Below are 70,871 nucleotides of genomic sequence, written 5' to 3' on the forward strand. Positions count from 1 at the left end.
TTGACTGAGTCACCAGGGCTGAGGGGATCCTCCTCTTCTGCAAGCAGTAAGAGATTCATCCTCTCAAAACTCAAAGGCCAAGAGAGTTTCGTTATTAGTGGTACATGTTACTCATTATCGTCATTATCGTTATTGTTAGTCGGCCGTCATTGCTTAGCATATCCGGAACCAAAAACTATATTAGGCACTTGACATTTGCTACCTTTGACCCTCCCCCGGTGCCTGAGGTGGGGACCCCGCACCCATCCTGCAGATGGAGAAATGGAGGGCCGGGAAGATGAACCGATGGCCCTGCCTGTCACAAAAGGGAGACTTCTGCCCCGTGCTGGACAGAGAGCAACTCCAACGGGAATAGGTAGCGGCCTGAGGTCCCCTTACCTTGGTCTCCAGAAGGCATGCTGGGGGGGGGGCGTTCTCACTGGGTCCGGGGACCGATTCCCAGCAGCCTGCTGCCCCCGGGGAACTCCCTGCCCGCTGCCCGGCTGCAGGGGTAACTGAGGGCGCAAAGAATGGGTGGCTAGCCCAGGGGAGCCAGCTCACTTCGGGACAAGGACCCATGTTTTCTTTCATAAAAATACGAGCCGTGAGACAAAGTCTCTGGTTAACAAGGGGTGCGATCTGGGTCTGTACAGGCCTGTGGAATCGGAGCCAGCCTGGACACCACATAAGGTAAAATTAGCAACGTTCTCTGGTGCGCCCCCTCTCCCCGCAGACCAGCAGACTCCTGCTTGCGTGCCTTGGACCAAAATTGCAGGGAGGAAAGAAGCCACAAGGACACAGAGTAAGTAAGTAGACAGAAGAAGGAGAAGGAGAAGGGAAGGAAGAGGAGGAGATGGAGGAGGGGGAGGAGGAGGGGGAGGAGAAGGAGGAGCTGAGTCCCAGCCAAAGGAAGAGCCTGTTCCCCCATTCCCTCGAAGCTAGGCTGGCCTCGAGATAACAGAATCTGGCTGGAGTGAGCTGCGTGCGTGAGTTTAGGAGCCCGGGCCTTGAGAGGCCTTTCAGCTTCTGCCTCTGCCCTCCTGGGACTCTGTCCGGAGCCCACCACGTACAGAAGCCCGGGCTGGCCTCCTGGAGGATTAGAGACCACGCAGAGGGCGCGGCACCCAGCCCACGGCCAGCACCACCGCCGGCCGCATGAGTGAGCACCCAGGCCCTTCCAACCCCGCCGATCTCGCAGCCAACGACAGCCACGTGTGTGAGCCCAGAAGACACAGCAGAGAAACCCCCCCAGACGATCATGGGATATCCCAGATCATTGTTTTAAATCACCAAATCGCGGGGCGCCTGGGTGGCGCAGTCGGTTAAGCGTCCGACTTCAGCCAGGTCACGGTCTCGCGGTCCGGGAGTTCGAGCCCCGCGTCGGGCTCTGGGGGCTGACGGCTCGGAGCCTGGAGCCCGTTTCCGATTCTGTGTCTCCCTCTCTCTCTGCCCCTCCCCCGTTCGTGCTCTGTCTCTCGCTGTCCCCAAAATAAATAAACGTTGAAAAAAATTTTTTTTAAATAAATCAATAAATCGCTAAATCGGGGCAAGGTTTTTTTTACGTGGATAAACTGAGAGTTACAGACATCAGCACTGGTGTCTGGGCGGTTTTCCGTAATCCGGAGCTAATGCGTGGGCGCTGGCGGCTGGAAGGACAGTGACGGGATGGTCACCGGGAATTGGCCCAACTTGGAGGCTGGAGGAAGGGGACCTGTTGTATTGTGGCACAATTCCAAGACTATCACCTACAGATACTTGGAAGATAGGAAATGTACCACATGACCCTAGCTGGCTGACCCGGGAGCTTGCCAGGCAGAAAGTGGAGACGACCAGTGGACTTCCTTTGCCGTGTGCAATAGGGTTAGAAAAAAGAAACGAGCTTAAAAGAGCTCCGTTCGGTTGGCAAGCAGAATTTGGAGGCAATAGGAAACCAGCAAGAACACGCTGAGTTGAAAAAGAAAACCATTTCTTATCCCGAGTCTCTCCTAGCAAAGGATTCTCAGAGTACCAAATGGGCTCAGGGTAAACATAAAAGCAATGTATGTGGCCGTAAGACCCTTTATTAAGACCTCAAAACGATTTAAGGCAGTGCCTTGTAGCCTTCTCAGCTGTAGAGAAGAGTTTGTAAGAATCTTACGAGTGCTGAACAATGGCACACCCAAGGTAGAGAGAGATCTGTCTCAAAAAAAAACCCAAAAAGTTGTGCCTTTCAGGGCCTTGAGCATCCCCAGATATGATTCATAAGAAGCCCATAACATTTGAGAGAATTGTATTAACCAGAGCACCACGAGTTTGGACTAAAAGGGACTGAAACAGTTCAAAATGAAAAGAGCCCTCTGAATTTTACAAATGGGAAGCCGGGCAAGAAAGCTACTCGGTGCAAGTATTTCTTCTGGAAAAGGAGAATCTCCCAGACAGCAGAGCCCAGAGCCCAAAGGGCACAGCCAAGAGTGTAAGGGACCCATGGGCTCAGGGCCACCTCCAGGGGCAGAGTCAGGCCCGAATCAAGGAGTGTCTTCCATCCCCAGAGCAGAGAAAGTTGACCACAAGCACCTGCAGGGGCCTGGGTGGCTCAGTCGGTTGAGCATCAGACTTCGGCTCAGGTCATGATCTCACGGCTTGTGGGTTTGAGCCCCACGTCAGGCTCTGTGTTGACAGTTCAGAGCCTGGAGTCTGCTTCTGCTTCTGTCTCTCTCTCTCACTCTGCCTCTCCCCAACTCATGCCCCATCTCTCAAAAATAAATAAACGTTTGGGGCGCCTGGGTGGCGCAGTCGGTTAAGCGTCCGACTTCAGCCAGGTCACGTTCTCGCGGTCCGTGAGTTCGAGCCCCGCGTCAGGCTCTGGGCTGATGGCTCGGAGCCTGGAGCCTGTTTCCGATTCTGTGTCTCCCTCTCTCTCTGCCCCTCCCCCGTTCATGCTCTGTCTCTCTCTGTCCCAAAAATAAATAAAAACGTTGAGAAAAAAAAAAAAATTAAAAAAAAATAAACAAACGTTTAAAAAAACTAAAAACAAAACAAAACACAGATTTCAGAATTGTGATGGACCAGCGATCGTCACGCATCTACTGGGCCTCTCTTTTAAAAATGAAATCGTCGGGGGCGCCTGGGTGGCGCAGTCGGTTGGGCGTCCGACTTCGGCCAGGTCACGATCTCGCACTCCGTGAGTTCGAGCCCCGCGTCGGGCTCTGGGCTGACGGCTCGGAGCCTGGAGCCTGTTTCCGATTCTGTGTCTCCCTCTCTCTCTGCCCCTCCCCCGTTCATGCTCTGTCTCTCTCTGTCCCAAAAATAAATTTAAAAAATGTTGAAAAAAAATTTAAAAAAAAAAAAAAAAAAAAAAAAAAATGAAATCGTCGGGGTGCCTGGCTGGCTCAGTCGGTTGGGCGTCCGACTTTGGCTCAGGTCATGATCTCTTGGTCCGTGAGTTTGAGCCTTGCATCGGGCTCTGTGCTGATGGCTCAGAGCCTGGAGCCTGCTTCGGATTCTGTGTCTCCCACTCTTTCTGCCCCGCCCCCACTCATGCTCTGTCTCTCTCTCTCTCTCACTCTCAAAAATGAATAAATGTTAAAAAAAAATTTCTTTTAATGAAATCATCCATATTGTCTTGCTATTTCATACCGGGTGTCTGAGGTTAGGTAAGCTGCCTGGAGTGAAGAAGAGCACCATCCACATCTGGGCCTGAGGAACGTGAACAATCTGTGACCAGAAGGCAGACGTGGGCGTTCTTTAAAGGCTGCAAATTCCTCTCATGCCAGTGTGCCCACCCCTCTCCACGACCGCGCTGTCTCGCAGCCGGGGGTAGAGACAGTTTCTCCATCCACCTGCATCTAAGCCGACCTTGTGACTTGCTTCGGCCAACAGAATCTAGCAGAAAGGCAGTTAGATGAGTCTCAGAGCCCGGGTCTCGAGAGGCCTTCGAGCCTCCGTCTGTGGCCTCTTGGGGCTGTGCCCTTGAGCCTGCCGTGCCGTGAAGAAGTCTGGGCTGAAAGACTGCGTGGAGAGAGGAGGACCCAGCCCAGCGACACAGCCGTCCCAGCTGGGCCCAGGCCCCAGCTGACCTTCTACAGAACACAGACCCAGCCAGCAGTGGTACTCCCCCGTCAATTACAGAATCGGGGAAAAATAAATCGTCGTTCTAAGCTACCAAGACTTGGTGTGGTTTGTTACGCAGCAGAGTCTGACTAAAACAATCGCCTCAGTGCTCTGGCAGCCCGCGGTGGCTGGGCTGCAGGCTCCCACTGTGGCCCAGCCAGGAGGGGGATCTCAGGAACCGGGCTCGCCGAAGGTCGGGAGCCTGGGGCTCGCTCATCGCTCCTGGTCTAACGTAAAAAAAGAGAGAGAGAAACACCAATTCTGGGTTTTCCAGTGGGAACCAGACATTTTTTTTTTTTTTTCCAATGAAGCGATTTTGTAGCGTTTTGCTTATACCCAGCCCTCTGAGACGGTGGAGACCAGTTCCAAAAGTAACCATGCACCTTGCCAAACGGCAACAGCTGAATTTCCTGTCGGTCTGGCTTTCTGTGATGAAAATTAATTCATTTAATAGAGAAGACTGGCAGGGAAGGGGGAAACTGGGCATTCTAGGCAGAGAAAAAGCTTTCAGCCAAAGCTCGGAGATGCGGGGTCGGTGAGATTTGCTCGTAGATGGAAGTAAACAGGTTCCCGATTAACAAGGCGCTTAGGCCAGGGCTTCCTAACCTTCGAGGTGCATCCGAATCACTCAGATAGTTTGTTGAAAACCCAGACTGCTCAGAGTTTTTGACTGAGCAGGTCTCGGTGGTGGGAGAAGAGCAAGAATTTGCTCTTCTGACAAGTTCCTACGTGATCCTGCTGATGCTGGTCAAGCGGGTACCACATTTTGAGAACCATTGGCCCCCTAAACCAAAGGGGGAGGAGGTGGGTGGGTATGGTGACTGAAGGATGGCCTCAGTGATGCCATCAGGAACCCAGAATCCCAATCTGGCTTCTTGGACATCCTTAACTTATTGGTTTGCATTGCTGGGTGTGAGGTCTCCTGGGCACAAGATGGCTGCTGCAGCTCCAGAACTCAAGTCTGCATTTCAAGAAGGAAGAGAGTAGAGGCTGATCTGTGAACTAGTGCAGTCTGAACCCTTTACCAGGAATTCAAAGCCTTCCTTGAAAGGCCAGTCCTCTTCCCACTACTCCTTGCCCCAACTCCCCCCACACGGTTGTCAGATGCATCCCTAGTTATAAGAGAGGTAGGCGATGCAGCGTGTAGCTTACTCACTTCTACAGCAAAGGCACGCGTGGGAAAGGGGCTGGGAAATGAAGCCACGGTGTTCGTCGTAGATGTGAAGGTGACCCAAAAGGCTGGAGGCCAGTCCTTGCCAGAATCAAGTGGGGGACGTACCGGGCCCCCACTAAATGCTGATGTCTGAATGCATGCTGGGAGGGGGTGCGGGAAGAACAGCAGAATCGGACCTCTTCTGCCTCCTGAAGGTTGGATGATCTTGAACAAGTCGCTCTACCTCTCTGAATCTCAGTTTCTCTTTCTGTGACAAAATCCAATTGGGGCCTTTGACCCTGAGCAGTGGGATGGAATCAGGGGTGTGCGACTCTAGGGGCGCCTGGGTGGCTCAGTCGGTAAAGCGTCGGGCTCTTGATTTCCGCTCGGGTCATGATCTCACAGTTCGTGGGTTCGAGCCCCAGGGCTGACAGCTATGGAGCCAGCTTGGGGTTCTCTGTCTCCCTCTCTCTCTGCCCCTCCCCTGCTCATGCTCTCTCTCTCTCTCTCTCGCTCTCTCTCAAAATAAATAAAAAACTTGAAAAAATAAAAGGAGTGTGCAACTCTAACAATAGCCCCCAATGGCGGAGGACTTGCTGTGACCTGGGCTCTGTGCTAAACCCTGTGTGTTCCTTTCTCCTTTCCTCCCCACAGTAAAATTCCCATTCTTCAGATGTGACAACCGGGGACAGGATGAGGCTTTTCACACCACGAGCTGCTAGGCAGAGAGCAAGGTCTGTGGGGCTCCAAGCGTGCACCCTTAAGCCCTTCTCTAGGTCGCTTTTGCAGAAAAACGAACCAATCCAGAGCCTCCAACAGCACAATCTCAGTGGACGCCCTTGCCCGTCCTGCCCTCACTGGGTTAGTGACTCAGGACAAGCCAGGCTCACCCGGGCTGTCCCCACCCCTCGGCTGGAGGTGGCCTGCAGGAGCCAGGCAGGGCCAGCCTCCCCCCTCCCCACCACCACCCCGCCCCCGGACTGCTGCCCCCAGCAGGAGTGGAGTCCTGCCTGGCCGCCTGGCTTCCAATTAGTCCCGGTCTCCCGCCCCGGCGGGAGTCAGAAAGCAGGCGCAGGCGGGGCCCGGCGGGGAGCAGGCAGTTAGAGGGTAATTAGATGTGGATGTGGAACCGCTCCCTTAATGAGGAGGTCGCTCTGGGCAAGGGACACTTAGCAGGAGTGTCACTCCAGGCACCTGCTTCCCACCGGCATCTTGCCCTGGGCACGATGAGGAAGGAGGAAGCAACCGACACTCTTTGTGGCCCCGGCCCCGCGTGGCCTCAGGTCCACTTTATACTCGGAACACCGCGTAGATGAGGATATTGGGACTCGGAGCCAGAATAACCTCCCCGGGGGTACACAGCTAGGGAAGTGGCAGAGAAAGAGGTCAAAAGGCCGGAGTCCCGGTCTGTGCTCTTTCCCCTCTAGGGCACCAGCGGCCTCCTGCCCTTCGTCCGCTCACGTCTTCTGATGCTGCAGATCTGACGGGTACGGCTGGTCGACACCGAGGAGGGACATCGGACTTACTTGCCAGCTGCTGTGCCGGGGCTGTGAAATGAAAGGCTTTCCATTTGAGTAACCGACATTAGCAGCTGATGCATCACGGCAGAACCCTAGCCACCACTGGCTCTGCCTTTAGGGCGGTGGCGTTCCCTTCCGAGGCCGCAGGGGGTGTAGCCAGAGAGGCTGCTCGGGCCCTCCCCCTGCACACACACCCTTCACTGCACCCCAGAGCTGGCACCCAGAGCCCCGAGATGGGTGACTCACACCTTCTCCCAAGAGCAGGCAACAGACTTCCCAGAAAGGAGAAGCCGGCTCAGGGAAGCCCCCATCTGGCTGAGGCAATCTGTCCGTCTGGAAGAGGGTAGGGTACGCGAAGCACTACAGCAGCTGTGCCCAGAGCCAGTTCTGCAAATCGGAAAGACTGTCCTCGGGAAAGAGGGTGCCCTGAAGGAACGTGTTTGGGAATCGCCGTGTTCCACTTTGCTCTGGGAGAGTCACAGCCCACGTTGCTGTAGTAAAAGAAGAGTCTCTGCTGGGGTACCCTGACGTCTCCTAGGCATCTTTAGCCACAGGGCTATTCTTTGCTTAACCCCCAGGCTCTGAGGCCATGAGTTTTCCTTGGGATACGGCTTTGGGAATACAGTTACGTACAAATCCCTCCCCTGATCCCAGCAGCCTGGACGTCCCCACTCGGCCACAGCTGACGCTGGGGATGATGGGTGAAGTGAATCAGGGGAAAGGGAGTGAGGTCTGGGGGGATGGGAGCTGGTCTGCCTTCCAGAGGGCCTTTATTCGCCCGAGGACGCTTTTTTCCATCAAATCATCCATCCACAGGCAGGGCGGGGGCCCAGCACTCCTCTCAAGGCGGGAGAAAGTTTAAAGCTGCAGCTCGGCCCCTGCCTTCCAGGAAACGAGTTCCTCAGTGCCAAAGACTCTGGACTAGAACAGACAGGGTTTGAACACCAGCTCCACCTCTGGCCGGCTGTGTGGCCTGGGGCAAGTCAACCCCTCCGAACCTCAGTTTCCATCTGAACGCTTGGATTGGCAATGCTTAGACCACAGGGTTACGGCGATAAAGACTTGATAATTGCCACAGTACAGTTACATTTATTTTTGAGAGAGGGACAGAGAGAGACACACACAGAACCCGAAGCATCCCGACGTGGGGCTCGAACCCACGCACCGGGAGATCGTGACCTGAGGTGAACGCTTAACCGACCGAGCCACCCTTGTGCTAACTGTGTGCCCTGCGTAGCTCTCAGCACCTTACCTATGTTAACATCACTTCCCTGATAATCCTATGAGGGAGGTATTGTCCCCGTGTTATAAGAGAGGACACTGGGGCACAGATTAGTTGTGGCTTGCCCAAAGTTCTGGCAGGGCCAGAACTCAAACCCAGGGAGTCTGGCTCCTAAGTCCACGTGGCACTCCCCAGCTTGATATCTGCTAATGATTTCCCACCACACACGCCTAAGTCCCTCCCATGGCCGGCAGGGCCCCAGAGGATATGACCCCAAGCTCCTGACAGGTCTCATCTCCTGTCACTCTTCTCCAGGTTAACCCCTCTAGCTGCCCCCGCTCCCCTTCTCCTTCGGCTTCCAACCACACTCCTAGCCGAGGGCCTTCACGTTCTCTGTTCCCTCTGCCGGGAACAGTCATCTCCCAGCTTTCCATAGGGAGCGCTCCTCGGCACTGCTGGACCTTTGCTCAGATATTTCCTTCCCCGACCCCTGTGGCTCAAGAAGCACCACTCGCTACGCTGCACCTGTCATCACGCCCCCCGAAGGCATGTGACGCGTCAGTCTCCTTGCGCCCTTGAAATGTGGCCATCGGAACAGAGGAACTGAATTTTCCATTTTATTTCATTTTCTTTATATTTAATTTTTTTAATATTTATTTTATTTTTGAGAGAAAGAGAGAGAGTGCATGTGCACAAATGGGGGAGGGGCAGAGAGAGAGAGAGAGAGAGAGAGAATCCAGAGCCGCTTCTGGTCTCCTCAAGCTGTCAGCGCAGAGCCCGATGCGGGGCTCGAACTCACGAAGCGTGAGATCGCGCCCTGAGCCGAAGTCAGAGGCTTAACCAATTGAGCCACCCAGGCGCCCCTTTACTTTACATTTAAATAGCCACATGTGCCAGTGGTTTTCGCCGTGGGCAGTGTGGGTCCATAGGCTCAGTCTCTGCTAAAAGAATGTAAGTGCATATAACGGAAGAGCCTTGTCCCTTTTGTTCGTGGATAGATCCCAGAGCTTAGAACGTTTTCTAGCACCCGTAGCAAGTGCTCAAAAAAACCCTCATGAGTGAATGCCTCCCTTATCACAGAGTTACATTCTCTCCCTCCCATTCACACGAACGAGGACGCTGAGGCCCAGAGAGGGTAAGCATTCAGCAAATGACACACAGCGAGTCCACGCCCTCGGAATCCGACTTCCCCCCACGCTACTCCCTGGTGGTTTCTTGGCGGCAGGGAACGAATTAAAACCAATCAGCCTGATTAACCCCAGAGAGTCTGAGATGCTAAACTCCAGGCGGCACTGGCACAGCCAGTCAATGAGCCAAGGCAGAGGCCCTGTCACGGGCTGGGGAGGGAAGACCGGGATCCGTGTGGGGTGCGCTAGTCAGAGGCCAGTTGCCCTAGATGACAGAAGCCCCCAAGCCCAAGAGACGGCAGACTTACTATTGTCTTTTATTTTTTAATTTTTTTTTTAACGTTTATTTATTTTTGAGACAGAGAGAGACAGAGCATGAACGGGGGAGGGGCAGAGAGAGAGGGAGACACAGAATCGGAAGCAGGCTCCAGGCTTTGAGCTGTCAGCCCAGAGCCCGACGCGGGGCTCGAACTCGCGGACCGCGAGATCGTGACCTGAGCCGGAGTCGGACGCTCAACCGACTGCGCCACCCAGGTGCCCCATTACTATTGTCTTTTAAATCAAGAATGCCTTATGGGTTCTGCTTCGACCAGCCTCAGGAACCAGAAGTCGAAGAAAAACCAAGTTGGAAATTTTAAAAGGAAACAGGAAACCTTGCTTCCTGCTGGCTTGAGCAGGAAGTAGGTTTATAATTGGAACACGAAAGGTGGGGAGGGGGAGCTTGGGGTCCGCGTGGCCTGAAAACGCTATCGGCAGGAACAGCCCGTGCCCCGGAGGTTAGCGCTGCCCTGGTGCTCTGGGAGCGAGCCGGGCTGGCAGTCGTGAGGCCTCACAGCAACCGCCCCAGTCTGCATCCTTGCTGAGCCTCGGCTCTCTGATGAGGAGAGAGGAGCCCACCCCACGGGTGATGTGACGATGACACAGGAACTGTCCAGCACAATCAGTGCCTAGCAAATGGCAGCTGATCTTGTCATCGTAGTCTCCCAGTGCTGTGACACATGGGGACAAGCTGGGCCCTTGACAAGCAGGTGCGGTGAGGACAGAGGGCCAGGCAGAGAGGGGACAGCCGGGGCAAAGGCCCCCCGAGAGGCCACCGTAGGGACGTTATTTGGGCCCCACAACTGGCAGGCCCCAATTCTCTTCCTGCTCCTGACTGTGACTTTAGGAGGCCATTTGTCTGTCCTGCCTCGTCCCCAGGGTTCCCTCAGTGGGAGGCCCTGGGGAGCAGGATGGAGCAGGGCAGGGGAAGGAGAGCGGAACAAAAGGCAAGGGTGGCCGCAGGCAGGCTGTTGTCTGGTTAATCGGCCTGAGAGGTGACAATGGCGGCCCGGGAAAGGGGCAGGCATGTCCTCCACCTCCCCACTCACGGTTGCTGGATTTAACAAAGACACGGAAAACAAAACCGGATACCTAGTTAAATTTAAATCTCAGATAAACAGCAAATCATTTCCTAGTGTCAGCACGGAGAATCGAGGGCACACTTCTGAAAAATGATCCATTGTTTAGCTGAAACTCGAGTGTAACCGGCTTCCCGCGTGCAGGGCTTGAGAGGCCTTGAACTGGCCCCCCGTCGCTCCCCATGAAGTTCAAGGGCCGGGGGGCCAGACCCACCCACCTCCCAGCTCCACCCAGTATCACGCAGCCTCTTATTATCTGACCCTCTTGCTCCAGCCTCCAGACCTTTGCCCTCGTGGTGGCCCGAGCCGAGCCGGGAGTGTGCTTTTCCTCAGCGGCCCTCCTGCTAAGGCTCGCTTCTGTCCTCCTGTCCCCGCTCCCACCAGGAGCCAGTTGGCTCCGTTACCATCTTTCCCAGCCCCTGAACCTTTCCTTCAAAACGACATCTACTTGCGAGATGCCTCAGCTTCTGCCTGCCCTGCAGCTTTGGCTCGCCGTACCCCAGCGTCTGGCCCCCATCCCCAAGTTAGCGGGCGCTGCCACCATCTGTGCCTCGTGGATGAATAGAAACTATTCCGGGAAGTGGGGAGAAGGCAGAGAAGGAAGGTCTGAGGCACCCACGTGCTCACACCTCCCCTGGGGGAAAAGACCATTTGCAAACCTGGCCTTCAGCCTCCAGACGGGACAGGAGCCCACGGCCAGGGTCAAAGGGCCAGGAGTCTCTCAAGAGCTCTGCACGCCCAGCCGCCCGCGTTGAACAAACCTCTCCTCCTCCCTGAGGTCCTATGGCCCCTCCGCCCCCCACAAATGGCGCCCGACACCCCTCCCGACTCAGCTTCACGGCGAGGCTTGTCGCCGAAGCGTCAGGGGCTCCCGAGAGGGGCGCTGGCCTCTCCTCCCCCAGCTAGGCTGGGGTCTTGGCTCCCAGGGCCAGTCTGCGACGTCCTGTCCCTGTCCCCGTACCTCACAGTGCCTGTACACACAGTACCAGCTCCACAATGGCCCGTAGGGTGAATGAATGAGTAAATGGCCCTTTTCCTCCATGCCTCGTTGAGTTTTGCGGGGACTTGGTGGGGGGAGGGGGAGAGCAACAGATGGCCAGTGGGACCGGGAATGAAGGCTAAAAAAGGGAACATGATGCAGAGGAAGGGGGCTGGAGCCACAGGCACGCTTCTCCACGTTGATGTCATCTTGGACCCAGCCCAGCGGGGCCGGGCCGGGTTATCACAAATTATGTCTCCCCAGGCTAGCGTTAGCATCTGATTTCGAGCAAATTGCAGAATTAAGGGTGGGGTGGGCCAGGCCTGTTCTATATTTGGTGCTGGCATATCAGCAGCGCCAGCGAGAGCCTGCTGGGACTGTGCTCAAAAACCTGATTTAAGGTTGGTTTCGGGCCGGAACGTCGCCTGCTCCCCCAGACGGCCAACGATCTCACAGGCAGGAGGTGGAGCCTGGAGAAACGGGTCAGCCCCCAGTCACTCGTTCCCATTGACTCAGATAACATAGCCACGGCTAGGGTAGGGGTGGCAGCTGGCAGATGCTGTGTGCCAGAAGGTGTTACTGGCACCTCTGATGGGGACGAGATTACCCGCCCAGCATCCAGGGAGGTTGGGAACGTGTGCAGAGAGGAACCAACGAGGCGAGAATGAGTACATATTGTTGGAGCAGGAGGGGGAGGCTGGGGAGGGACAGGAAAAGTTGGGGAGTGGCAGTATGAATTAGAGGAGGGCTGATCTCTGCAGCCTTAGCTCTTGCTACCTGTAGAGGACGCCTGGTGTTTTTTGCCTGCTTAACATTCATTTCCCTCTTTCTGGACACATCATCCTGGCTTTCCTTTGACGAACTGCCCATCCCCCACTCCCAGCCATCTTGTCCAGGCAGGGCTGACGCCTTCCCACTCCTGAGATCTAGGGGTGGGTCCAAGCCCAAGGCCAGACAGTAGCCCTGAGCTTCCCATGGCTCAGGAATGGCTTGATGTGGAAGCTGGGTCAATCAGGGTCAGCCCTGGGACTTTGGTTGGATTTGCCGGGAACAAAGTGTTCTTCCCCAACTAAAGTTGAAGCAGGAGGGCAGGAAGCCCTGAGCTATCCATTTAGGTCAGAAGGAAGCTAGTGCGAGGGAAGCAGGACGGGAGATAGAATAAGAAAGACTGAATGCTGGATCCAGCTGTACCTGAAGCCCATCTCCCACGCTATTCTGATGATAACAGGAGAAAAAAAATCCCTTTGAGCCGAGTTTCTGTGATTTGCAAATCAAAGAGCTGATTAATTATCTTCAGTCCTCCCTTCCAGCCACACGAGCCTGGAGCCTCCTTGCTAGTTCTCAGAACAGATCAGACACCCCCGCCCCCAGATTCTTACTCAAACTATAACCTCTAGCAGGAATGACAGTGGCACCTCAAGACCTCCTGTTGAAACCCTTCTCTACCTTCACACAAATCGCACCTACTTCACGGAGCATCCTGAGAGGTTTCAGTCACATTACTTCTTTGTCACTCCCACAGAGGACAGCGGGAACTCTTGTTACAGGGCCCATGTGGTGGCACCGAATCTGCACCATTTTTGTGTATATTTAACTCTGCCCTGGAGCCCAGCACCAAGCTGGCAGCATGAGCTCATTTCATCTCCACACTTGCCCCTTGAGGTGATATGTTTACAATCTCTGTCCCGCAGGGTGGCATTGACTCGGAGAGGCTGAGACCTGCTTCCTGTCCAAGGTAAGAAGCCGGGTCAGCCCCCCACCCCTTCCTCCTCCCGAGTTCCATTTCTGGCCAGCTATGCTGGACCAGCCACTGGCTGGTTTGCCAGCCAGGGTCCCTCTCCCGCCCTCACCGCAGTGGCTCAGGGGAAAAGTGCAGGGTCCAGAATGTCAACACAGCCGCCGCTCTGTGTGGGCTCACATCTAAGCTTCCCTTCCTAGCGGTTGTTGTGTCTCTGGGCAGATCACCCCGCCGGGGTTTCGCCTCATCTGTTTGTTACTATTACTGTGGCGAGACACGCCTACCGCGAAACATACCAGCTCAGCCACTGCTGGGTGTACATTTCCGTGGCATTAAGTACAGTCGCGGCATCGGGCCGCCGGCGCTCTTTCATCGTGTGCGATTTCAACGCAGCTCTCATTAGACACTAAGCCCCGTTCCCTCCTCCTCCAGCTCCTGGCAACCGCTCCTGCTTTCTGCCTGTGTGACTCTGACTGCTAGGCTACTTCACGTAAGTGGAGTCATGAGGCGTTTATCCCTTTGTGACCGGCTTACTTCGCTGAGCTTAACGTCCTCAAGGTCCATCCCCGTTGTCACACGTGTGGGAGTTTCCTCCCTTTTTTAAAAGCTAATATTCCGTTCTATGTATCCTACCTTCTTCTTCTTCTTCTTTTTTTATTATTTTTTTAATGTTTATTTACTTTTGAGAGAAAGAGAGAGACAGAGACAGAGCATGAGCAGGGGAGGGGCAGAAAGAGAGGGAGACACAGAATTTGAAGCAGGCTCCAGGCTCTGAGCTGTCAGCACAGAGCCTGACGCGGGCCTTGAACCCACGAACTGTGAGATCATGACCTGAGTCGAAGTCGGATGCCCAACCGACTGAGCCACTCAGGCGCCCCTAATGTTTATTTATTTTTGAGAGAGAGACAGAGAGAGAATGAGCGGAGGGAGGGGCAGAGAAAGGAGCACAGAGGATCCCAAGCAGGCTCTGTGCACTGACAGCAGACAGCCGGATGTAGGGCTCGAACTCAGGAACCCTGCGATCATGACCTAGGCTGAGGCGTAAAGGACTAAGCCACCTGGGTGCCCTCCCCCCCTCCCGCCCCCACTTTAAATGGAGGCTAGACTCTAAGTCCACATTAACACTGGTGCCGTGGCCAGCCCACGCCCTCCACAGCCAGCCGGACAGGGAATATACGGGGTGTCTCAGGGGCTGAGGGGGGCATGCTCCCACCTGAGCCTGGACGATGGCAGGTCGGTGCTGAGGCTCCCCCATCAGCACTATCCCCCTCTGAACTCATTGTCTACCATGGAGAAAAAGATGGGAAAGGACTGGAAATGTGTCCACAACTTCTCCGGCCTGTGCTGGGAGCCGAAGTGTCCCTTCCGTGAGACCGTATTCTTGACCCCAATTCCTCTCCAGTCCGGGGACCAGACAGGAGACCAGTCAGGAGCCCCCACTGCTTCTCGCCAGCTCTCATCCCAGCTGCCAAGGAGATGCCCATCAGTGGGATGGCAGAGCAGGAGATGGGGGAGAAAAGTACGAGTCTAGAAACCCTTGGCTGTGCCCCCAACGGAAAGGTGATGTTTCAACTTTCCCCAAGGATCTGCAAGGCATCAATACTGTGGAGAAAGGAAATTAAACACTTAGTGCCAGTTCAGGGGAGCTGCCTGGGAAAACTCTGGGGAGGGAGCAATGCTGCCAGCTGATACTTTGGCCCCAAAGACCAGCTTCGAGGAAGGACTCCTTTGGGACGGCGCTGCCCATCTGGATCCCGGACTCCCTTGGGCGGTTGCCTGGGCTGAGCCAGGCTCAGGGCTGGGCGCATGGGAAGGCGGGGTGGGCAGAGGAGAGTGATAAGCTATGAATCACCCCTGGCCTGTTGGCCATGCTTGAGATCCTGCAGCCTCAAGGACCATCCAGAATGCTCCCTCCCTCCTTGGAAAATTCTAAGAATTAGGATCAAAATGATCACTCAGTTCCCAAGTCCAGCCCGGTGAAGGGCTGGCGAGGTCAGGGGCCGGGGACAGTCACACCAGCTTAAACGATGGGGCTGGGAAGCTGCTGGCAACGTGACCCCCCTCCCCGACCCCCATGTAATGAACATACCACGCCCTGCTGTGGAAGATTGGAGGAATCTCTCGGCTCTCCACTCCCTGCCCAGTACAGAATTCTGCATCCACATCTCCCTTATCCAATGGGGATTAAAAAGTATGCTTATCAGGGGTGACTGGGTGGCTCAGTCCATTAAGCATCCGACTTCAGCTCAGGTCATGATCTCGCGGTTCGTGAGTTCGAGCCCCGTGTCGGGCCCTGTGCTGACAGCTCAGAGCCTGGAGCCTGCTTCCGATTCTGTGTCTCCCTCTCTCTCTGCCACTACCCTACTCACGCTCTGTCTCTGTCTCTCTCTCAAAAATAAGTAAACATTTTAAAAAGGGTACACGTACCGTGATGAGTACCGAGCGATGTATAGAATTGTTGAACTGCTGTATCGAACCCCTGAAACTAACATAACACTGTCTTTTTTTTTCAAGAAATCCTCTTGGATTGTTTTTAAAAGTTTATTTATTTTGCGAGAGAGAGAGAGTGAGCGTGAACGGGGGGGGGGGGGGGGAGGAGAGAGAGAGAGAGAGAGAGAGAGAGAGAGAATCCCAAGCAGTGCAGAGCCCTCTACGTACGGGGTTTGATCTCACACACCATGAGATCATAACCTGAGCTGAAATCAAGAGTCAGAGGCTCAACCGATTGAGCCACCCAGGTGCCCCATAACACTGTTTGTTAACTATACCGGAATTAAAATTAAAAATTTAATGAAAAAAAAAAAAAAAGAATTCTGTATCCACACCCTTTGCCATGTGACTTGGCCACAGCCTCCCGATGGGGAAATATACTTCTCTGCCCCAGGAGGTTGGGCCTGGCCCCATGACTTGCTCGGGCCAATGGAATGGGACAGGACACAGTGGGGGGGGTTGATAGTGCTTACATCGTTTGGCTCGGTCTCCCGCACTTCTGCCATCTGCCACACGAAGAACATGCCGGAAGCAGTACCAGTCCAAGTAAAAAGAGAAAACCAGCAGATCTGGCCTGAACCCAGTGCCCGGCCCGGAGCCACACCTGACCAAGCGTAGCGGAGCTCTGACTGCAGACCCAGAAGTGAGGAGATGACTCCCTAGCTCCTGCAGGCCTCGGATTGTTGCCATTTGTTCCTGAGCATGATCACAGCACCGGCTGACTTATAAACCACACACACACACACACACACACACACACACGTATCCAGACAAGACACATGCAAGCTCATTCGTGAACATATGCGGGATGTGTCCTATACACGTCGTAAACACTTGAACACAAACTGAAATCCACATACAAGCCCCCCGCCCCGCCCCTTCGTGGCTGGAGACTGGGAGAGACAGTGCCTGAGTCACTGGTCGTGTTTGCAGCCCTCACTGGGCCTTACTTGCAACCTGAGGCTGGGGACCAGTGCCCCCTTTCTTCAAGCGGAAGCCTGGGGGCGGGGGGCGTGACAGCAGCGTGTCCACACCTCTATGTCCCGTGGGGACCAGCCCGGGGTGTGGCACACCTACTCAAATGCTCAGTTTGAGTTCGCTGAATAGACACAATCCAATAGAGTGCTGGGCATCTCCTCTGGGGGCTCTGGGGACTCTTGGGGGCCCTGGAATTCTGGGATTCTCCTGAGCCACACAGATGGGCCGGCAGGCCACCTTGCCAGTGGAGGGAGCCTACTGGGAAGAGAGGAGGCCGCTGGGGTGTGGGAGACTGGGGCCCCGGACCCAGCTGTGGCAGTCACTGCAGCCCTGCCTCTGAGCCCAACCTGTCCTGGGCATGGGGAGCCCTGTGGGCCTCCACTCACCTTAGCCCCAGGGTCCAACTGGGAACTGGGAACCAACGACATCTGGTGGTGACAGAACCGGGCTCTGGTGTCCAACGGTGCGGGTTCGGTCCCTGCTCTGCCGCTGCTCACTGTGCATCCTTGGGCACGTCCCTTCACGTCTCCAGGCCTCAGTTTCTTTCTCTGTAGCCTGTTGAAGGCCAACCCCCGATCTGAGCCTCAGACAAGGCCCCTCTCACCCACTAAACACGCTGCTTCACCAATTCTTCCCCCGCTCCCTCTGCGACATCCATTTCTTCCTCTGTCGTCCTCAGCAGCATATCAAGGTGCTTGAATTTCTCCCACCTTAAAACAGACAACCACGAAAACCCTCTCCGTGTCCTCTCCCCGCTGCACATCTGTTTTCTCAGTCACCCTTTAGAACAAAGCTTCTTGAAAGAGCTGCCAGACCACATCCGTGAAGGCAGGCGGACCCTGTTCCACTCTCCCTGTGCTCTCCCGAGCCAACTTCAGTCAGATTTTGTCCCCCATTATTCTACCATAACCGCTCTCCTCAGGGTCAGGACGGTCTCCGTGTTGCTAAATCCATAGTCGTCTCTCGGGCTCCTCTTCCTGGGCTCACATCACAAGCCGATCGCTCCCCCTGTGGGTTCTCCACGCTCCTGGCTCTCTCCCTGCCTCCTGGCGGTGGCCCTCCTCCTCTGCTACCGCTCCCCTCACCTGCCAGCCTCTAAGCCCTGAGGGCCCTGTCCCCGTCTCTTCTGTCCACACCCGCCTCCTTGGCGATCATAGACAACAAATACCATGTGTACCGTGGCAATCACCACCCAGACTTGTGCCTTGACCCCCAGTCTCGTACCCAACTGCTTACTGGCTATCTCCACCTCGCAGCTGGTAAGCATCTAATCTCCATATGCCCTCATCTCAGCAAATGGGAACGCCCCCTTCCCATCGCTCACCCCAATACCTGGAGCGACCCTTGACCTTCCTCTGGTGTTCCCTCCAGTCCTTCAGCACTTCCTGTCTGTTCCTGCACCTCCAGGATGCGTCCCTAATCTGATCGCTCCTTGCTTCCTCCCTTCCAGAGTGATCCCTGCATGTCAAATACTGCCCCTTAGGAGGTTCCATCTCACTCAAGGTAAAAGCCCAGGTCCCTGCCCTGAACCACAGGTCCCAGGCTCTGTGGACCCCCAGGTGTCTACCACATACAACTTGAGAAGGCCCGCCAGAGGGCCCTGAGCATAACTGATCTGTCACTGCCGCCCTCGCTCACCCTACTATAGTTGCACTGATCCCACACTGCTCCTCAGACACTCAGTAGGTGCACCCCCCACCCCAAGGCCTTCACAGTAGCCGTTCCCTCTGCCAGGAGCACTTGGCCCAGGTACGCACACGGCTGTTCAAGTCTGTGCTCAGATCTGGCCTTCTCCTGACGCCGTTCCTGAGTACCTACCTGATTCTCCATCGTGAGTCCTCTCACCAGCCCCTTCCCTTTGATCTTCCTTTGTCGTGCTTGTATGTGATTTTTATTATTTTCACTGTAGATTGTGAGCTCCATGAGAGCAAAGATTGATGTGCTTTTCATGGTACCTAGAAGATGATAGGAGATCAGTAAATACCTGTTAATGAATCAGGAGCAAATGAGGGCAATTCTCCACACGCCTCCCTGGGGTTTGGGTTCAGTGAGAGAGCACAGGTTGGTTGCTCAAGCGGGGCATGTGGGCCGACACAAAAAAGTTGGCCATATTGTTATTGTCATGGCTACCATCACCACCACTGCCCCTACTACCATCATCACCATCATCACCACCATCACCATCATCGTCTTCACCATCATCATCATCACTATCATCATCATCACCACCATCACCATCATCATCATCACCATCGTCATCATCATCTTGACCATCATCATCATCATCTGCACCACCATCATCATCATCTTCACCATCATCATCATCTTCTTCACCATCACCATCATCATCACCATCATCACCATCACCATCACCACCATCATCATCACCATCATCATCTTCACCATCATCATCATCACCATCATCTTGACCATCATCACCATCATCTTGACCATCATCATCATCACCTGCACCACCATCATCATCTTTGCCATCATCATCATCTTCAACATCATTATCATCACCATCACCATCACCACCATCATCATCACCATCATCATCTTCATCATCATCATCATCATCACCACCACCATCACCATCGTCATCACCATCATCTTCATCATCACCATCACCACCATCATCATCACCATCATCATCATCTTCAACATCATTATCATCACCATCACCATCACCACCATCATCATCACCATCATCATCTTCATCATCACCATCATCATCACCACCATCACCGTCATCATCTTCACCATCATCATCTTCATCCTCATCATCATCATCACCACCATCATCATCTTCACCATCATCATCTTCTTCACCATCATCATCATCTTCTTCACCATCATCATCACCATCATCATCATCACCATTACCATCATCACCACGACCATCACCACCACCATCATCACCATCATCATCTTCTTCATCATCATCACCATCACCATCACCATCATCACCATCACCATCATCATCATCACCACCATCATCATCATCATCATCTTCACCATCATCATCATCTTCACCATCATCATCTTCATCATCATCATCTCCTTTTTTTCTCCAATGCAGAGAGTAGAGGTCCAGATCACAGAGCATGGCCATAGCCGACCAGGCCACCTAGATGAATCCTCTCAATGACAGGAAGGCCACCCCTCTGCAATGAGACCCCCAAACCTCAAGGTGGGATTTCAAAATTCTAGAGCTGGGACAGACACTAAATATACTCTATGTAGTTTCAAATTCTTTTTTCACTTTTTCCTTTTGCCCGAGAGCCTTTGCCCAACCAAAAGGGAAACAGGAAAGAGGGAAGAAGCTGTTCTGGCTGAACTGGAGGTGTCTGCCCGGAGTTCTGCCCAGTCCCAGGCCTCCATGGACCCAGGGCTTTGCCGAGTGCCATTTGAGAGCCAACCAGAGGTTCCCTTTTCCTCTCTCCGGTCTGCAGAGGAGGAAACGGGGCAAAGCTAGGTCAAGACCCTTCCCCAAGGAGGCTGGGGAGGGTGGATCCCCGGAAGCCGGGCCGAGCCCCTCCTCCTGGCCCTGCACCCTCAGGCCTCCATTTTCATAAGTTCCACGTTCCTCCAAGTGCCACACTCCATCCAGCCCATGTAATTGAAGCCAATTATTTAGTACAAAAGAACAGAGAACGCATCAGTTCATGCCTTTGTCTCCACAATGGGGCCTCGAACAAGGAGCTCCAGCTGATGCTCATTAGGGACCAGCTGAGCTCAGCCTCCCAGGGCAGGACCGGGCCTGCCAGGGGCAAGCTGTGGTGGCCAGAGCAATTCCCTGAGGACTTCTGGGGCAGGGGCCCAGCTGGGGGTGCGGAGTTCCTGACACGGGACAGAGAGCTTCCGGGGACCTTGCAGCCATGGGGTGCAAGAGTCGGGGTGTCTGGGGACCTTGGGAATGTCATTCTCCCCGCAAGTGTTGGGGTCCTGACTGGTGGGGGGTGGCAAACCATGGGAGCTGTAAGTTATCCCTGTAGAGAATTTAGCACAGTACCTGGAGTGTGGTGCATGCTGATGTGAGCTGTTTTTACCCAGTTGGTGATGGTGACGATGTTACTGTCACTAAAACAGTATTGTTGGCTTTGGAATCAGCAGACCGAGGTTTGAACCTGGCCCTGCCGCGTACCCGCTGTGTGACCTTGAACATCTCACACAACCTCGCTACATAACCGTAGAATGTTGTATCATGTTGTGCAGTTTACAGGCCTCAGAGCCCTGTCGGGAGGACGCCAGACTGGAATGCAGCCCAGGCAGTCTACGTACGAGACAGCCAGCTCTGTGCCAGGCGCTTCAAAGTAACAGTTTTAAGCCTGTCATCGGCCAGGGCAGCCCAGGAAAGGGAAGCGTTCACCTCTGATTTCTGCAGATGGCAGGCAGCTCCACTTCCTGGTTGGGTGACGTTGGCCGGCCGCTCACCCTCTCTGGGCCTCAGTTCCTCCTCTGGAGAGTGGGGACAATGATGGCACCCACAGAAAAACAAAGCTTCAAGAGCAGTGCCCGGTCCCTAGTCACTGCATACTAAGGGTTACTTCTGATGATTTCATCCATCCCACCGTGTGCTAATTTGTGCGAATGCATTTTATTTTATTTTATTTTTGTTTTTGTTTTATTCCACATTTGAGAGAGACAGAGTGTGAACAGGGCGGGGCAGAGAGACGGAGACAGAAGCTGAAGCAGGTTCCAGGCTCTGAGCTGTCAGCACAGAGCCCGACGCGGGGCTCGAACTCACGGACCGCGGGATCGTGACCCGAGCTGAAGTCTGACGCTTAACCGGCTGAGCCACCCAGGCGCCCCTGTGCAAATGCATTTTAATGCATTGATTCTTCCCAGCAACACTCGACTGAGCCCCATTTCGGGTCTATAGAAACTGAGTTCAGCAAGTTGAAAGCAATGTGTCTAATACCGACTAAGAAACAAACAGCAAAAAAATAGGATGTCAGCCCAGCTGCACTGAACCCAAGTCTGTGCATTGAACCCCGACGCCTTACTCCTCTCTGCCCCCCTCCAGCCCGAAAGCAATTCCCTACTTCTACCCAGTGAAGGAAAAGAACTCACGGATGTTGGCACAGTTAGAGAAAAATCAGGGCGGGCCTCCCTGAGGCAGTGGCATTTAAGTCTTGAGGGATGGGTCCTATTACATCAGGTAGAAATTGGGGAAGAAAAGTCCCAGGAACAGCATGAAAAAGGCACTGAGGACCAGAGTGTAGGACAGGCTAGTCCATGATTCCTCTGGTATGGCAGGGTAGGGTAGGAATGGGGTAAGGGCGTCACCAAAACTAGGAGGCCCAACAAGCCTGGGCCCCTGAAGCCTTGTCTAGAACAAGCTTAGAAGTTACCCCTCCAGCGCCCTCCCTGCTTTGTGTCAGCTGTCACGGACAGCACCTCTGTTTGTGCCAGGCCCCTCTCCTTATCAGGACCTTGACTGCTGCCCAAGGCCCCTGACCTACTGAGACAAAGCCCTCCCTTACTCCAGGGAGGGCTCCCTCAACCTTGGCGCTATTGATGTTCGGGGCAAGAAAATTCTTTGCTGTGGAAGGCTCTCTGTCTTGTGCACAGCACCGTGTCCCCAGTGTGACAGCCAAAAAGGTCTCCAGACTTTGCCAAACGTCCCTAACGGGAGTAAAATCACCCCCAGTGAAGAACTGTTGCTCCGGGACCCCCCTCCTTGGGCCTAGGTGTGGGCCTCCTCGGATTCTTTATAAGCATGGACCAGCGGCCTCACGTGCTTACAGAGGGCAGCCCTCCTCCCTCCTTCTGGCTGCTTCTGGGGATGGACGGGCAGAGCTGCCTCCTGGGCTAACATGATCACCCAGGAAGAGCCGGTCCCCACCAGGAAATGGATCCTTTGCCTCGCTGCAGCACGTGAGAAGATGGATGTACCGGCCTCCACGCCTGGCACCCACTGCCACCCCCATCCATTACCGTGCAGGACAAACACGCACCTCCTCAGGACCCGAGGCATCAGTTTTTTAATAATGACAAATCTCCGTGATTTTCCAGAAGGTCAGCCGGCCTGGGGCAGAGAGGTAACTTGGCCGTTATGCTCTGATAAATCATCCTTGGGATAAATCATCAGCCCGTGGGGGGGAACAAAGCGTTTCTGGGTTTTTTTTGTTTTTTTTTTTTTTTTTTTTTTTTTTTTTTTTTTTTTTTTTGGTCTCAGTTTTTATTATAAAGGCAGCAACAGCACAGAAAGTTTAGGAAGTAGAGAACAGAACATTGGTTGTCTTGCCACCGAGACTGTATTTCTGCACCGTATCTGGTCGGGCACAGGCTGAGGCCTCTGTAATTACAGCAGAGGGTATACGCCTTGGGGATATTCTGGCTTCTTCTGTGTTTTTATTTCAAATTGTGTCTAATGCCAAGAACATCTCGGTTTGATGCTCCACGAGGTCCTTCATTCCAGGCCGGTGATGTTTACCCAAAGTGCGGCTTTGGATAGCAAGGGGCCTATCTTCCTGGAAGGTCTGTGGCCTCATAAACAGGAGGATGTGGTGTTTATTCAAATGTGGGCCTGAGGAGGGCGGTCGGATCCTTGGGCGGACCGTGAAATCCTGCGGCTTCATAATTATAAAACTATGGCACCCACCTAAAAGAGGGTTTTGGAGCCCGAGAGGACGATCCGTTCCTTGGGTGGAGCCCTTGAGATGCTAAGATTTCAAAATCACAAGGATGTGCGATTTGAGGTCACAGAGCCCAGTGGTTTCTAAATTTGAGAATGTGTGTTCTCCCACAGGGAGAGGTCAGCCTCTTGGGCAAGGCCACGGGACCCCGTGGCTACAAAGGTCTTGGGTATCAGCGCTTGGATGTCAAGTCTTCCTGATCAGAAACATGCCTCCCGGGGCCTGAAGAAGGGGTCGAGTGTCTGCAGCACAAGGGTCAGTGCAGAACCCGCTCTGGGGGGAGACGCTCTGCGGGGATGGGGTCTGTGGGCCACGCGGGCGGCCACGTGAGCAAAGACAAACTCTGGCCCTTGAGCTGGGCCCAGGGACACAAGGAATCCTCTCTCATGGTGTAAGCTGAGAGGCAGGGAGGAAACTGCCAGAAGGGCCCTGCAGGAGAAATCATTGAGGGGCGGGATCCTCTTTAGGGCGGGGTGGTCGGAAGGAGGACAAGACAAAGTGAGGCGCCCTGAGGTGGAGACGAGGGGACCAGTGTGGCTGGAGACAGGCGAGTGGCCGAGAGGGCACGGGTTACGCGGAGGCGTCCACAGAGGCAGGCCAACAAGGGCCTCCCAGGCCGCAGTGAGGGGTTTGCACTAAGTCCCGCGGGAACCGCAGAGCGGAGGGTTTGATCTTCCAGAAGGACGACTCCGACTGCCAAGCGGGAAGCGTGTGATGGAGGTGGGGGTGTCAGTTGTGCAAACGGGGAGACAGGTCAGGAGGAGGCTCCACCTTCCTCCAGGAATGAGATGCGGTGGCCCCGGGGCGGGGCGGGGGGGGGGGGGGAAGAGACAGAGCGGAGATATTTAGTGGTTCCTCATCATTCCCGAGTTCGTATTTGTGAACTCGCCTCCTTGCTAAAATTTATTTGTAAGTCCCAGACCAATGCTTGTGGTGCTTTTACGGTCATTTCATGGACATGTGCGGAGCAGAGATGTTCGAGTTGCCCGCGTGCGTGCTCCCAGCTGAGGCCAAATGAGGTGATGATCTGGCCCCTCCGGTCAGCTTGTACTATAAGCAAGTGTCCTTTCTGCAGTCTATTTAGTGCTGCTTTTTTTCCCCTTTGTGCTTTTGGTTGGTGATCTTGTTCTTTAAAATCGTCTCCGGGCACCTGGCTGGCTTAGTCGGTCAAGTGCCAGACTGGCCCAGGTCAAGATCTCATGGTTTGTGGGTTCGAGCCCCGCGTCGGGCTCTGTGCTGACAGCTCAGAGCCTGGAGCCTGCTTCCGATTCTGTGTCTCCCTCTGTCTCTGCCCCTCCCCACTCCCACTCTGTCTCTCTCTCTCTCTCTCTCCCTCTCTCAAAAATAAATAAACATTAAAAAAAGATTTTTTTAAACTTAAATCATCTCCAATTGGGGGCACCTGGGTGGTTCAGCTGGTTAAGCATCTGACTTTGGCTCAGATCATGATCTCACGGTTCATGGGTTTGAGCCCCACGTTGGCTCTATGCTGATTAGCTGGGAACCTAGAGCCTGCCTCTGATTCTGTCTCTCCCTCTCTCTCTCTGCCCCTCCCCCACTCGTGTTTTTTCTCTCTTTCTCTGTCTCAAAAATAAAAATAAACATTTAAAAAAAAGAATAAACTAAAATCAACTTAAAAAAAATTTTTTTTAAATCGTCTCCAATTGTAATGCTAAAGTGCTATCTAGTGTTCCTAAGCACAAGGAAGGTGTGACATGTCCTACGAAGAAAATATTTGTGTTAGATAAGCTTTTTAAAAAAGAAAAAGTGTTTATATATTTTTGAGAGAGAGACGGAACAGAGTGGGGGAGGGACAGGGAGAGAGGGAGACGGAGAATCCCCAGCAGGGTCCGCATCATCAGCGCAGAGCCCAATGTGGGGCTCGAACTCACGAACTGTGAGCTCATGACCTGAGCCGAAACCAAGAGTCGGATGCTTAACCGGCTGAGCCACCCAGGTGCCCCTAGATAAGCTTTATTCAGGTATAGTGCTGTTGGCTATGAGTTCAATCTTAATGAACATATATATATATATATATATATATTAAGTAAGATATCTTTAAAGAGAAACACACATAAAACAAAGTTGTGTGCAGAATGTTGATGAAAATGTCGTGACCAGAGACTCACCGGAACCTAACCCTGCGTTTCTCCCAGGAGCAAGGATGACAGTATTCCCTTAAATCAGTGTTTGTGCAACTTTATAGAACATAGTTGCTGTGAATAATGAGCATCGGTGGTATTTGAAGGTGGAATTAGATGTGGGGGAGGAGGAACCAGAGAGGTCCCTGTATTCCTGCCCTGGCTTCCAGGCAGTGGTGGTGCCCAGGGACACTGGAAGCCTGGGGCCAGAGTACCACTGGAAGCTCCTAGCGATCAAAGCCCCCTCCCCCCCTTTCTCTTATCACCTCGGGCTCTGTCTCGCATTGCAAGGAGCCCACACACATGCACATCCAAGCAAAGTCCACACATCCCACCAACAGACAGTCCACCCCTTGGCCGCCCTGGGCCAGGACAGCCGGAGGGCGGGGTTGGGGAAGAAGCCCCGGAAGCCAGCTTGAGCCGATGTCCAGAGGATTCCGGTCCTATGCGCCTAGGGTCTGGTCTAGAAACGGGGGTTGTGAACTCCAAGCGGCTGCGTCCTTTGGTTCTGGGGACTCCCCACCCCATGAGAAGGGGCAACAGGAGGAGGGCCAGGGAGGACCCTCGAATCCCACACTGTCCACTTCAGCAGCCACTTGCCACGTTGACCATTTCAGACGTGCCTGGTGCAAACTGAGATGAGCTGGAGGGTCAGACGCACACTGGGTTCTGAAGCCTTGGGACGTAAAAAACACCCCTCAGTCATAATTTTTATCTTGATTTCTGGTTGAAGTGATTAGTACCGTAAACCTATTAAGTTGCCTAAATCATAGTTTTGAAATTAATTTCACCTGCCTCTTTTTATTTTCCTAGTTTTAAAAAAATTTTTTTATGTTTATTTATTTTTGAGAGAGAGAGAGAGAGACAGAGCATGAGGGGGGAGGGGCAGAGAGAGAGGGAGACACAGAATCCGAAGCAGACTCCAGGCTCTGAGCCATCAGCACTGAGCCCAACGCGGGGCTCGAACTCACGGACCGTGAGATCGTGACCTGAGCCGAAGTCAGACGCTCGACCAACTGAGCTACCCAGGTGCCCCTATTTTTTTAGTTTTTTTAATGTGGCTCTAGAAAATGCAAAACTACCCACGTGGCTCACGTGGGCTTGCTACCCCACGGCGCTGCTCGCAAGCACGGGGCCAGGGCTCTGCGGGGCTGTGAAAGCTGGGCCAGCGGGGCGAAGATGTGGGTGCAGAGCGTCCTGCTGTAAATGCTGGACTCTGTGTTCACCAGCCTGCTGACCGCTGTCCTCTCACAATTGACATTTATCAAGATTGTGCCACATTTGCCTCCTCTGGGGTTCATTTTAGCGATGGTTGAGATTTCCCCAGGTATCTCTTAGACGGGCAGAGATGGCCACAAATTCTTTCCCTGCCACGGAGGTGGAGAGCATTTCTGCGCCCCTCGATACGGCTGGCCACGCCACTTGCCTTGGCCAATAGGACTTGAGTAAACATGACACAAGCAGAGGCTTGAGAAGTACTTGGACATCCGAGCTGGCCCATTCTTGCTGCTTAGTTCTCCCCACTGAGGTCATCGGAGAGCAGTCATACTCCTAGCTGAGCTACGGATGACAGGTTCACAGGCAAGCCCAGCAAAGATCAGCCAAATCGCGTCCAGAGCAGTGGAACTTCCCGGCCAATCTGCAGACTCGGGAGCTAAATACATACTTGTTGCATTAAGGTATTAAATTCGGGGTTGTTTGTTTTGCGGCAGGAGCTGCCTGATACAGTGATGCAGACACAGATGAGATTTCAACTCCAGTCTGTCAGGCCCAATTCCAAAGCGAAAGGTATTAATGTCACACCCTGTCAATTACATCCAAATTCTGCTGACACCCGGAGCTTTGAGGAGTGGAAGATCACTAATGATGTGGGAGCTGTTCCCTTCCCTACAAGCAACGAGAACGGCTGCCCCATGCTGTGCCACCTTCAAAAAACACACCATCTGAACTTTTGGTCACCGGATGAAAGATTAATAAGGAGGTTCTGCTGTCCTTGGGGGTGACAATTACCCTTTAGACACCGACTCTGGTTATCTTCCTCATTAGAGATTATTAACCTCCTCTTCCCACGCCTATTGTTAGGACCCAGGAAGGGGGTGCTTTGTAGATCCTGTTCTGCGTCAATAATTACCCATCGTGGGAGAGGAGCACCTGTAATGGAAATCTTCTTAATTTCCAGCATTTGCCAAGCGCTTTCTATTTGCAAACTCCCCAAAACCTCTATTCACCGAGTTCATTAGATTTGCTTTTCTGGGTGAATCCAAAAGCCACTTTGATGATATAATCATTAGACTTTGCATTAGTGCTTTTCTCCAGGATATCAGAACAATTTCTAGCTATTTATCCAACCCACCTCGCTTGTGAGACCAGAGGCCGGGCGTCATGGCAGAAAGAAAGAAGCCTGGATTTTTATTGTCTCTGCCTCACCAAAACTGGAACTTCTAGAGAGGTTACGGTTTCTACCGCTGTATAACGACCAGAGCTTTCCCACCCTGCACACATTTGTCATCTGTAGGTCGGAAGTCTGGACACGGCTTAGCTGGGTCCTCTGCTTTGGGTGTCCCCAGGCTGCAATCCAGCCGGGGTCAGGGCTGCGGGCTCATCAGAGGCTCAGCCGGGGAAAGGTCTGCATCAGGCTCCTTCCGGTTGTTGGCGGAGGTCATCTCTTTGTATCTCAAGGACTGAGATGACCATTTCCTTGCTGGCTGTCAGCCAGGGGCCACTTTCAGCTCCCAAAGGCCACCGATGCTTCTTTGCTTACAAGCCTTCTCACAACATACTAGCTTACTCCTCCAAAGCAGAAAACCTTTCTCTCTTTGTTTTTTTCTGCAGCCTGCGGAGACAGAATTTTATATAGTGAAATAGAACCATGGGCGCGACATCCCATCACCTTTGCCACGTTCTATTGTTCAGAAGCAAGGCACCGGTCCTGCTCACCCTTGAGGGGAGGGGATGGCACGAAGGTGTGGACACCTGGAGGCGGGCTATCCCTGGGGATCGCCTTAGGGTCTGTCCGTCCCATTAAGCAGAGAACCCAAGGTCACAGTAATTGGTAATTCAGAGCTCTGGCCAGTGTGTCCAGAACCTTCAACGTCTGTGCTCATGTCCCAGGGTGGTGCCTTTCTGCCTCAGTGCCCACGTGTGTGCACACGCTCGTCTCTCCTCGTGCACCCACGCCACCTGGCACACGGCACCACCCCCGGCATTGCCCATGACCCACGGCCTCCCGTCTTCCATCAGAAGAGGTGTATCAGTACAGGCGAGGCTGGAGGTGGGGGTCCGGCTCGGGGGGGGCGGGTGGGGTGCAAGCGTGACACTTCACACTAAGCAACAGACATTGAGTCAATGAGTCGCACACTTGGAAGAGAACTTGGCACCCTGCAAGAGCTGAATCCAGGCTTTCTATTTCTGCCATCCCTGAAAAGGAACTTGTAAGTCAAAGTTAGACCAACCTGGCTTCAAACACACAAGAGGCATGTACACCAAAAGACTGTGAATGTGGGGGTGACTTTTCTTAAATAGAAATAGATTCATAAAGCAAAGCCTCACTCCTTTATTTATTTATTTATGTTTCTTTGTTTCTTTTGTATTTTCGTATCAGGGCACTGGGCCGAATGCTTTCCTAGATTATGACATCTCATCCTCACGGTGACTTTTCTAGAGACTGAGTTGTATTTGCCACATTTTCCAAAGCAGGACTTCAGGTGACCCAAGAGGTTAAGGGACTTGCTAAGGCCATACAGGTTGCAGGTGGCCATCCGTGACCCCCAAATCCATATTTTGAAACATTCAAGCACCCTGCCTCTTCCTTTCTTCACCCACAATTTTTCAGATTTTGCCTGTACCCGTCACACTGGAGCTTACGTTTGATCGTCCAGCTTCTTCCATAGCCTTGTTGCATGACTGGGGGACACCAGCCATACCCTCAGAGAGTATTAGGATCCAGACTCTGTCTCGGATTCTGTCACACACACACGTGCACACACACACACACACACACACACACACACACACATGCTCATACTTTCAGACACAGCCTCTCTTAGAGGAAACAGACCAGGAGCGCCTGGGTGGCTCAGTCAGTTAAGCTTCTGACTTTGGCTCAGGTCATGATCTCACGGTTCATGGGTTCGAGCCCCACGTCGGGCTCTGTGCTGACAGCTCGGAGCCTGGAGCCTGCTTCCGATTCTGTGTCTCCCTCTGTCTGCCTCCCCCCTGCTCACATTCTGCCTCTCAAAAATAAATAGAAAGCGTTAAAAAAAAAAAAAAGGAAGGAAGAAAACAGACCAAAAAATAAAGTAAAATAAACAAACAGTGTTTGTTCTACTGAGCACTCTGAACGAAGTCTATTCAATCAGCAACCCGTTTCATTTCTCTCCCATCACTGCCCCAGCCTGCTTTGCCTGCTCTGTGTTCAATGCTTCAATGGCATCCAGGCAGGTCTCAGAGCCTTCCAGAAACTTTACGAAGATATAAGGCGGGGTCCAGAGTGACACGAGTTTGATCTTAATGTCTGTCCCAGGAGATATGAAGGGAGAGAGAGAAAAGTCACCTCTTCTCCCTCTCCTCTTTCCTGGGTTGCGGGGAGGGGAAGCAGGAGACTCCTCCCTGGGGATACCTCACCTCTTGCCCCAGGGACCCCCTCATTGGAGGATTCAACTGGATGGCTCAGGCCGAGGGCCCATTCCAAGCCCCTGCATCCTTGCTGCCCGGAGTGAAGGGCACACATGCGGCCGTCCCCCCAGTCCCCGGACACCTCTCTTGCTGGGCAGTCTCTCTGCTTCTCACCTCTGCCTGGATTAGAGTAAGCACCACAGTCACCCAGAGAAAGCCTCTTAGGCACCCCTGTTCCCTATTGTCCTCTTGGACCCGCCTCACCGTCTTGGTGGAAGGACCACCGGTGGGAGGGACTGGAACGGCCCCATCCGTGCCTATCCTGGCAGGCAACATCTTTCCCAGAACTCCCCCTGAATCCCAAGGCCTCAGTTTATACGGGCTTGGTGGTGTCCACATACACGCATGTGTTGGGGCCGGTGGTGTTTTGCCTCCTCTCGGTGAATCCGCAGCTCTCTCCTCCGAATGTGGGACCATCGTTTTGAGCTTCGTCCCCGGAGCCGCAACCCCGAGGCCACAGAAAAGCCCCAGGGGGCAGCGGCCACCCGCCACTGCGCCCTGGCTCTCCGCGGCTCGGAGGGCCCCAAGGAGCATACGGAGCTTCTCTCTTCTCACCAGGCAGACGCTAAAAGCCGCGATGATTACATCTTGCCTTGGAAGAGGCCTGATCTCGCTGTGAGCAGTTTACCGGAGGCAAGATTGCGGCGCCCTGCTGCTGGCCCGGAACCGGCCGTCTCCAGGCTGAATCCGTCAGCGGCCCCGGGTGAGGGCACAGCTGGGAAGTCAAGTGAGACGGCGGGCACGGGGCAGCTGCTGCGATCTACGAGGCTGGTGGGCACTGGGGGTCTGGTCCTGCCTCGGGGTGGCCCCCAGCCCTGCCGTGAACCTCTGGACTCTGCGTGGGGTTTTAAGCCACCGTTTACTCCTCCTGCCGAAGGCGCTGGGCTGTGCCAGCCGCTCTGGCAGGTACCGTGCCTTTGAGTCTCGCTGACAGCTCTGGGGAGGGAGGATTCACTTCTCCTCTTTTACAGAAAAAGAGACAGAAGTTCAGAGTAGCTCTCCCAAAGTCAGGCAGAGCAGGCAGGGTGGGGATGATGAAGCTAGGATGCGAAGCAAGGCCAGTTGCAAACTCCGTGCAACGAACACTCTGCCTGTGATCTCCCGCGATGAGGGCACCGCGGTAGAGACCTCGGCTCTGGAGCTGACGATTTGAAGCCCGACTCGGCCACTAGCTCGCCGTTCTAACAGCAAGATTGTTACACATTCTCTCTGAGGTCCCTCTCATTTCCTCATCTATAAAATAGGCATCCCGGTGGCACCACCCTCATAGGGCTGTGGTGAGAAACAACTGAGACAAAGCAGGCAAAGTGCCCATAGTACCACCGTGCGTGGGCGTTCACGCCGGGCACTGCACAGCTCTACGCAGCTGAGCGGTGCACAACTTCCACAGCTGTGCTTGGCAGCCCTGCTTAGCACGGTGCTTGAGTTACTGCTCAGTAAAAGGGAGCTCTCAATTCCTGGGAACCACTCACCACAAGCGGAGAAGCGGGTAACAGAAAATGTCCCCTGGCTCTTCTCTCCTCCCAGGCCCCTGGCAGCCTGGAGTCTGGAGCTCACTCCGCAGCTCCCTGAGACAGCACTGCCCTGGGAATCTCCAGGAGACAGCTGTGACGAGGAAGCAGGGGGGGACAGTGCTCAGAGTGGGCACGGGCGGCCTAGGTCTGCTGCAGAGGCAGGGGGTTCAAAGGACTTCGGGCTCCGTGCCATGGTTCTAAGCCCCCTCAGAGGAGCTGGTGAGAGGGGCCCGGAGGGGAGGGACTCACAGACACCATGAGACCTCAGACGAGAGAGCATCAGGCAGGTGTTTCCTCCGGAGTCAGGAGTTCCCCTTGGCACAGCTCCAGAAGCAGATCTGAAGCGTTTGCTCGCCCGCTTGGGGGCCCTGGGCGAGAACTCCGAGACAGACCAGGCACCAAGCACTTTGCATCTCTGAAGGTGCGGGAGGCTCAGAAAGCGGAGTTAGTGAGAGGCAAAGTTCCAGCGTGCTCAAGAAATAATTTCTTTTTTTTTTTTTAAAGTTTATATATTTATCTTGAGAGAGGGAGAGAGGGAATCCCGAGCCGGCTCCCCGCTATCAATGCAGAGCCCAAGGTGGGGCTCAAACTCACGAGCCATGAGATCGTGACCCGAGCCAAAGTCAGACGCTTCACCAACTGAGCCACCCAGGCACCCCAAGAAATACTTTCTAAGAGACAGAGTGTTTTCCCAGGTGATACGCTAGCCTGAAAGGTGGTGAGTTCCCCATCCTTGGAGGTATGCTAGCAGAGATATTGCAGAAGGGGTTGAAGTATCAGGTGAGCAGTTTGGCCCGGGCGGCTTTCCAAACCCGAGTTTTGACTCTCATCCCGACCTCTCCAACCTCCAACCTACCACGTCAGCATATCGGCTATAGCCTGGGCAATGGCTGGGCCGCAGCGGAGGCACCTTGCTTTCGGGCGCCGCCGGTGGGAGACCACAGAAGACCGCTCGGCAGGTGGACAGACGGGCAGGGAGGCTGACGTGGCTCTTGGCTGCTTCCTGGGCGCCTGGAGCCTTCCGGGACTTGGGAGCTCACGTGCCCCGACTCTAGCTAAGGAAACACCAGCTCTGGCCAGAGGAGCCAGGTTTAGATCTGTTCCTTGTCCCGCACCCGGTTCCCACCCCCTGACACCAGTGCCCAGGCCCGTGCGACCAGCCACACTAGGTCAGACGTGCAGGCCCACAGACCCACCGTGGCTCCCAGCACCTGAAATAAAACCTGATCCTTAGGTTAGCTTCCCAGCTCCACCACGACTTCCCCACCCGCACCCCCGACCATCTCATCTCTCTCTCCCGACTTTTCCTTACAGCATCTGCTTTCCCAAGACATCCACAGGCTGGCCTCCCCCAGTGTATTCAGGTCTCTCTGGAGGGTCAACAACCCCGACAGGCCTTCCCTGACCGTCCTGTCCCAAGGGCCCCTCCCTGGCCCTTCTGCCCCTTCCCTGGCTCTACGTTTCCTCCTGGCATCTTTTGACACAAGACGGTATATGTTGTTTATTGTCTGGCCTCTACTAGGATGTACCCTCCAAGATGCCAGGAACCCAGTTTCTTCACTGCCGTGTCCCTAGCACCTAAAATAGGGCCTCCGCGCTTTACCAGTGGATACTCAAAAGCACTTGTTGGAGAGATGAAGGGAGAAAGGAATACGTGAGAAATACTCACTGAATGCCTTCCCTGAGCCAGGCAGCACGGCCCTGTGGTTAGGAACAGGGCCTCTGGAACTAGACGGCCGGGGGTTCAAATGCCCAATCTGCTTCATTCCCACATCTGTAGAATGGTGATTGCAGTATTTTCCTCATAGAGTTGATTCTTGGATCAAATGCGCTAATTTGCATACAGTAAGCGCCTAATAAATGCTAGCTCTGGGGCGTCAGCGGTGTTTAAAACTGATGCAGATCCTGCGAGCTTGCCGTCTAGTGAGGGGAGGTCAACGCGTACCAAATAGCAGCCCAGGTACGTAAACGGCATCGTGGTAGGTGCTAGCAACAGTAGGAGCTGGGGTGCTCTACATGGGATGCTCGGAGGAGGGGTAGTTGGCAGACCCGATCCGCTCCATGGAGTCGGCAGTCTTCCCTAAGAAGACATTTGATCTGATGGATGGGAGTAGGCTACACAGGGGTGAGGAAAGAGTGTTCCCGATACAAAGTATGGCATGAGCAAAGGCCCTGAGGTGGTGGGAGCAGAGCACATTTCAGAGGGTCTGAATAAGACCCGTGAGCCTAGAGCACTGGGCAGGGAAAGTGGACGGAGGGGACTGAAGACATAGGCCGGACCACACTGAGATTCGGTCCACACTCGGGAGCAGGGGGAAGCCCCTGAGGTGTGGATGGTCCAAGCGTCATGAACTGCACGTGCTGCAGCTTGAATCCCTCTGTCAGGCTCTGCACGGAGAGCTGGACGAGCAGGGGAGGAACGGGAAAGCTGTCCTCCCCATCCCAGAACACAGTAAAGATCAAAAACTGCTTACTAAAAGGAAGGAAGGAAGGAAAGGAGGAAATCGCGCCCTCTTTCTGTAGCAGGTCTGCTCCCGCCACAAAATGTCGGTCAAATGCCACCTCCTTCAAGAAGTCTTCTTTGACTGCAGGGGTAGGCTTGCTCCCAAAGCACAATGCAAGAAACCCTATTACGTCACTGCCCGCTGATACTGATGAGAACAGCTCTTGTTTATTGAGCAGATGCTAGGTGCCCGCACTGGCCTCCCGGCTTCGAGTCTGCCGGCTGCCAGGCATTCACCTCGCCCGGTCTCCTCTGCGGCCTTCCCTGCTGCGCAGTCTTTCTCATCCCGACCCGAATGCGGGACGCGGAAAGTTCCAGCGCTCTGTCTCCAGCCCTCTACACTCACTGCCACGAGGCCCTCAACGCGTCCGTGTCTCTACACGCCCCCTGCCCGCTGAAAACTCTCACCTGTGCCCCCTGTCCCGACTGGTCCCTGCTGCTCCTGGTGCCGTGCTTCAGCTCCCTGTTGGGCGTCTCCACTTTTGGGGGTCTCGCGGGCTCTCTGAAAACCCTCCACCGGCCCCAAGCCTTCCCCACTTCAGCAGAAGACGGCACCGTCCACTCGTTTGCTTTGTGAGAACACAAACCCTCTCTCCGCCACGCCCGCGTCCAACCCCACGGCCAGTTCTGTCGACCCAACTTCTGGGACAAATCGCAAAACCTACCTTCTGCTCCCGGCCCCGTTGCACGCCATGCCGAGGCCGCTGCCCTCGGGGGCCTGTACTGTTATGGCCACAGCCCCCCAGCCGGCCTCCTGCCTCCCCCCGGGCCCCCCGGTAATTCATCCCGGGCACGCCACCAAAGCACGATCCCTAAAGCTAAAAACTGGCCTCATCACTCCCGCTCCAAGCCCGCCAGCGGCACCCCCCGTGTTGTGACTCGCATGAAATGCACGCGCCCCGCAGTGGCCAACGGGGCCCGTGTGATGGTCCCCTGTACCCTCTGTCGGGATGCTGGCAGTCCAGTGGCCCTCCTGACCCGTTCGCCTCTGAGAGCTGTGTCCTCGCTGCTCCCCCACGGCGTGGCTGGACCCTGCTCAGCCTTCAGGCCCATCAAAGGCAGCCTCCTCTGAGCATGCCTCCCTGCCTCCCCAACTCCCCGCTAGGGCAGTGCGTCCCGTGAGCACTCCTGCCGGGCCCCACGGTAGTGCTCCATCCACGAAACCGCTGTATGGACGTGCGAGTCTGTTCTGTCCCCCCAGGATGAAAGCATCTTGAACCCCAGGTCTCTGTCCTGCTCCCCTATGACTGCAGGTGCGTGCCGGCCACGTAGGAGGAGCCCGGTGACAACGTGGGGACTAGCTGCCCTGGGGCGGATGAGCTGTCGGAACCTACGCAATCCTGGCTGCAGCATCGTGGGGTGGGTCCCCGCTGCACAGGTGAGAAAAACCCAGAAGGGCTTCATAACTTGCCCGAGGCCAAACAGCTAAGGAGCAGAGCAAGTGTGGGACCCCTGGCTGGCCCACCTTCAGTCTGCACTCACACCACCGGGCCACCCTGCCCTGGGCCGATTTTACTTTGTGTGAGCCTGTGTCTCCCGCCAGCAGGGGAGGAAGGATGCTAGCTCCCGCCGTTCGGAACCGGAGCAGTGGGGTTGAACCCATTTTCTGGTGTCGGGCCAGGGTCTGCGTGGGCTTAGCCAAGGGGAGGCAAGAGCTTTCTGTGCAGGTCTCTGAGCAAGAAGCTCTTATCTGCGTGCTCCTGCAGGCCCGTCTGGAAGGGCTGGGGTGGGAGCAGAGGGGACAGTGTGGAATCAGCATTCTGAGGCACGAAGAGACTAATCGCAGATAATCACGGTCCCCAAACTCGTCTGGGGCCAGAGGGCGATTACAGCCCAATTATGGGCCAGAACAACTAATGACAGCTCCCGGCTCAGAGGGTGACATCCGAGACTGCGGTTCTTACCCCTACCCCCCACCTCCACCGACCCCGGGGCCCCTTGGATTGGGCTGCTCCCCAGTCCGAGTCTCCGAGGCCTCTTTGCGCTCCGGGGCGGGGGCTCTCCAGCTATAGAAACACAGCCCACTGCAGGGCTGGGAGACATCACCCTTAGCCACGCCTGCCAGACAGCCGTGCACCAGGCCAGCCGGCCAGGCTCAGATTCACCATGCAGCCCAGGGTCCTTTCTCCCCTCCACACGGAGGAATCTAGGTGAAATCTCCACCTTTCAAATGAGGAAACAGAGGCTCAGAGAGGTTAAGTGCCTTGCCCAAAGTTACCCAGCTAGTGAGTCCAAGGGACCAGTTTGAAACCCAGGTCTTTCTGCCCCCAAACCCGTGTTCTTTTCAGAATCTTGGATTCTGCAACGTCCTTAAGGGTTGAGGAATGCTCCCAGAACCTGGAGAGAGCAAAGATGAAGAAGGGCAGAGCCAGAGCCCCATCCGAATGGGTTCAAATGCCCCAGTTCCCGCTGAGACCTTGGAAATATAGTTGTTGTGGACAAAGTGACCCCTGAGGTTAGGAAGGAAGTGGCAGGATGGGCGGTCACTGGATAAACTGCTTGTGTGAGAGGCAGGGAGGAGGGGCCCTCTGTCCACCGTCACCTCCCAGAGCCAGGATCTAAGATCCGGGAGCACCTGGGTGCTGGGAAAGGCGCCAGACAGGAGGCAAAGGTGGGGTGAGCGGGGAGCCTACTTCTTGTGCCGGAGGGGCGTTGGGCACAAATAAAAAGCCTTTTAATCACCTTCCCTACTGTTCGCAGATCGTTTGGTTGACAGCTGTCTTCTTGCAAAGACCCTAACAAGCAGCGTATTTACATATTACCTTTGACCAGTGTTCCGAAAATAGCACCCACTTCGGCCTACCTTTTTCCTCCACCCAGCTGCCTTCCTCATACAATGAGAGCTGTTTTCCTCCAAGTAACCAATTGCTAGCGTCACGACGTTGATTGTCTGGCTGGCTCAGAGGACAAGGAGACCAGCAGATGGGTGCGGATGTGAAGACAATGCAGGCCTCCCTGCCGGCTGGGGACCGGGGCTCAGCTGGGGGAAGGAAGCCATTAGAACGTCTGAGGGCGTCAGAGTGGAAGGAATCCTCTGAGGGTCAGGTGCCGGGGCTGCCTGCTCAAGGACAGGCTGCTCCTGCTGCAGTCTGGAATGTTCTGGAAGCTTCTGGGGATTTTTAGTGGGGGCGCTGGCAGGGGCGTTACTGTGGCTGGGGTGGGGGGGGGAGGGAGGGGAAACTGCCTGGAGGGAGTTTGAGGGTTTAGACCAAAAGGAGATGATTTCTTCAGGCCCCAGTTCGAGCCGCTCTGTTGGAGGGAGGAAGCAGGAAGTAAAGAAAAGGGCAGCGTCCATGAAGGCTGAGCGTGGGTCCCAGAGAATTAAATTATGAGATGTATGCATGACCGGCTTATACCCAATTTGGGCCTAGAGAGCTCCGCACTCAGGGTGAAGGAAAGGGAGAGAGGGAGGGAGAAGGAAGGAAGGAAGGAAGGAAGGGGAGAAGGGAGGGGGAAGGGAGGGAGGAAGGAAGGGAGTGGGGTGAGGTAGAGAGGCACAGTGGCAAAGAGCTATTTTCAAAAGGACCTCCAAGGAGCACTTTGGAGAGAAGTCACTGACCCTTCAAGCCAACCTGCATGCTGTCGCTGAGATGCGCACACATAGGGAGCTAGGCTGTGCAAAGCTTGCCTTCAAGTAGAGGACAGGACAGAACGTCTCACGGGAGCCCCAGACCCTACCATAAGGAAGAGAAATTCCCACCCCAACCCAGACTTTCGGGTCCTGGGTGGGACTGGCCAGGGCTGAGGCCAAGAGCCCCCGGGTAGGTTTTCACAGAGTCTGAAACCATCGCGTCCCGCTGCCGGGCTTTTCTGCTGAACCAACGGAGTCATCCACAGATATTGGACGCACTTCCGTAAATATCCACAGCTTCTTAACAGCTTCTTACAAGTAGAGGGACAGCGGCCCTCCCCACCTCCTGCCCCACAACCTGGCCACCCGGGGGGAGTTACAATGAAAGGGAGTCTCGCACCAAATTTGGCCACACGGGTACACGACTATTAGCAAGTACGCATCGTGTGTTAGCAAGCGGGCCCCCAGACGGTCAGCCATGTAACTCCACAAAGTCCCAGGTCTCTGGTTAGGTGTGCCTTCCTTGAAAGATCTATCCAAGGCAGGTGCAACAGTATTCTAGTGCTGAGCTCAGCTGAGATTCTAGAAGGAGGCAGGCAACCAAATTCTCCACTGACAGGCATGAACAAGTGCATGGAAATTTGGAACCTACTGCCCTTTCTGAAGGCTGTAGGACGCACGGGTTTCCGAGACCCTGTTCCTGCAGGAGGGACTGTGCTTAGATAGTATTTCCGATCCACGCGTTGCTTACACCCCTGCGCCCACTGAGGAAAAGTCATTCTTCACCCATCATACAAAGGAACCAGCCTTCTGGTGCTGACTGGGGACAAGGCAACTGAAATCCTGTACAGTGGCCCTTTGGGCAACATGAGTTTGAACTGCGTGGGTCTACTTATACGTAGGTTGTTTTTTTTTTTTTAATTTTTTTTAACGTTTATTTTTATTTTTGAGACAGGGAGAGACAGAGCATGAACGTGGGAGGGTCAGAGAGAGAGGGAGACACAGAATCTGAAACAGGCTCCAGGCTCCGAGCTGGCAGCACAGAGCCCGACGCGGAGCTCGAACTCACGGACCGAGAGATCGTGACCTGAGCCGAAGTCGGACGCTTAACCGACTGAGCCACCCAGGTGCCCCAGGGGTTTTTTGGAAAATACAGAAAAGGACTGTAAATGTGTTTTCCTTACAGTTTTAATAACATTCTCTTTAGCTTGCTTTAAGAATATAGTATATGAAACAGCATACAAAATGTGTTAATTGACGGTTTATGTTGTTGGTAAGGCTTCCCCGGCCCAGGCTATTAGTGAAGTGCTGATGGAGTGAAAAGTTATGGGTGGAGGTTTGCCTGTGCAGGGGGTCGGAGGCGTGCCCCTAACGCCCTTGTGGTTCGAGAATCAGCTGTACTACCCCTGTGACTTGTGGGCTTCCGATTTGTCTTTCGAATGCTGACCACCCATCCCCAGTCTGTACTTCCGTTTGCTTTAACTAACTGCCCTACAGTACAGTTTAAAAGTAACATAAAAGATACGCCCCGTCATCTGTCTGAAGCACTTTGGAGCAAATCATGGACAATTTAATGTCATTTCAAGAAGACAGCGAGATCTTTGGAAGCCAGCCTTGGGTACTGGGGATGTGCCCTCCACCTAAGGAAAGTCACCGGGCATGATGCATACTTTGAGGGAAAATTCCTTCAGGACTTGGGACTATTGACTTTGAACCAGACATTAGCAAGTTCATGGAAGCTTTGTCATGGTGTTTCAAGGGGTTGGCCGTGCCCAAAAAAGACAATGTACTCCTAGGTTTACTTGGAGTTAAATAACTAGAGTTCACTTTTTTAAACTGAAATTCCTTAACCCTGCTTCTCTCTGAAGACTTTAAGTCTGCTTAGGAATCTTTCTGTTTGTATCGAGCGGGTTTTAGCAACCGCTTCTCGGAGAAGCCTTTGAATGGCTCAGTCCTGTTTACAAATTTAAGTAATTACACAATCCATGTCGTGTTTATAAACTTAATGTTTTGAGTGAATGGCTTCCCCTGGAGGGGGTGAGACCGGAAGGGGTGGAGTGGGGCAGGGATGCCCCTCCCCCACACCCAGGGTCTAGCACCAGGAGGTTTCTCCATTGGTTTCTGGCTCCCTGGGATGTGGGCACTTTTTTGAGTGTATGGGATAGCTTGAAAAGAGTCTTGGACTCATCAGTTAGATTTCCTTTTTATAATTTTAGATTTTTTTAAGGTTTATTTATTTGAGAGAGAGAGAGAGAGCGCGCGCGTGCACGAGCACGGGGGTGGGGCACAGAGAGAGGGGGACAGAGGATCTGAAGTGGGCTCTGTGCTGACAGCAGAGAGCCCAATGTGGGGCTCAAACCCACAAACCATGAGATCATGACCTGAGCCGAAGTTGGACAGTTAACCGACTGAGCCACCCTGGTGCCCCTATATTTCCTTTTAAAAAAATTTTTTTTTTAACGTTTTATTTTATTTTTGGGACAGAGAGAGACAGAGCATGAACGGGGGAGGGGCAGAGAGAGAGGGAGACACAGAATCGGAAACAGGCTCCAGGCTCTGAGCCATCAGCCCAGAGCCCGACGCGGGGCTCGAACTCCCGGACCGCGAGATCGTGACCTGGCTGAAGTCGGACGCTTAACGGACTGCGCCACCCAGGCGCCCCGATATATTTCCTTTTTAATTCATATGCCTGTTTTTCAGGAAATCTCCATTGGTACTCAATTCTTTTCCGTCTAGTGAATTCAATGAGTATAGGTGGTGAACCTAAGATTCTCTTAAATATTCTACCACCAAGCACGAGCTTACACAGATTTCTGCTGAAACTCATGCACTGAAGTTAATTACTCAATTACATTTTAAACGAGAGTGATTAGACTTGTTTTAATGGGCCAAACTATCCTAGCATTGCATGTAAGCATGTAACAGAAAATAGAGTACTATGGTTTTGATTCCCATAAGTTCGTCTACATGTAACCCCAATTCCTCCTGGAGTTCAAAGATATGCATCCACTAAAGAAAACCATTATCCTAGTTAACTGGGGCTTGCCTACCCCCCCCCCCCAGGGGGCAGTTACCAGCTTTTGGTTGAGGTTGCTTAGAGTAGGAAATTTCTCCTGGGATGTTATTGGATTCTTAGTGCTTCCGAGGGTCTCCCTGAACCCTGTTCCCTGGCTCTGTGTCATGGGCTTAAAACAAACAATAAAAAAACCAGAGGCCCCTGGGTGGCTCAGTCAGTTAAGTATCTGATTCTTGGTTTTGGCTCAGGTCATGATCTCACAGTTTGTGGGATCGAGCCCCGTGCTGGGCTCTGCACAGACAGCTGCGGAGCCAGCGTGGGGTTCTCTGTCTCCCTCTCTCTCTGCCCCTCCCCCACTTGCTTTTATCTCTCTCTCTCTCTCAAAATAAATAAATAAATATGAAACACACAAAAACACACACACACACAAACACCAGAGCTTGTGTCCCCGGCTTCTTAGCCCAAACTATGGACTCTGGTAATACATGTGCCCCTAATTCATCCAGCTGTGCTCACACAAGGTCGATGGCATGGTGACATTTGCATGTTTCAATTGTGAGCAGATGTACATATATTCACCCTTTTTAAAAAAATTGTTTATGCATTTTTTTTCACGTTTGTTTATTTTCGAGAGAGACAGCGCACGAGTGGGGGCGGGCAGAGAGAGAGGGAGACACCGAACCCGAAGCAGAGGCTCCAGGCTCCGAGCCGTCAGCCCAGAGCCCGACGCCCGACGTGGGGCTCGAACCCACAAACCGCGAGATCGCGACCTGAGCCGAAGTCAGACGCTTAACCGACTGAGCCACCCAGGCGGCGCCCCGTATGTACCTTTTAAGTCAGGCTTTTTGAAGTAGACGGAATCTTCCTTCTCCTGCGCTCTTAGATACCTACGCGAAACGCTGTTGGGCTGAATTTTCTCTTCTAATCGGTCATGGTAAGTAAGAACACTTTCCTGAGGAGGGCGAGGAGAGGGAAGGGAGAAGAGGGAGGGAGCGGGGAGGACGAGGAGGACAGGGGAAGAAGTTGAAGCCTCCAGGGCTCAGGCCGGTTTGCTGGCTTGGTCTTCTCTCTCTGCTGAGTCCGGCTCTACCTGCTGTGCCCTGCTCCTTTGGAGGACCCCCGTCCCTGCCAAGCCCAGTCCCCCACCAACGGGCTCACTGGATGTGGCCCTGTGCCCGGGGCCTGGAGTGTGCAAGGCATCAGCAAAAGGCTTATTCCGTGACAACCTGTAGGCCCACCATGCTGGAGACATCCAGGCAGGCTCTCCCTGGACGCCTCATCTCTCGCCTTTCCGTGGCAGCTTCTGTTGTGACCACGCACTCACATGGAGCCTTCTCTGTTACTCACTCCTACGGTTTCCGGCACGACTGGTCCCGGCGGGGAGACAGCTCCTGTTGAAGTTACGAAAACAGATCCAATAGCCCCTTGGCTTTAACCTGAAGAACAGCAACATGTTGATTGGGTGCTTAGGAGGTGCTAAGTGTTTTATACACATTGGCTCATTTCATCTTTCCAAGAGCCCCGGTGGTGATGTCGGTTCCTTAGTCTTCCTTTACGGGGGAGGAAGCTGAAGCACAGAGAGCTTAAGTGATTTGTCCCAGATCACACAGCCAGTGAATAGCGACCAGATTTGGAGCACAGGTGTTTATTTTTAAACACGGCACATGTTTAAAAATAAAGTCCTAAAAATATAGGCAGCCCAATCAGGGGAGGGATCGGGCTCAGCCCAAGACCAAGTTGCTGGCGGGAGAGGCTCGGCTAGACGCTGGGCCACATGGAGCGATCCGGTTGTCTGCAGGGTGCCGTCATGGTAGAACAGGAAGGTGAGAAGGGAGTCAGCCCGAAGATGATCCAGGGAGGACTCAGAGGGATGCGCCGTCTCCTCGCGGCCACCAGAGCTGACCTCCTGCCCGGCATTACGCTGAGCCCCTTCATCCTGGAATTGCCCAGGCCTCAGACCTCATGCAGTCTTCCAGAGAAGCAAACCTCTCTCTGTTTTTCCGCTCTTTGAAATCCCCTAAAAGGAGATATTGCAATTAACAATGAATAAAAGGGGGAAATCAGTGCTTTGTTGATGAAATTCGCATCCCCTCAACCCGTCCTCGACCTCGAGTGGCCATCCAGACACCCCTGCCCCAGCCTGTCATCTGATCCTCCCCTCCCCCACCCCAATGATGCTGGAGATCTGCCCACTCCAGAGAGAGGACGCTGATATGTACAGGACGGAGCTCGCATCCCATGGAAGTCTGTGACCCCAAATCACAGGGTTTCTGACCATGACCTACACTGCCTGTTGGGTCCATATCAGACCTTCAGCTGAGGGTCTGCTCAGATGATCACAAAGCCACATCCCTTACTTTGTGCCGGGCAAACTTGGTTTAAGTCTGCCATTTTCCAGGGCGTATATATAGGGGAAAGGACAGGAGCGGGGAAAATGACCCAGAGAGGCTAAGGGACTTACCCGAGGCCACACGGTGAGAGCAGGGCGGCCTCAGGACCAGAGCTCAAGTCCAGTTCGCCTCTGCCCCTTTCCCACCCCTCCAGCCTCATCGTGCACACCCTACACCTTTGAGACACCCAGCCCGGGGCCTGCCGCACAAGCGCGTGCAGCCTGGATTTAGATGACTGTGTTTCGCTTTGCCTGGCAGGCTGCTCGGTGATTGTTCTAAAGCCGCGTGTGGGCTTCTCCACTCCCCCAGTCTTCTATTTCTTTCTACGCCCCCAAACAGTCCCCCCATCCCCCCACCCTCCCCCCTCCAGCGCCCAGCACGGCAAGCCACACTCAGCAGGTGCTAAGAACGCTTGCCGAGTGAGTAAGGCATCGGACCATCTGCAGGGGCCAGAGTGGGTGTCAGACTCCTCCGCCCCCACCCCAGCGCCAGCTCCGGGGCCTGGGATGGGTGTCCCTCTGCAGGTGAGCCTGACAGTATCCGAGCCACCACTTGGGGATGGAGGGAAAAGCCGGGGAATTCCAGGAGAAGGGGGCTAGGAGGCCCTCGCTGTGTGGGGAAGTCAGAGGCATCCTCTAGGCCAGGAAACCCCACAGCCCCAGCCCGCGCAGGGCCCTCGGGGGGCCTTCCTCGTCCCCTGCCTGCAAGCCCCAGAAGCGTGGGAGCCCAGACTCCTCCCCGCTGGGCAGCCTCCTCCGGGGGCGCGGCGCCCAGGGGAAGGGAGTTGACACACAGCTTCAACGGCCCCATTTTGAATTTAGAAACTGCGGGGACGTGTGAGCAAGTAGGCAGCTGGGGAGAAGAGAAGGCTCGGGCTCGGGCTCGGGCTTGCTCATCCAAACAAACCGACTCCGGGGCGCCGAATGAGGCGCAGACAATAACTGGGACTCCCGATCCTGAGGGCTCCCCGTCCTGTGTCGCCCCTGGAGCACGGGCTTCTCCAACTTGAGTGTGCTGAACCCACCTGGGGGGGCTTGCCACCACGCGGGGTCCCGGGCCCCCAGCTCCCCCCCCCAGACTCGAAAGCAATAGGGCTCGTGCAACCCCACCCCCAAGTGATTCTGCTGCCGGTGGTCTCTGAACCATAGTTTGGGACCACTTCCTTGGGTCTCCTCCCACCAGCGTGGATCTGGAAGTTCTAATTTCCCTGTCTTTCCCAAGGCCCCTCAGACCCAGGTCATCTGGCTCCAGAGGGTCTCTGAAGGCTGGTGCAGGCTGCTGGGATGTTCCCACCCAGAGCCCGGAGTGGGTCCCCCTGAGGGGGTCACAAGATCTTCCCTGAGAAGCCCCAGACCCCAGGCTGGGCCTCGAGCTCCTGGGAAGGGCTGGAAGTAAGGGCCCAGGACAGCCTGGGGAGGAGCTCTGCTGCAGATTCCAGACGCATGTGTCCCAGGAGAAGGGAGACCGCGCTGGAGACGAGGGGGTATTGGCTGTTCCCCATCCCCAGGGCTGACTCCCCTGGGGCTGGGGTGACGGTCACAGCCAGCAGAGCCGGGAGGGCCTGGAGATCAGCCAGCACTTTCACAGACGGGACCTAGGAGCTTCCATCTTGTTGCAAAGCAGCGAGCTCTGGGCTCCCACTCAGGGACCCGTGAACCCCAGCTCTGCTAAGTCACCGAGACCTTGAGAAGCACTTCCTGTCTCCTGCACTCACTTTCCCCATCTACAGCGAAGAGGGTGGGTGAACCCAGGTAAAGCAACAACCAGTGGACAGTGGCTGCCTCGAGCACCATATGGAAAGACACTGGGGTGGGGGTGCAGGCTAGTGGGGGGCCGTGCCTGGTCCTAGCTCACTTAACCCCACAACAACACCAGGATAGGTATTCGTATTATCTCCACTGCGGAGAAAGGTGAGCGGCCTCGTGCCAGGATTCACAGCGTCTGCTCGGGGCCCAGCACGGCAGAGACAGAAGAGCCTCACACATCTCAGTCTTTGCTGCCACGTCTCCGGTCTACGGTTCTGTCACCTGTAAAACAAACTCACACGGAGGGGAAGGGAACAGAACAAGGGCACAGAACACGTCGGGGAAGTTTGGAGCCCAGGCCTGGCACCAGGTGCGCCCGTCCTGGTTCCCCGCACCACTTCCTGCCTCCCCGGACTGGCCTGTGTTTGGGTCCAAAGCTGCTTACCCTTCTTTGAAAAATCCTTCGCCTATTCCCACCTCCGGGCCTTGGCACATGCTGATCTCTTCCTCGGCAACGTCGTTCCTTCTGCAGAGTGCATCTCGGGCATCACCTTCTCCGTGAAGCTTTTTCAGTTTCTCCTCCAAGCAGCCCGAGCCCGCCCTTCCTCTGCAGCCCCAAGCCGGGGCCTGAATCCCATCCTGACTGGTATCCCACCGCAGGCCCCAGCTTCCTGCCCCGGCCGGTGCTGCCCAGATCCTGGTACACAACAGGTGCTCGATAAGAGACAGAGGCACAAAGTGAAATTCAAAGCCTTTGGAATTCTGGCTCATTTGGCATCTCCTTTATTCTATCAAGTTTTTTTTTTTTTCCCCCTGAAATCAAAAAAGCGAATTCCATGGGGCGCCTGGGTGGCACAGTCGGTTGGGCGTCCGACTTCGGCTCAGGTCACGATCTCGCGGTCCGGGAGTTCGAGCCCCGCGTCGGGCTCTGGGCTGATGGCTCAGAGCCTGGAGCCTGTTTCCGATTCTGTGTCTCCCTCTCTCTCTGCCCCTCCCCCGTTCATGCTCTGTCTCTCTCTGTCCCAAAAATAAATAAACGTTGAAAAAAAAAATTTAATAAAAAAGCGAATTCTAGGCCTGTCTCTGAATACGGATTTAAAGTCATATTAGTCGCAGGAGCCTGATCTTTTCTCTCCCAGAGCCTGGCCTGCTGACCGGCTGCCTTTGTCAACCACGTCGGGTTTTTGGTCCACACTGGCTGAAGAATTTAAATTTCTTTTTTTAAATGTTTATTTATTACTGAGAGACAGAGAGAGACAGAGCATGAGCAGGGGAGGGGCATAGAGAGAGAGGGAGACACAGAATCAGAAATAGGCTCTGAGCTCTCAGCACAGAGCCCGACACAGGGCTCGAACTCACAAACTGCGAGATCGCGACCTGAGCTGAAGTCGGACGCTCAACCGACTGAGCCACCCAGGCGCCCCCACACTGGCTGAAGAATTTGCAAGTCAGTGCAGCCTGACTGACCTTCCTGAACCTTCTGCGACCCCACACCTGCTGGGGAGTAGAGGCAGGTGGCGATCACGACAAACGCTCCTTTGCCTTCCAGGAACTGCCAGGCTAACGACGAGGCTGGCCATGCACAAACAAGTCGACACCCGTGTGCCCACCGCTCCAGAGGCAGAGGGGACCCCGGGCTTAAGGGAGAAAGCTTCAGGAGCCTTCTCCATTTCCTTCTCCCTGGTGCCTTCTCACTTCTCCTTGGTTAGAACAGTCCTCTTCTCTGCAGGGCCCTGCTGGGGAGAGTGGACAGAGGGAATGAGGCGGGGGACAGCAAAGGTGGGGGTTTCAGCACAGGGAGGAGAGGCAGGGAGCCCTGCGTGGAGGCTCACGGCAGCCTCAGCCCGTCTGGCTGTGCAGGAAAGCCATCCCAGGCCAGATGATTGTCCTGGGGCTCGGCTGGGATGGCCCCGCCTCTGGGAAACTGCTCTGACCCCCAACCGCATGAGGGGTCCCTCCTTTGTGCTCCCGCACCCCCTGTCATAGAGCTGATTGCGCACTTCTGTGACTGTGGATCGCGTGTCTCCCCCCAGGAGAATGGGTGCTCCAGGAGGGAGGAGACTTGTCAGATGCTGAGCAACCTGCACGGGCCCCGCCGAGTTAGCATGGGCACATCAGTGAGCGAGGAATGAATGAATGGAGTTGACCCTGGGGATGGGCTCTGGAGAGCGCGTGGGGCTCTGTTGGGAATACCTGGGCATCCTTGCTCTTTGCACGTGGCATTTGACAACCACAACTGCTGTGTTTTCTCCTCCCTCTTACTTCATCTTCTAAGCCCTGATGCAACACCACACCTACACACGCTCACACATCTAGGCACACACCTCCGCACAAACCACAGACACACAGACGCACGCAGACTTACCCGCAGACTCTAGACAAACAACCCGCACAATAATACAATGATCCCCGTACGCTATGCACCGTGATGTACCCATGCGCTCCCAAGCAAGCGGACCTGCACACACAGTCCCGCAAGTGACCCGCAGGTACACACATGCGGACAGTAAGTTCACAGACAAGCAGACAGACCCACCCACCGCCTTAAGGACAAACTCTGAGTGATCTGTTCATCTTCTTTTCCATCTAGGGATTCGCTTCCTTGCCTTTCCTTTCCCTTAGATCTTGCTTTACAAACAGCAATGCACTCTCCTTTGTTCACCTACCTACCAACCCCTGTTGAAGACCTCCTCTCTGCTAAGTCATCCGTACGAAGACGAACGGAACTCTGACCTGCCCTCGGGAGGCCCCCAGTCTAGTGGAGGAAACAGACGCAGAAAATGGCGACCGTAAGGCCGGTGTGACCGTTGGATTCCAGAACTATTTCTTGAGTACTTCCTGGGGGTTGGACTGTGCCGGGCTTTGAGATTAGAGAGATAAGTAAGGTCTAGACTTCCCGGCCTCAAGAAGGCTCCAGACTGGAGGAGCGGGGGTGGGGGTGGGGGGCAATTTAATTTAATATAATTCAATATAATTTAATATAATTTAATTTAATATAATTTAAACAATTATAACTGTTATAATATAATGGAACTCCAGAAAAGGGAGTGAGTGATTAATTCTGTCGGGAGTTAATCATGGAGGGCTTCGGGGCGCCTGGGTGGCGCATTCGGTTGAGCGTCCGACTTCAGCCAGGTCACGATCTCGCGGTCCGGGAGTTCGAGCCCCGCGTCGGGCTCTGGGCTGATGGCTCAGAGCCTGGAGCCTGTTTCCGATTCTGTGTCTCCCTCTCTCTCTGCCCCTCCCCCGTTCATGCTCTGTCTCTCTCTGTCCCAAAAATAAATAAACGTTGAAAAAAAAATTTTTTTTTAAAAATCATGGAGGGCTTCACAGAGAAGGTAGTATGGAGTTTTGTAGGACAAAGAGCCGCTCTCTCTGAAGACTTGCGCCTGGAACAGGTTGGCATTTAATGCAGAACGTAGGCAGAGACCTGAGAGAGGTCGGCCACCAGTGCTGAGGGTCTGGATGAGTATCTGCGGTGGGGGTGGGGTGAGGGCAGGGGAGAGGTCCCGGATAGAAGGTGAGTCTTGAGCAGACACACAGCGGGCAGAGAGCGACCTCTCCGTTTTATCGCTCAGGGAGGCGAACGTGGCTGGCTCCGACCTCTGTTGGGCTCTCCTGTTAGGGCCAGCCGCAAACCCCGTGGCCCATTCTCTCCAAATGAAACAAGGCTGCTTGCTCGGAGCTGAACACATGAAAAGCTCAGAGCGGGTGGGAGGCGTTATTATTGGTCATGCTGATTATTCTCCAAAGTCCAGCTTGTCAGATGATCAGCGTCTCGGTAGGCCCCAGTCTGGGGCGATCTGGGCCTTTGAGGCTGAGCGGCTCCCAGGCCCCCTGCCCAGCAGCTGGTTGGGAGCTATGGGTCAGCTGAATCCCTGAGCCTGAGCACGTCCCCCCCCCTCCCCGCCGGGCCGCCTCATTGTCCCCCTGCTGGTTCTTAACAGGTCGGGTCTATCCCACAATAGCCCACAATAGCCCACCGACCGCCCACCACCAATTAGTTTTCATCAGGCAATTAGCGCTTCCCTGCTCCTCCTGGGTTTCTCCTTCCCTCAGTCCGGGTGCTGGAAGGGGCTGAGTCATTTTCTTGAAGGGAATGCCGCCTGAGGAAGCGGCCTGCTCTCCTCCCCCCCACCGCTGTGTGATCTCAGGCCAGCTGCCTCACCTCTCTGAGACTCGGTTTCCTCGCCTATGAAAGAAACGAGGGTGTTAACCCAAATGGATTATAACCCCAAGGGGCTCACGTGTGGACAAGTCCTTGGGCCCCAGTTTCCCCCTTGTGAAATGTGGGGGACAGGTGAAGTCAGAGGTCAGAACCTAGAGGGGACGGAAGGACCAATTCGGCCAGCCATTGCTTTAGACCAACATCTTACTTTCAACAGAATTGCAATTCGGCAGACAGTCTCTCCTTTGCTGTCCTGCCCTGTGGCTCCCTCACAGGGTATTCAGTAAACAAGAAAGAAAGAGAGAAAGAGAGAAAGAAAGAAAGAAAGAGAGAAAGAGAGAAAGAGAGAAAGAAAGAAAGAAAGAGGGAGGGAGGGAGGGAGGGAGGGAGGGAGGAAGGAAGGAAGGAAGGAAGAAATTGCAACTCGAGGGTGCACCCCAGTTTGTCCGGGTCCAACCATTTCCTACTGTCTCACCCCAGCTACCTCCCATGGCTCCTGAGGGCCCCTGAGTTTGAGACCCCTGGATGAGCAAGTCTCGGAGTTTCCGCAGAGTTCTTCTCTAAGTTTCTGTGCTCATGGGTTACGGGACGGGCCAGCAACAGGCAGCTGGTCTGGCACAAGAGGCCACACGGCCCAGGATGCCAGCCCAGCACAGGACGGCTCACCCATAGGCCTCCCTTCCCTGATCCAGAACCCCCTTCTCTCCCTTGGACCTTTGTCACCGCCTCCTCCTGCCCTCCAGCCCCGGCCGCCCCAGAAAGGAGGCTGGGCACGGTTAGCAAGTGGTCAGCAAAGGTTTGCTTCGGAAACCAACAACGAAGATGTGCGCGATGCATTGCCGGCTCCCACCGCGACTCATTTAAAGTGGAAGAGGGGAGACGTGGACGCCATGAAGTCCCCTGCCTCGGAATAATGATCCCTCCCTCCCCCTGCTTGGTAAGACTTTACCATTGACAAAGCACTCGGACATCCTTGTCACCAATCTCCTGCAGAGAGGAGAATCTGTGATGTGTCATCTCCGCCCTGCACTTCGGCCCAGAAAAGCACGATGCTCGCTAGCGACCTCGATGCCCGGAGCCCCCACCGCCCTTGGAGACACTGCCCCTGTCGCCTGCCCCGCCCGCTGCCCCCCTCTGCTGGGGTGGCTGCCTGTCTCTTTCCCTTGTCGCTCAAATAGGAATATAAATCCATCTGTTTGCCTTTCTGCGTCTTTGTCTTTTTGTGATTCCCTCACTCTTACCTCATTTATTTATTTCTGTCTTTCTTTCTGCAGGCCCCCACTCTTTTGTGTCGCTGATCCCTGCCTCTCTAGGTCTCTGGCCCTCTCTGCCTCTCTCTCTGTTTCCTTCCCCTTTTCCTTCTCCTGAGCTGTCTCTGTCCGCCTTTCTCTCCATAATTAGCCTCACTTCTAGCTTTTACTCTTAGGTCCCACGGGTGGTGGGGGTGGGCAGCAGGACAAGGAGGGAAACATCTTTCCAGCATGCAGAAAATGGGCCAATTAAAGCCACAAGGCTGCTCAGGCAGCCGAACAAGGAGGAAGCAGAAATAGCCCCAGGCGGGTTTAGCTGGAAAGATAAATAGAGAAACAGGGAGAAAGGGCAAAATGAACGCACAGTCCAAAGTCACGGTCCTTCTTGGCCAATGACGTGAGGAGGTGGCTCCTTCCCGCCCAGGCCTGAGGGTTGGATTCTGGCTGCTGCTTGGAGGGGTGTCCTAGCCTCACCCTCTACCCCTGCTGGACCGGAGGCAGCCGCAAAGCCTGCCAGACCTCCCAGGGCCTCCGCCCAAGTGCACCTGTCCCTCCTCACACCTTCCGGCTGGACCGTGATGCTAGCTGTCCCTCCTCACCACACGGCCTCCCCCAGACTGTGGGGACACAGGGAGCTGGGAGTCGGAGGGGGAGGCACCCGCCCACCCCCATCTAAGGCCGTCTATCTCCTGCCCCTAGAGCCCCAGGAATCTGGGGACTGCTCCACATTGGGCACCCCGAGGCTAGGGATGGGATGGCCACAGAACAGCGAGCCCCGAAAACGGTCTCTCTTCCTGGGAGCTCATGGTCCAGTGGGGGAGTCAGCTAAATAACATGTGTAGTCATGTGGGAGGGGCCCTTAACACAGCCTGGGACGTGGGGAAAGGGTCCCTAAGGAATCGATATCTGTCCCTAACCTGCTGGGTCTGCAGAGGACCCGCACAGATTCGGACAGTGGGGGCTGAAGGCTGTTGCAAGCTGAGGAAAATGTAGGAGCCATTCAAGGAAATGAAAGCAGCCTCATGAAGCCTAGGAAGAGTGGAGGGAGTAAAGATGTGTGTGTGTGTGTGTGTGTGTGTGTGTGTGTGTGTGCGCGCACGCGCGGGGAGCTTGGAGTCCAAGACAAGGAGCCTGGAACTTAGGCTCAGGACCGAGGGAGCCATGGAGAGCTATAGGCAAGGGAGGGGGCCATGATATGCTCCTTTATGGAGATTCTGCTGCCTACGGGGGAGGGGCCAGACAAAGCTGCAGGTGACGCGAGCCCCTCAGACCATCAGGAAAAAGGCAATAGGCCCTAAAGAGGCCTTGTAAGTGGTAAAAACAAAACAAAACAAAACAAAAAAACCTTGCAAGGCGAATCAGTTACCCAATCTGTTGTTTCTCAGCCGGCCTCCAAGGCAGGGGCTGTGATCTGGCCCAAGCCCCTTCCTTAACCTCCCACCCACTCCCCCTCCTCTTCCCACTGCCTTCCCCCCAGACTGCTGGATTCCCTGGACCTGCCTGGGTTTATCCCACCCCTGGGCCCTTGCTCTGTTGATTTCTTCCTTCTAGAATACTCTCCCCTTTTACTCACGTATCTAAATCCCACCCATCCATCAAATGTCGCCTCCTCCATGCAGCCTCTCTCTCCTCCCTCCAGGTGCTCAGGAAACGTTATCTGGGCCTCTTTTTGGCACAGGCCACTTAGTGCCTTCTGTATCTTTTTGGTGTGTGTGTGTGTGTGTGTGTGTGTGTGTGCCTGTCCTAGTACTCCCTATCAATTCAGAGCATCTTCAGGGCTAAAATCTGGGTCTGATTCAACAGTCCTCAGAATAGGGCATGACTCACAAAGAGGTCTCCACGAAGGTTTGGGGAAGGAAGGAAGAAAGGGAGGAAGGAAGGAGGGAGGGAAGGAAGGAAGGAAGGAAGGAAGGGTAGATAATTGAGTGGGCAGATGGAATGAATGACCAAATTAAAAACTAAGGAAGAAGAAGAGAGAGAGAGAGGGAGAGCGAGAATGATAAATTGTAAGGGCCGTGATACCAGCATTTGGTGATATCACTCAAATTCTGCCCATGTATTCATTCACTGACTTGGCACTCACTGAGCACCTGCCATGTGCCAAACATCGCGGAAGGCCCTAGGGATCCAGCTGTGAGCAAAAGACACGGCGCCTGCCCTCACAGAGCTTCTAGTCTAGTGAAGGAGACAAACTGAGCCATGCCAAGATACTACGGCAGGACAAGCATTATGATAGAGAACACGTGGGACTCTGTGGGAAGCTATCTGAGCAAAGAGGAGCAGCGTGCATCATTCACTCATCCGGGAGTGTCAGGGAGGGCTTCCTGGAAGAAGTGACCTTTAAGCTACAAAAGGGAAAGACTGATGAGCCGCGGGTAGGGAGGGTGAGCAAGCCAGGCAGAGGGAACAGCATGTGCAAAGTTGCTAGGCGGGAGAGGGCACAGGGCAGATTTTGTTTGGGTAACCAGAGAAGTTGAAACAATAGGAACACCGTGCTGGGGTCAGCATGTGACTAAGGAAGGAGGATGGAAACCAGGCCTGTCAGGGTTTGTGGGCTCAGGCTTTATTCTAAGAGCACGGGGTCGGGGTGGAATCCCTTGAAAAGTTCAAGCAGGGAGAAATCTGACCAGGAACACGAGACTATTCACTGCGTGACGTCTTTCAAAATTCCTTCTGTTAATGCAGAAAGATGATTTTCTTCGGATGTTTTCCCATAAATAGTGTTGTTGCCAACTCTATAAATCATCTGGGAAATTAAAAAGCAAGAGACCTTGTACTGCTTTTCTTGGCAATGAAAAACCGAGGAAATGAAAAGAGAACTAACCTCGTGCTCCCAAATTTAAGTTTCTTGCTGACCACGTTGACGTTGTTCTATTTCTGTTTTACTGCTTCAAGTGGGTAAAAAGGTTAAAAGTTCAAGGTGTAAAAGTCCCAAGGTGTAAAAGTTCAGACATCCAAACGAATGCCTGGTAAAATAATTCTAAGCTTTACTGAAGAAGAAGAACCAGAAAGCCAAGGCTTCATTCTTTTGGTTAAACGGTACATCTCCTGGCTTGGTTACATTTCAGAAATCGTTCTCAAGTGTTCAGGACGGCTAGGATTAAGCTATCTGAGTTCACATGCCCACCAAAGTGACTGCCTCAAATAGCTTGGGTAAATGCAATTTTAAAAGTACCATTGGATTTTCTGATGTGGCTGCAAAAGTAAACAGAAAACAGAAATTGCTATTTGAAGATACTAAATGCCTGTCAGGATGAAAGCTGTGCTGATCCATTCTGCAATCCGCATACCTCGTGGATTCGCCCGGACAGTGTGGCAAATAAGAACCAGGGGCGTGGAGAGGGGGTGCCTCCTTCCGGCGGCCGTGAGTAAGGAAGGCTGCGTTCGGAAGGTGGTTTTCAGACCTGAAGAATGAATGAGGTCCAACATTAGAAGAGCCAAAAAACAAAAAGGGTGGTCCTATGCAGGAGGCATATCAGAGGCAGGAAAATACTCAAGGGAGATAAAAACAGACAAGCAGGTTGGAATCCCCACAATGTCACGTGGATGCCCCTGGGGTGCTCCCCACTGATCCCTGTGTGCTCTGTGCCTCCTGTCTGTGTCTCGCCTCTTCCTTCTTGAAGTCGGGGCAGAGGTGGTCCCGAGGCTGTTCCAGACCTGCCTCCTTGGTCTTCTGGCCCAGCTGTTCTCCCCCACCTCCTGTCCAGACTGCCCTCTGGCCGCTGATGCCCAGGCCTTTGGAGACATGAAGTCAGCTTCAGGCACATACATTTTTTAATAAATCCAGCCACGTAAGGACATGATGTCTCTAAATAAACACTCAAAGCCCCCCTTCTTCTCCCCAGAGGATATGGAGCCAGGGCCTGGGTCAAAGATTCTGGGTGAGTGGGGTGGGTCCTGAATGGGGGGGAAGGGCAGTTTGCTGGACTGGGTCCCCTCCCTCCAGGGTCACGCCCCCAGGCCCCAGGAACCTGCCCCCAGGCCCTGAGAACCAGCCACAGCTATTCAGGACCTACGTTGTTGCTCCGCTGGTCTCAGCCCAATTGCTACCTCGAATAGGTCCAAGGTCAATCCCTGGGCATTAAGGATTTGGCTTCTGTTTTCTTTTTTATTTTGACTCTCCAATTTGTACTTTTTATTGTGAGACATATGATACGCATATAAAATAATGCGTATAGCATATGCACAGTTTAAAGAATAAAATGTTTACTTATTTAAAAATAAACGGGGGCGCCTGGGTGGCTCAGTCAGTTAAGCGTTCGACTTCAGCTCCAGTCAGGTCGTGATCTCGTGGTTCATGAGTTTGAGCCCCGCATCGGGCTCTGCGCTGACAGCTCGGAGCCTGGAGCCTGCTTCGGATTCTGTGTCTCCCTCTCTTTCTGCCCCTCCCCTGCTCATGCTCTGTCTCTCTGTCTCTCTCGAAAATAAACATTAAAAAATAATAAATAAAAATAAAAACAAGCAAGTTAAGTCCTGATATTCAGTTTCAGCCCCAAGAAGCCACCTTTTGCCAGAGGCTTCCAAGCCCCCGCCCCGTGTGCCCTGCCCTGTGCACCCAACGGTCCTCCCCACCCTCCCACCCAAGTTAACCACTGGGCTGAATGCTGTGCTGCAGCCGACCCACCCAAGACCAGGAAGATGCTCGCGGTAGGAAAACGTTAGGTTTCTTGAGCTCGTAGCCACACGGGAGCACACGGCTAGGGAAACTCAGGGGCACCTCTGTAAGGGGGATCTGAAAAAGCCCCCCCAGGGTCTGGGCTTGTGCTGGATGAACACAAGGAGGATTAGAGAAGCGAGCCCAGGTCTGGACAGAGTGCTGCCCGAAGACTGGGCACCTAATCGCTCCGACCTAGGTGACCAGAGGGTGACAGCAGGCATGGCATTGTCACCGCGAGGAGCCGCAGGCAGGCAGAAAGGCAGTGAGGAGGGAGTTGTATCGCACGAGGGTCCAGTGCAGCCTGGCGCCGGTCTCATCTGAGCACGTTTTAGAAACACCGTCTATTCGTCGGCAGCCCACTGTCATCGCTCAGTGCTGTCTCTCAGCCTCTATGACAACTGAGGGGCTGGGACCCACAGGGGCTCAACAGCGAGGCTCCGACCCACCTTGCTCTGGCTCTCGGCATTTACTGTGTGACTTCTGACAACCTGCTCCTGTGAGCCTCAGTTTCCCCACCTGTAAAGTGGGACTAATCGTCACCAGCCTCAGCGATCTGTGGTGACGTGAGCAGATTGAAGTGGCGAGCAGGGAGGTGGAGCTCAGTGAACAGAGGCCCTTGTTCCCGTCTGGGGGAGGGGGCTGGAGTCACAGGTCAGCCGGTGGTTACACAGTCCCTGGATGCAGGAGCCAGAGGGGGCCGGAGGCTTCTGGGAAGGCCCTGGGCCAATGTCATCTTCCATCCAGGCCGCTCCTGAATGCGCTAGGTCCCAGCCCCGCCCCAGCGGCAAGGGGGGCCCCCATAGAGTGGGGCACCTGGCAGGGGGTGGGCAGCCTAGAGGGAGGTAAAAGGCTGGAAGGAAGGAAATGCTAGAAGAAGAAAGTAATGAAGGGGAGGAGGGGGGAAGGGAGAGGACAGAAAGACTCTGGTGAAAAGGAGCAAATGACAGAGCAAAGGAGAGGGGAAGGGAGGCCTGGAGGAGAAGTAGAGGCAGGGAGGCCGAGAGGGAGGCCAACAGAGGAAAATGTTCAGTGTGGGACAGAAGGAGGGAATCCCCCAGTGAGGACCACAGGCTAGTCCTGCCCCTGTCCAGACCTGGGGCAGGGGAGGGGGGGCACTACGTGGGGGTGAGGGTGGGGCAGGCTGCCCCTGTCCAGGACTGGCGCAGGGGTGGGGTGGGCAGGCTGGCCTTGCCAGCTGCTTTTAACCACCTCCCTCCACCCCCCACCTGCTGCCACAGTGGGATCCCACCAACCCGCCGCTCTGTCCACTGGGAACAATGGGGAGCTGTTGGGAGCTGTGTCACCAGCTGCCTCCCCAAAAGGAAGCGACAGCAATGTCTCCCTGCCCTGGGCCTCAGGGCCCACTTCCAGCCCGGTGGAAAGCAACGGGGGAGGGACCCATCCCTCTGTGATGGCTCCTCCCCTGTGTCTCTCCTCCTCCCTCTACTTCCTCCAGGCCACTCTTCACAGAGGTTCCCCTACATCTGGCTGTGATTTGCTCCTCATGGTCCGGGGCAGGCTGGGGGAAAGGGCAGGGTACGGAACATGAGGGCGTCAGGACATGTGGGTGTCAGTCTCCCCTTAGTCACTGTGACAGAGATGGCCAGCTGTCTGCTCTCCCCTTCTTCCTGATGGATGGCAGCCCAAACTCCGGGCTGCGTACATAGCTGCCCCGAGTAAAGACTACAGGTGCAGCCTTCTCTGCTGTACGAGGTGTGGCCACAAGACTAAGTTCTGGCAGATGCGATATACTTGCAACACCCAGGGCACGTCCTTTCTGGGAAGGGCAGGTTCTTGTTCAACCTTTCTATTTTTCTGCTCCGGAATGTAGACAGGATGGCTGCACCTGGGGCAGCCATCTTGGGTCACGAGGTGAAGTCACATGTTGGGGATGGGAGAGCAAATTAGGAGCAGCCTAGGTCCCTGGTGGTCATGGAGCTGCTGTGCCAGCCTGGAACGCTTCCCTCTCCTTGTTTACTGGAGAGAGAAATGAACTTTTTGAAGCTACTGATTGGGGGGGTTTCTTGTTGGTTATAGAGGTATATAATCATAATTGGTAGAGTCTGTAACTTACGGTAGGACCTCAAGCAAGCCATTTTCTGCCACTGGGCCTCAGTTGATCCACTGGGACAAAAAGTTTTGAACTTGTAGAGTATCTCCAAGGACCTTTCTTATTCTGTCGTTTTAAAAAAATGTTTAAAAATGTTTAAAAAATGTTATTTGTGTTTGAGAGAAAGAGAGAGAGAGAGAGACAGAAGAGAACGTGAGCAGGGGAGGGGCAGAGAGAGAGGGAGACAAAGAACTTGAAGCAGGTTCCAGGCTCTGAGCCATCAGCACAGAACCCGATGCAGGGCTCGAACCCATGAACCATGAAATCATGACCTGGGCAGAAGTCAGATGCCCAACCTACTGAGCCACCCAGGTGCCCCACTTGCTCTGTCTTTTAAGGTCAGAATCTAGGGCAGAGGTCCAATGCTGAGGTTAAAGTCCCTCTTAGTGAACTGACTTTATAGCCTAACAACAGATTGAAAAGCAGAAACGTTTCCAAGAGCTGAAGGGCCATCAAGACTGGGAGAAGCTTATAAGTAAGTGTCTCACCGGGGCCCACAAGGTCCTACCTGATCAGGACCCTGCCTGTCTTTCCTACCTCATTTTCTGTGACCCTCTGTCTTGCTGCCTACACTCCGGTCACACTGGCCTCCTTTTCAGGGCACCAAGCTTCTGCCCACCTCAGGACCTTTGCCCTGGCTGTTCTCTCTGCCTAGAATGCTCTCCCCTTCAGATCTTTATTCGGGCCTCAGCTCATTGCTATCTCCTCAGAAGGGCCCACCCCAACTCTCCTATCTAACATCACCACCTTCCACTCCCTATCAAAATAAAGCTCGATGTTCTTTACAGCACTTACCGAGCGCTAACGTTTCTTCCTTATCAATTGCTTCTTTTTTTTTCTGACTTCTCTAGTAAAACATAAATTCCACGAGAACAGGCACCTAGCACGTTAACTGCCGGATCATCAGGATTCAGAACAGCACCTGGCGCATAGTAAGTGCTCAATAATAAACACTTGACGAATAAATACAGAATTGACAAGGCCATTGACATTTATTGAGCACCTGCTCTGTGCCAGGCACTGTGCTGCATGCTTTATGTGGGTCACCTCATTCACTCGTTCTTAACACGCTCACGTGTTTCAGATCTGGAACTGAGATTCTAAGATCACAGGTGGCTCAGACTCCGATCCCAGAGCTCTGAGTCGGGGGGTGGGGGTGGGGGCTGGGATTTGAGCCCAGGTGCGCTGGATCAAGTCCGGTGGGTTTTTGTTATTCTGGTCAGGCCTGGCTGCAGGCTCTCAGGAGATAAGAGGTATCCTCGGATGTCCTTAATGCCTCCCAGGCAGCCACTTCACCAGCTTTGATTTCCATCGACTTTCCCATTATCTTCCCAGGAGGATGTGCTTGGAGGCTGTGGAATCACAGAGGCGCTGGGTGGCGTGAACAGAGATGCTTCTTCCCACTCTGAAATGTGAGGACTGTTTCCTTCAGGGGAGGAAAGAAAATGGTATGACTTCCAAGTACATCCTCTGCCAGGCCTGCTCTAGGAACTCTGCTCCTGCCTGCACGCCTCACACGATCTTCACGCCAACCCTGGCGGGGAGGCAGCTCACAGTTGTTCTCCTCGCCCCCGGGGCCTCTGTTTTCTCATCTGGAAAATGGGGATAATGACAATACCATCCTTGAACAGGGTGATTGAGAGGTCAGTGGGATGACCAGGGCATTTGCTTTTAAGGCTTAAATCAAGGACACTTCCTTCAGCTAAATAGAAACACTCTGACCTCCATCCTGTGGGCGACCCCATACCTCTGACTACAGCCTCCTGGTGTCATAACATATCAATAGCTCATGAATTTGAACATCCCCTCCATCCTGAGTTCTCTCCCTTCCTGGCCATGTGATTTTAAACAAATCCCTTCACCGGGCTGAGCCTCGGTTGCCTTGTATGTCAGCCGAAATTCTAAAACTTCTTCAGCGAAGAAAAGTCATGTTCCAGTCCCTTTAAAACAGGTCTCCGGGTGATGCGCCCAAGTTTGGAGGTGCCTACAGCTGCGGGAGAGGATGGTGGGGAATATGACGGTTCTCCAAGGAATTTGGAAGGCAGGGGAAAGAGCCGCACAGGAAACATCACGTCACTGGCAAAGGTGCCAAGGAAATGTCAGAACAAAATGTGCTGGCTGAGATTTGGAGATGAAAAATCCATTCCTGGCTGCCCTGAAGCAAATCCCCTCCACTTCCCAGCATCCATCTCAGACAGAGGAATTAGTCACTTGTCAGTTCTCTTCAGCACCGTGGACAGCGCCCCCAGAGTTCCCCCTTCCAGGTTCCCACCCAGGCCCCCGTGTACCACGCACTGTGACTGGCACCACCGCGAAAGGAAGGGACGGCCTTGCTCCCCCTTATCCCTGAGAACTTACCGTCTGGTTCAAGGGAGAAGAGTTACACGCAAGGAAAACTCCCTCACATGGTGCTGGGTGTTCACTTGGGCTGCGGAAGGACCCTCCCAGCCAACGTTGGACTCGGTTTCCATTCATGCGTTTGGCTGCTATGGAGCAGCTGCTGTGTGCCTGGTTCTGCACCAGACATCGTGGAGGGAAAATACAGATGAATGAAGACCGTGCTGGCCTTGAAAAGCGTGGGGTTAGAAGACGAGAAACCAACAATGATAAGACAGATCGGCAAAATGGCTCCCACTAATCGGGTGCCTACTGTGCGCCAAGCATGGCCCCAGGGGCTTCACACATGATGACGTAAACAAGCTAGCTACTGAGTGTAGTCCCGCTTGACAGGTGGCAACCAGGTCAGGTGACTTGCCCAAGGTCACATGGTGACGAAGCGCAGAGCTAGGATCTGAGCAGGTGGTCAGGCTCCAGAGTCTGTGATGTAAGCCGCTACCACAGTCTATGACGTGGTGTGTGGAGGCAAGTGGATAAACCCAGCGGGGGCAACGGAGGATTCCCAGAGGAGGTGAGGCCTGGGCTGTATTTTCCCAGGTGAGGACGGGGAAAGAGAAGACAGAACAACTAGCGTGAAGCCAGAGAAACACAGCACATTGGTTCCTTGTGGCTACAGCAAAGGGGGCGGGGACAGGGGAGTGGTAGAAGAGAGGCTACGGGGTCCCCAGAGGAGGGCTCTTGAGAAAGGTACTAAGCTAGGGCGTTGGGCTTTCTCCTGCAAAGAGAAAGCAAAGGGTTTCAAGCCTTGGGAGGTGTTCACATTTGTCTTCTGGGAAGTGGCTGACAGTGCTTTGAGGGGTGGACTGGGCAGGACCGTTGGTAAGTGGGATGTCTAGCCAGGGGGCGGCTGAAGAACACCGTGCGAAGGAGGGCAAGGGGAGGCTGGGAGGAGGCAATGGAGTGGAGAGTGTGACCACAAGAGCCCTCGAGAAGGACATGACCTTGTGGGTAAGACCACAGGCCCTGGCTGCACGCCCCAGGGTGCATTCCAAGACCAGGAGCGAGCGAGCCACTGTCGACTTCAAAGCTCACGCACTTTGCTCATAAGCCCCTCTTGCTCGAGACCCAGTTGCTTTTACTTCACATACAACTCTGACAGGGTGGAGGGTCTGATTCCCAAGCGCACAGCGGATTAGAGGTGGGAAGTTTTACAGGACGGGGAACTGTGAAGAGGTGGGCACACTGATAGCGATGAGGGATACTGGCTGACGTTAAGAGACCAAAACTTTTTTTTAAAGCATAACAAAGTGGTCTCAGTAAATTTTAAAAGCATCACTACAACGTGTCTTAAAGGATACTCCAAGAAAGCAGAGAAATAGTTCATATATTTTTTAAAAAGGCTAAAGGCTAAAATATAATTTGAAAGCTTGAGTAATTAAAAGAGAAAACCCTCAGGGGTGCCTGGGTGGCTCAGTCGGTTAAGCGATCGACTCTAGCTCAGGTCGTGATCTCACAGTCTGTGAGTTTGAGCCCCGTGTCAGGCTCTGTGCTGACTGCTCTGAGGCTGGAGCCTGCTTCGGATTCTGTGTCTTCCTCTCTCTCTGCCCCTCCCCACTCACACTCTGTCTCTCAAAAATATGAATAAATGTTTTAAAAAAATTTTTTTAAAGAGAGCAAACCCTCAGCTCTATGGGTTGACTAGTTGTCCCTAGGATCCAGGGGACCAAGACTTTTTGTGCCTTGCCTTTTCGGAGCACCTTTCAGAACCCTGTCCTACCCATCAGCTCGCCTGACCCTCACACCCACTCCAGGAGGAAAATAGGTAGAGGGGACACCCTCATATCACAGGTGAAGAAACTCATGCTCCTCTGTTCAGAACCTGTCCAAACAGTTCTTCATCCTCAGCGTCAGGCCCGGAGCCCAGGTCTGCTGATTGGCAGCTGAAACGGCCAGTCCTCCCAGTCCGCCTCCCGGTTCATCCCTCCCTTCCGGCACAGGCCACACCCACCCACAGGTGCTCAAAACCTGCTGCTGCTCATTGGCTGGTGAGATGGCACAGACGTCATTTGCATACCCATCAGCCAATCAACACCCAGTCCTCCTGCAGACACTCCAGGTTTCTAGTCTCACTGGGACTGAGTTCTGACAACCAGGACAATTAACTAACTGCCTTCTAGGGGACACGTACCGTGGCCAGGTTGCTCCACGAGCTTTGCCTGAGCTTTGCCCCACGGAATGGGCACAATTGGCTGAGGTGGGAACTGTTTTTATTCCCATTCCTCCGATTAAAGGACTTCTGAAGTTTAACTTCCTCGCCTTCCATGAGGGTGATCTGGCTACGGTATCTGTCACCCTACAGATCACCAGGGTCGACCCGGCCAATCTGGCTGGCTAGTCAGTGTCCCCTTCCTCCCTCACTGCTCCACGTGCTTCCCTCCCCCCTCCCCCCACCCCAGGCTGCCCTCAGTTAAGACGACCTGACCAGAAAGAGGATCGTTTTTTTGGTCAAGGGTATACAACTAACTGCGCTCCCTTGCTGGAACATCCAGCTCTCAAGGTCCATTTGTGGAAGAACGTAGAGTAGTCATGTTTCCAAGACTTCAGACACATCCAGATGACGCACTGCGTGTGGCAGTCTCTGGGAAGGGAAGAAGGAAGGGAGGGAGGAAGGGAGGAAGGGAGGAAGGAAGGGATGGCGGGAGGGAGGGAGGGAGGAAGGAAGGAAACTTCCAAAGTTTAAGGATTTGGCCAAGGTTACACAGATAAGTGGTAGAGAAGAAATTTGAATCCAAGAGTGTCTGACTCCAAATACTGGGCTCTTAACAGCCCTGGTGTGTTCCAACAGGGGTACAAGGGGGCCCACAGGACTTTAGCCTGAGAAGGTAGCTTCTTCAGCCCCCTTTCCCCACTGCTCACACATCCACCCGTACTTTCTGGCTAAGAGGAGCCCTGCTCTCCTCCACCCCCCCCCCCCCCCGGCCGTGTGTCTGCTCCATCAGGGGAGGGGACTGGCAAGGAACTTCCAGCCAGGGAGGGCAGGTGGGCAGGTCCTTAGACTTGGGAGGCCACCTGTAGAGTTTTCTGGGGAGCCCTGAGCTGAGGACCCAAGGTAGGACTGGGCCAAGGTCTTGAGCACCAAGGTGCTGGGTGACCTGGGCCACTGTGTGATTAATGAGCTCTGAAAGGCCTTCCTGACCTGTTTTCTTCGAGGAGGCTGACCTTCTGGGGCCTGGAGATGCACATGCCAGCTGGACACAGATGAGGGAAGACACAAGACCGGCCTCTCAGAGCCCCCCTCGCCTGCATAAGGTGAAGCACCCCAGCTGGGGCCCAGGCATATCCACGGCCCCCTTTAATCCGGCCGCTCCCGGGAAGAGGGCTGGAAGACCACCAACAGCCTCAGGTTGAGTCCCCCTCTCGCTTAGTCATCGCACAGGGGACAGCTGAGGTCATCAATGCATCGACTACGGGTCAGAGAAGCCTTCCTGCCGGGGAGGGGGAGAGGGTGGGGGAGGGGTGGCAATGAGCTGCTTAGCTGGCTGGCTGAATGGGCAGACAGGCCTGGAGAGTAGGCCAAGAGAAGGGAGAACAAATGCAGAGGCAGAGGTGGGACCGAGTTGACCTTACAGGTGGAGGAGACCACCCACTGAGATAGGGCACACAGGTGACTCAGAGTCCGTGACAGAAATAGCACTAGAACCTGGGTTTCTTGGCTTCCAGCCCAGCGTTCACCTCAGTCTGAGCCCCAGCCTGCATTTCTATCCTTTTGTCTTGGGTGTCAGTGGACTGGGGCGGGGTTGGGGTCGCCTCGGCCATGTCCGCTGGCCAGGGCCAAGGACGACCGCCAGCAACTTCCCTCCTGCCTCCCAACAAAAGCCCAGAAACCCTGACCACTCGGCAGGCCCAACACCTCCAGGTCCTTAAGAGACCAGCCTCAATTCTGCATCTAGTCCTTTGGCTCCATCTGGTGGTAAATTTATGAAATGACCGTAGGTAGCCCTGAAGAGGAGGGAAAGTGGAAGAAAACGCGGAGGAGGACGGGGAGGATAGTGAGAGGGGGTGGAAGAGGAGGAAGAAATAACTGCCTTCTAGCTTGTATGGATCACCATATGCTTTGGTAAGAGACAGACTAATCTCAGTCCTACCCATTAGCAGCTGTGCGCAGCTCCTCCCTGTGCCCCCGTTTACTCATCTGTGAAATGGGCATACGTAACCCCGACTTTATAGTTACTTTTTTTTTTAAGTATTTTTTTAAGCAATCTCTACATCCAACATGGGGTTCGAACTCACGACCCCAAGATCAAGAGTCGCGTGTTCTGACTGAGCTGGCCAGGCGCCCCTATAGTGTTAACGTTTGGTGGGGTATTGACTGAGGGGCTTGAGGGGGCCTTCAACGGTGCTGGTTACACAGTTGTAAATAGACATTGAGCTGTACGCTTAAGGCTTGTGCACTTTGTATGTTTTATTGTATGTTCAGTAAAGAGGAAACAATAATAATATCGACCTTATAGGGCTTTTGTGAGGACCCTGTAAAACCATGTAAGGAAGGGACCTTAGCTCAGAGCCTGGCATGCAGTAAGGATGCCATGAGGGCGACCATTGTCGCCGTCACCAGTTTCTTTCACATATAGCTTCACTTCCAGCTTTACAATTCTGTGAGTTGACCTACATTTTCCAGCCGAGGAATTGAACTTGGTGAGAAGTGCTCCGGATTGTCTCCTTCTGTGCGCTAGCCTTTTTCTCCCTGGCCTTGCCCTCCAGCCAGCATGGGCTGAGCAGGCCCGGGCCATCAGAGCTGTCCGGGCCATTCCAGGAGCCACTGTGCCCAGCAAAGCCCCGGGTCATGGTGTTGGCCGCGGGTTCCCGGGAAACCCGGGTCTTTTGGACCACGAGGCACCAGAAGTTCCCCTGTCAGGCAGAGCGAGGGGGAAAGGGCCAGGCGGCCCACCGCAGGAGGGTGACGAGGGCCGCGTGGGAGTGTGGGGTAGGCAAGGGACCCAGGGCAGGTCTGGGTCTCCATCCAGGTTCTGCTGGGTGACCAGAGACAAATGGTTTCTCATCCATGGGCATCAGATTCCTCATCTGCAAAATGGGGGTGAGGCTATGTGTCCTTCCTGCTGCTCGGGGTTGCCATGACAACTGAGGGCCGTTGTGGGGGTGAAGATACTGAGGTCCTCCCGCTGACCTTGCTGGGCCAGAAGAGATGAGGAGACTGAGGCTTAAGTGTTGCAGACCCTACCCAGCTCCCACCGAGACCTCAGCCCCAAGCTGAGCCGTGGCTCAAACACAGCCCAGGAAAGAAACAGGAACGAAGGTCTGGAAGCCAGGCCAGAAAACTGCTACAGATTAAATGGGAAGATGGGTGTGGCCGAAGGGATGGGAGGGCAGGGCATCCTAGAACACAGGACAACCCTTTGGTTAACTCAGATCAGCTCACACAGCCCAGGCCTCCAAAGCTGTGGCTGACCCCACGGCCCCTCCTCCCAGCCATAGTGACGCCAGAGCTCCCGGAGGAAAACGGGGTTCATGGTCTCAGGTGGGTCTGGGGTGGCCTGTCTGGGATCCCGTGTGGCCCCGGTCCGCCATCTAGCGGCCACAGTGAAAACTGCCAGGAGAAGGCACCCGCTGGGGTCCTGCCTTCCCCTTCACTGGGGTGTGGGTGAGTGCCTGCTTGAAGAGGCACTCTTGCCTCTTACCCCTTGCCTAGGATCCCACAGAACAGAGGTTTCTGCAGCCTCAAGGATGGGACAAGGGCCTCTGGGGTCAAGGCCCGAGACCACCTGGTCCGTGGAGGCGGGAGTCTCCGCCCAGTTTGGAAGCTCCAGCTTGGGGTGTCCCTTGGTATTTCGTGACGTTATTCCCCCTCGGAGGCCTTGGCAATCCTTTGGGTGCCCCACAGTACAGGGACTGGCTTCCAGCTACCCTCTGGTCCCGCTGCCTCTGACCCCTTAGCAGTCTGGGGCAACTTCTTCTGTGTCGCTTTTGTCACTAGCTACCCGTTCTAGTTTGTATTCTTGTGTTGCTAACGAACCCCAGACTGTCTGCATGAGACGTTTCATTACGACCATGGTTCTCTGGGTTAGAAATCCGCACAAGGCACAGCCTGTCTTTGCTCCCTCGTGCCCAGGGCCTCGGCTGGGAGGCCTGGAGGCTGGGGACGACCCACAGCAGAGGTGGGGGTCATCGGAGACAGCTCCTTCACTCACGGATCCGGTGGCCGACACTGGCTACGGGCTGTGGGTGCTGGAGGGTCCTCTCCACGAGGTGTCTCTGCGTGTGTTAGTTTGGGCTTCTCCACAGCGTGGTGGCTGGATTCCAAGAGCGTCTGGAGAGAATGAGGCAGGGTCCCCCAAGTCACGCGGCATCTTCTCCCGCACTCCCCCGGGGTGAGGCGGTCGCAAAGTTCCGCGCAGGTCACAGGGAGGGGCACGGGCGCCACCCCTCGACGGCGGCGGTGTCCGGGTCATGGTGCAAGAAGAACACATGGACAGGAGGGACTGCAGCCGCCTTTGGGAAGTCTGTCTGCCCCACCCGAGCGGACGCTTGCAGAGAACAACAAGCAGGCTGCTTGCTGCAACCCTGAACTCCCAGAAGCGAGGCAGCCGGGGGGGCTGGGCTGTCTGCTGGGCCTGTGGGAGGGGACACCCCACAGTCAGAGATGGAAGGTCGAGCTCCGAGTGGAAAGCTTTACTGCAAGCAGGGAAGCCCTTCCAGAGCAGAGTCCGGGGCCTGGGAATGAGCTTCCAGGGAGGGGACGTGGAGCAGGTTGGTTAAAAGCCAAAAGACAGAACTGCTTCTGTCCCGGAGCAGGAGGGTACAGTCACTGAGTGGGGCTGGTTGGCCGGCCGTGCCTGGGCCGGTCAGTCGTGCAAGTGCGAGGCTGGCTGAAGGCAGTTCTGTGTGGGTACCCACCTGGGGTTAGGGGACCCAGGAGCCGCAGCGGGGCGTGTGACGTACAAACGTGAACACCAAGTTGGAATTGTGGCCCTCGGTCAGCTCTGCCCCAGGGCCGCCAGGCCATCCGGGCTTTGTCGGGACGCAGATGACTATCCTCGTGAATGACAGAACTCAAAGTCCAGGCGCTGCTGGGGGGGGGGGGGTCGGCACAAGGACACAGGGGCAGACACCCCTGGCCTGACCCGGGTCTGCACCATCCGTGTGACCTTGGATGACACCTCCAAGCCCCACTTTCTCACCTCCAAAATGGGGATAATTATAGCTCGTGGGGCATAGCCTATTTCCAGGCAAGGTCCCAGTCGGTCAGGCAAAACCTGAGTACAGACACAACGACCCTCGAAAGCCCCTTAATTGTCCCCCCCCCCAAAACATGTATGTATACACATGGCTTGGGATGTCCAACCATGAGGAGTGATTTTTTTTTTTTTATCAACGTTTATTTATTTTTGGGACAGAGAGAGACAGAGCATGAATGGGGGAGGGGCAGAGAGAGAGGGAGACACAGAATCAGAAACAGGCTCCAGGCTCTGAGCCATCAGCCCAGAGCCCGACGCGGGGCTCGAACTCCCGGACCGCGAGATCGTGACCTGGCTGAAGTCGGACGCTTAACCGACTGCGCCACCCAGGTGCCCCAAAGGAGTGATTCTAATGCAAACCAAGCTTGGGGAACCGATGAGCTAGAACGGAGAAGGGCTGAGGGGCGGCCAGGAGCCGATGGCAGGGCTCTCACAGCATCTGCCCTTGGGAGAATGTCCAAGCCCTAGCAGGATGGGGGATGGGGAGGGGGCGTGCATGGGATTCTACCCTCGGGTTTGCTACCTGGCTCCTCCCTCTTCTGCTCCCATATTAGTCCCCTCTAACGTGGGGACGTCGGGTTCTCGTGCTCTCGCGGATACTAAGCTAGATGGCATGCGTGAAGGCTCTCAGCACAGTTCCTGGCGCACACAGGTGCTCAGTAAACTTGACCTGGCTTGGAGGCTTCATCTCGCTCTCTCGGACCCACGTTACAGCTTCGTTTTCAGCCAGGACAGCTGGCCTGGTGGTTAAGATATCCAAACACGTCCACGCCAGTTGGTAAAAAATTGCTGTCCTATTCCCCCCGCGTGCACCCCCACTCTCCTAGCTTCCCTGGGACCCCCCACATCTCCCCATGATCCGTAACCTTGAGGGGTGACCCTGGCCCCGTGGGTCCCTCAGGCACCAGGCTGAGGTCGGTTCCAAATAGTTGGTTCCGTGAGCTTCTAGGGTTAAATATTTCAGGGAACCCCCCGCCTCCGGGCCCGCTGCTCCTCGAAAAGCCGCGAGAAGGAGAAGGCACCTGCTTCCTGCTCTTCTCACGGCCTGTCCTGCGGGGTCCCGCAGATCCCTCACCTGCCTTGCCCTCGGGGCCGGGTTCGAGAACCAGTTATGTCCTGGTGGAGGTGGGCAGGACGATGAGCTGACGCCAGCGGGAGCACAGAGCTGCGCATCGCCACGGCCCTTCAGGAGCAGCGGTCTCTGAAGCGACCCGCCTCCTCCCTCGCCTGCCCTGCAGCTACGTGGAGACCCAGGCCCAGTGCCCAGACCGCAGGTCCCAGGGCCTCTCTTCCGGCACTTTCTTAACTCCACCCCCCCCCCCCCCCCCTTGAAATGCCTGCTAGTGCAAGAATGAACAAGTTTACCTGGCAGGCCTGGCCACCAGCCCGGAGTAGCCGACACAAGTGTGACATTTCTTTGAAGTCTTGGGTTTTGACTCAAAACGATATACAGATTCTGCACTCTGCTCCACGGTGCTTCCAGTTTTGTTTAGTCTAAAAACAGTGCTTTAAATCACTTCCACTGAAGAAAATCAACTCTCCAGGAAGGTGCCAGGCTCATCCTGTGGCTTTGTAGACACCCCAGGCTCCTGGCCATGGACCTCAGGGCACCCGGGGCTAGAAATTTGAGAATGTTGGCCCCCACCCCTCGGGTGGACTGGATCTCTGAGCCTTTCACCTCTGACCGGTGCCTGGGCATCCTCCTTGAGCCACCTCCAATTTCAGTCGCTCTGAAACTGTAGCTAACCCTGACCAGTGCCCTAGGGCCATCAGAAGAGGTGGCCTCTTTCTGCTGCGGGCAGGATGGAGTGAAGGCAGCTTGGCCAGGGAAAAGGGATGCCCAGACATCAATGGCACCCTGATGGCACCGTTCGCTCTCCAGGAGCCAGCGGCACCCGGCCCTCCCAGGGGAGGTGCCCACAAATCCCTGTGGTTTTACCTAAGCTGGTAAGAGCTCAGCTTTAGCACTTGCAACGGAAAGAGTCCTAATTAATCAAACTTCCATAGAGAGGGGACCACTCGGGGGACCTGCTCCTTCTCCTCAAACCCTTGGAGGCCATTCTGGGGAGGAGGAAGCCCTCACCAGATCCAAGGCGCAGATACAGGAGACGGAATGAGGCAGATTAAGGATGGGAGAAAGAAGCACTTTGAGTCGGAACCTTCTAGAAACAGCAGGGCCTGCTTCATCAGATAGTGAGCTCCCCGTCACTGTGGGCATGCAACCATAAGCCGAGGACCTCCTGGTAGGGAAAGGGTAGAGGGATGGGGAGGGATGAGCTCTTTGTCCGTAAAGCGGCTTCCTTTCCTGAATCTCGGATTCCACGACACTCTAAGCTCTGTCCGGGGACGTCCCCTTCTTGCTCCAGTGACGAGCCCCGCCCAAAGTCACCATTCCTCTCTTGGCTGGAAGCACGATGGGGTCCGCCGGCAGGTGCATGGACCCTGTGAGACCTGTTCTCAGCAGGAAGGGGGTGGTGGTGGCTACCGTAATGGGTCAGAATTCCAGAAAATAGGAAAGCTCAAAGACCCTTGTGGGCAGCTCTCCAACTGCTGCTGAGGTTCATGCCCCTCGCGTGCAGGCATCGCTGGAGGGGCAGTGCATACGACCTTGGCAATGCTGAGTTCAGCGTGAAGAATTTCTCCGTGGCTACCCGACCAGCCCACCACAGGGCTCACGGGCTGTAGGGGTGTTACTTCGGGTTGCCAGCAGAGGGCGGTAGAGCGCTCCCAGAAGAGGCGCCTGTTCCTGGTGAGCCCAGAGACCATCCAGCTCCTCAGGCTGCAGAAGTCTTGGAAATTGCAACTCTCCAGGCTGAAACTTAAGAGAAAGATTCCTTTCCGTATTTACATGGCTTTAACTTTAGTCAAAGCAATACATCACCTTTGTTTTCAATGTCCAGGGCTTCTTTCGGACTTGTAACAAAATCCAGCAGTCTCCCCTCCCGCTCGCCTCATCCGATGCCGCCTACACGCAACCACGTGCAACCGCGCTCCCTGAGTTTGTTCCTTGTGTCGTTTAATCTCTGTATCTCTAAATAGCCTGCTTATAGTTCTAGTGCTTGATTTCTTCATTGCAGCCATCATCTTTGACTGCCACTGATGGAAGATGAAGATTTATCTTTGCATCATCTACCCCAAGCCGCCCCTTCATACACACACACACACATACTCTCCCTCTCTCTCCTCTCTCCCGGTGTAATTATCTCACTATTTTTTTTTTATTATTAAACCAAGATTCTTCATATTTATAGATTTCTGTCATCTCCGGACAGAGGGCGCGCCTTATTTGTCACCATGATTTTCTACCCAATGTTGCTCCTGACCGAGATATTCATCGCAGAGCAAAAGAGTGACAATGGACTTCGATCCATGGAAATCAGTAGCCTTACCACATTCTCCATCATTCGGAGGCTGGGAGCCTAACCAGTAAGGGAAGCAAGGACTATCGCAATCACGTGTCTCTTCTCCTCGCTTATTACCTGCGTTTGTGTGTTTATATTTGCACATATCGCTAATTTCCTTTTCACCATCCCCTCCTTTCCCCTTAGGGTTTCATTACAGGATTGCTGATGACGGTTGGTTTTACAATTCGGTCTCTAGGTCACAGGAGACGCAGGAGACAGTGTGATTCAGCTCGCGGAGTAATTAATATCACCCACAGATGAACACTAGGATTGCCACCCCGGGGGCTGGAAACAACGAATGTTAGGATGCCGTCTCCCCTTCTGAGACAGCTCCACGCGCACTCTTCTGTGCTCTGCTCTGTGAGGCTGGGCTCAATCTGAACATTTCTCTTCTCCCTTGCCAGCTGGCTGGCTGCCATTTGAGGGCGACTAGCAGAAGGGCAGAGGCAGGAGAAGGGGAGAAGGAACTCGCACCCCTTCCTTCTTGCTCGCATCCCTTCCCATCGGTATAACCCCAGCAATGGCCGTTGACCCTCCAGCTGGCTCTGGAGGACAGTGGTTCCTGTTTCCAGCCTCCTTCAGCAGTCCCAGCGCTAGCCTCCCTGCATCCCCTTGGAGGTGCCAGCAACAGCTGAGAAGTGCCCCTTGCTTAAGGATCGGAGTCTCACCTACACGAGACTCTCCTCTGAGATCTTGAGGTACAACTAGAAGCCCACAGCACCTTCACCCCAAAAGTCTAAGTGACAGCCGTGCGGAACCGCTCCTGGAGACGCTGGGACGGGCCAGGCAGAGCCCTCCAGAGAGGTCAGAGTCCCAGCCCCA

At 54.5% G+C, this 70,871-nt stretch overlaps 1 non-coding gene across 1 annotated transcript; it reads right to left on the bottom strand.

Moving 5' to 3' along the window:
- Positions 1-41,462: 41,462 nt before the first annotated feature.
- On the bottom strand, positions 41,463-41,547 carry TRNAR-UCG (transfer RNA arginine (anticodon UCG)). The gene has a single exon. It is a non-coding gene; the product is annotated as a tRNA-Arg (tRNA).
- Positions 41,548-70,871: the final 29,324 nt, after the last annotated feature.

Source organism: Prionailurus viverrinus, chromosome D1 (genome assembly GCF_022837055.1).
Source record: "Prionailurus viverrinus isolate Anna chromosome D1, UM_Priviv_1.0, whole genome shotgun sequence".
Lineage (NCBI taxonomy): Eukaryota > Metazoa > Chordata > Mammalia > Carnivora > Felidae > Prionailurus > Prionailurus viverrinus.